This window comes from Prionailurus viverrinus, chromosome C1, assembly GCF_022837055.1.
Source record: "Prionailurus viverrinus isolate Anna chromosome C1, UM_Priviv_1.0, whole genome shotgun sequence".
Classification (NCBI taxonomy): Eukaryota; Metazoa; Chordata; class Mammalia; order Carnivora; family Felidae; genus Prionailurus; species Prionailurus viverrinus.
The window spans coordinates 75456219-75528307 of record NC_062568.1 but is presented as its reverse complement, the minus strand read 5'-3'; the positions used below and the strand labels follow the sequence as shown (position 1 = coordinate 75528307).

At 38.0% G+C, this 72089-nt stretch overlaps 1 pseudogene; it reads left to right on the top strand.

Annotated features, from left to right (window-relative positions):
* Positions 1-21032: 21032 nt before the first annotated feature.
* LOC125171634 (protein SCO2 homolog, mitochondrial-like) lies at positions 21033-50394 on the top strand (annotated as a pseudogene).
* The last annotated feature ends 21695 nt before the right edge of the window (positions 50395-72089 follow it).

The following is a 72089-nucleotide window of genomic DNA, read 5'->3' as shown; positions in this document are numbered from 1 at the left end:
AAATTACTCTCAGGGCACCTGGGTGGCTCAGTTGGTTGGGTGTCCAACTTCAGCTCAGGTCACGATCTCATGGTCTGTGAGTTTGAGCCCCGCATCAGGCTCTGTGCTGACAGCTCAGAGCCTGGAGCCTGCTTTGGATTCTGTGTCTCCCTCTCTCTCTGTCCCTCCCCTGCTTATACTCTCTCTCTCTCTCTTTCTCTCTCTCTCTCTCAGAAATAAACATTAACAAAAAATTTTAAGAAATTACTCTCAATTTTATCATACACATTCTCCCACAACCTGTAGTATCTTCTCTAAAATTGACACAACAAAATAGTTCCTATTGAATAAGGTTATTCTGAGGATTAAATTAGTAAAGCTAAATGCCTGATGCACAATAAAAACAAGATATTGCTAATTTTTACTATTATTGCTACTATGGAAATGTTTATTTTGAAAGAAAATTATGTGAGGGGCGCCTGGGTGGCTCAGTCAGTTGAGTCTTGATTTCAGCTCAGGTCATGATCCCAGACTCCTGGCATTGAGACGCATGTCAGGCTCTGTGCTGAGCGCAGAGCCTGCTTGAGATTCTCTCTCTCCCTTAGCCCCTCTCTGTCTCCTGATTACACTCTCTCTAAAATTAAAAAAAAAAATTAAAAAGAGGACACCACGTGAGTAGAATTGGCATTTCCTCTCCAAGATGAACATATCTGTGCAATTTACAGATAACTGACCAAATTGCTTTGACCAAACAGTTACATAAAACCCTTGAATGAACACTTCTCAGTTTTATCCATGGTCCTCTTGGAACAGTCACTTGGGTATAGTTATTAAGAATGATATTTTGAAAAAAAAAATTTAAAAAAAAAAAAAAGAATGATATTTCTAGGGGCGCCTGGGTGGCTCAGTCGGTTAAGCGTCCAACTTCGGCTCAGGTCATGATCTCACAGTTCATGGGTTCAAGCCCCACGTCAGGCTCTGTGCTGACAGCTGAGAGCGTGAAGCCTGCTTCGGATTCTGTGTGTGTGTGTGTCTCTCTCTCTGCCCCTCTCCCGCTCATGATCTGTCTCTCAAAAATAAATAAACGTTAAAAAAATAATGAAAATAATGACATTTCTGGGGGGCGGGGGTGCCTGAGTGGCTCAGTCAGTTAAGCATCCAACTTCGGCTCAGGTCATGATCTAACAGTTCATGAGTTTGAACCCTGTGTTGGGCTCTATGTAGATGTTATCACTGTTCTTATCTAATCTAAAAAAAATCTCATTTTATAGCTGAGAAAATGAAGGACCAGAGACACTAAACAATTTACTCAGGTCCCGCAGCCTGATATCTTTCCTCAGTACCCTGCTGAACTGTCAGAAGATAATTCTGTTTTTATTGATTCATACCTAAACCTCACCCATTGTCCTGAAATCTATAAACTACCAAACAGTTAAAAATAATTTTGTTTCCCCATGATATGTTCAAAAACTGTCACCATAATATTGCTCGTGAATACAATGATGATTTCCTCAATAATTGAATTCAGAAGAGAGTTTTGGACATCTTATATCTTATAGTTATGAAAGTATATATCAATGTTATTGAAATGTGGAATCTAAGAAATCAATTGTGGAAAATAAATTGTGCTGTTGCCTCTCTGTGGCTCATAATTGTGTTCTTTTCATGTATGCTAATTGCTTGATCACCTATTGTAGCGTGGCCCTAATTTTATTCATAGTTTTTTGTCCTTCCTCTGGGAAATGTATGGATGGCTCTGGCATGCGTCTTCCTCTCTTTTGAAATCCCTGAGACCAATAATCCATTTAATTATTTTTAGTAATGACTTTGGTGAATGCATTAGGCATTCTGCTGTTTTACAGCTCACTCTGGATTTGGATGTTTTGCTAGTGCTAAGTTAGGACACTGTACCCAGCCTCATCTTTTGGTAGTGCTTGAAAGACAACTGGGGATTTGCGGAGATGCATTTTAGTTTCCTTTTGCCATTTCAAACAGTTTGCATGGCTTCTTCTCCATTTTAGCCTGGAGGTTACAACCTTGAGAGAATCAGAGGTTGACCTGGCACATGGAAATGCAAACAGAAACGTGTTTTAGGTATCTTTCCTCATCCTGATTTCCCCCATCTCCTTCATTTTGGTTCTTCCTTTTTCAGTGACCCACCCAGAACTTCTCCCTTATTTCCTAATGCCCATGATAAATTTTTTCTTATCTCTGTAAATTATTCTCTTAGAGTTAATATAGGTAATAAACCTAATTAAATAACAATATTATAAAGCATTTAGAACAGTCCCTAACACATAGTAAATGACATGTAATATTTATTAAAAATAAACCAATTAATCTTATTTATTTTATATAGACTCTTCCTTAAGAATATTTGTATTTGGGTTCCTGGGTGGCTCAGTCGATTGAGCATCCGACTTCACCTCCAGTCACGATCTCACGGTTTGTGAGTTCGAGCCCCATGTCCAGCTCTGTGCTGACAGCTCAGAGCCTGGAGCCTGCTTAAGATTCTCTGCTCATGCTCTGTCTCTCTCTCAAATATAAATAAACATTAAACAAAATTAAAAAAAAAGAATATGTTTGTATTAAAACAAGGAGTTTTGGTTTTCTTTTTTTTCAAATTTCAGCTTACAAGGTGTTTTAATGACATAGCCTAAAAGGTAGGAATTTTTATACTAAGACCATAAACTGGACATTTTGGTAATCATAAAAACACATTTTACAGAAGCTACTTACTCCATTTATTTTAGTCTGAGGTTATACCCCTCAGAATGTGATCAGAAAGAATGTACAACCTGGAAGAAATCCATTTCTCGATCTGTTCACTATGCATTTCTGCTGCCCCAAACTCCTACATTTCTCTAGTTTTAATTGAGCCTGATTATGAAACTTTATGAGACTTGCCCTCATCTCTATCCTTGCTCTCTTAAATACAATAAGGATGACTTCAAATAATGCCAGTTATATGATGATGCATGTCTGCATGTGACACAGGTGCAAACAGCAATGAAATCCTTGTGTGTGACAGGGTCTTAACTTTTCTATAATGTGATCTACAATCTCAGTGACAGTCCTCTTACTAAAATATGTGCTCTCTCATGTACAGTTTTCTTTTGAGGTTTTAGATGGACTGTCTTATCCCTTCTTCTCTTCCCCATCTCAGTAGTAGAGGTAGAAAGAGTATCATCAACTATAGCCTATATACATTGAAGTTCTTGGAATCCGGTCACTAAAAAGGCTTACCAGGAAAGCTATCGCAACCACAATGCTCTTTTCTTTAGGTGAAGCAAGAAAGAAGGAGAAACTCTTGTCATAATCTCATGGAACATCTCCAACCTCTTCTCTGCCCATCCACGTATTTCCTTTCTTCTCTCTAAGCAGGTAGACTTCCCCACCTCTGTGAAGCCTTTGATGAGATGTCACACCCACACCAAGCACTTCTTTCCTCTACATCACCTGCTCACTTGCACAAGCTGATTGGGAGGAAGAGCTTAAGCCGGGAATAAGAAGGCTGGCTGCCAGTAAGTTCACTTAAGTATATACGGCCCTTCTGTGACTCCATGATTATCATCCTCAACTAAATGAGGATAAATTTAGTCCCAGGAGTTGTTTGTAGGAAACTCTCATATGTCAATGTAAGATATAAATTCAGTATTTTTGACCAGATTGAAATTTAGTTCATTTCTATCAGGCTCAATATTTAATTAAGTCACTGAATGTTAGAGCTGCCAGGAACCCTAAAAGACATCTTGAGAAATAACATCTTCAATTTACAGGTAGGAAATAGGAAGCCTAAAAGATTAAATAAATGTCCTTATATTCCACCATGAGCAAGTGGCAAAAGGCATTAGTCTCTGTGTGTAAATACATATGAAGGTGAGAAAATGCAATTCCTCCCATAAAGAAGCTTTAGGTCCGGGATGTGGGTCTGCCGAGAATTTAGCTAAGCTACTCCATGGTATAGCTGCCTTGGCATCCATGCTGTTTGGTTCAGCGGTCTGCATGGACCTTAAACTGACACCAGCCCCTCATACAAGCACAGGCCCTAGGGCAACAGCCCACAGAGTTATAAGCAAGTATAAGTCCCTGGGATAACTTCCCCAATAGCCCTTGTGATCAAGAGTCCCCACCACCCAGCACCTTCTCCTCGTGCATACCTTAGATAAGATCGCCATGGGGCTTACCAAGTCCTGCTCTTTTAATCTGAACTGACCAATCCATTCTTAATCCAGGAATCCCAAAGACTCCACCCACAGACCCTAATAAAGGGATGTGACTCAAGTCTTATTAATCTCCCCATCTGCACTTCACCTTGACCTCCTGTGTGCCCCCCACCTTCCCGTGTGCTCCCCCTATGTGTGTGCTGGGGACTTCCTCCAGGACCTGTGAGTAACAAACTTCTCTATTTCATTCTCTCTGTGGTCTCTTTTTGAACTATGGCTCAACGTACAGTACCATGTGCTCCACTTAATAACTGTTAATGTGGCAGATGCATTACAAGGACTTTCCTTGAGTTCCCACCATCATTCAGTTCAGGGAATAGTTGTGGCTGTTGACCATCCTTCATTTCTTCACTTGTGAGCTAGGGCTGTAAACATAATTATGAAAACTCCCTTATCTTAGTCTATTAAGAAAGGAGAGAACAATTTACAGTATATTAAGTGTCTGTATATGCGTCTAAGTGCTATGTCAAAGGCCTATACAAAATATTGTAGAAGCAGTATAAAGGGAAGGATTGTTTCTACCTGTATGGATTCAAGGTAGGATTTAAGTGGAAGATATTTGAGTTGAACCTTGAAGAAGTCAGACCCCAATGCCAGTTTGGGGACTTCCTATCTAGAGAAAATTTTCAGTCTGTAAGTTAGGTTTCAGAAAGGGCTTAGGGTAAGCAGTATAATGGCCACTCCAAAAATGTCCACATCCTAATCCCTAGAACTTGCGAATGTGTTCTGTTACACAGCAAATAGGAATTAAGGTTGCTAATCAGTTGATCTTAAGATAGGGAGATTATTCTCAGTTATACTAGTGGGCCAATGTAATTACAGAGTCCTTAAAAATGGGAGAGGGGGGGGCAGAAGAGGCCAGAATAATGTGATGTGAGAAGGACTCAGCCATCAGTGCTAAGTTTGAGGATAAAAGAAAGAACACCCAAGCAAAAAAAAAAAAAAAAAAGTAGGAACCCCCTAGAAGCTGGAAAAGGCAAGAAAACAATTCTCCCTAGAGCTTTTTTCAGCTCTGCTGAAACCCTGACTTTAGCCTAGTAACACCCATCAGACCTCTGACCTACAGAACTGTGAGATAAAACTGTTGTTTTAATCCACAGTGTTTGCGGCGATTTGTTACAGCAGAAACAGAGAACTAATTCAGGACTCTACAGTTATTTGATAACTGAAATAACAGCCACATCCCCTTTGCAATGCCACTAGGGTAGGATTTATACTTGTGGCAGAGAAAACAAGAAGAAAGTGAAAGGTGATCTCTCATTTTTAAGTTTCCTCACTTTTAGAAGTCATCTTTTGCTCCAAGCATTTATCCCATTCAAGTCCAAGCTACAAGAGTAAACACTGTACTTCCCTTTTCTTTGGCAATGGGAAGACTCTGCCAGGTGGATAGACTAAATAATGTCTCTAAGGGATTTTCCTGACACAGGCTTTGTTCCCACCCACGCAGCCGCTGCAAGGTTTCTAGTTCAGAGATTGAAAGGACCCTAAAAGACCGCCCTAGAAGTCTACATTCCTTTTTTCCTTCAGGCCCAGGGTACTAGCTTCAAAACATGCACTATCTGGCTGGTTTTTATCTCCCTGACATTTCCTTGCAGTCTGGAGAACACATCCCCTGAGTCCTCACTTCTGTGTTTTCAGTCATTGCTTCAACATGACTTCTAGAATGGAACTGTCACAGCCTAGCTTCCCCACAAAGCCCAGCCTGAGACAAGAGCTTGAGTGCAGGTAGTGATCCCAAGGATGGGAGCTGGGTCTTGGGGGAGGTGAAGCTGGGAAGGTGGGAAAGCCAGTGCAAGGTCACGGTGCCAAGCTGGTAATAAGTCAGGAAGGCCAAGTCCCAGTTCCAGAGAGGACTCAAAGACCGAAGGGGGTGCTCCAGAGCTGTAAACTGCTGCACACTGCCAGGTTTGTGCAGGCTGCCTGGGCCCCCACGGAGGTCCGCCTGAACAGAACGTAAGCTGACTAGTGATATGGCGGAGGCCAGGAGCCTCCAAGTCACACCCACTGCAGCCAGGCTGAAGCAACTGCTGGAAGAAAGAGGAAAGCCGAGGGGATGAGAGGCAGGCAGCGAGTTTTCTGATACAAGAGGCCTGCTGCTTCATGCCTGCTGTCCCCAGACTTGCATTTTTTATGTTGCCGGATTCTCCCAGATAGGTTTCCAGCCTTGTCTTGAACACCACTGCCCTCCATGGCCTCAAGGCCTCCCGATAGGTCCTCTCCAAACATGGCTCTCAACCAGGTGCCCAAAACACAACAGAACACAGGAGACAGGGTCCTGGACCATGAGAACCAAATATACTATTTGCTAGATATTCAGAGTGTTAGTAACTCACAAGCACACACATGCTTCTAAGGCACCACTTCCTGCAAGCCAAGAAAATGATGAACATCACTGTCTCTCAGTACAGTAAACAGGTAAGCAAAGCTTGGCATTTTTCAGTGTGCACTTTCACGAGACTGCATTGTTCTCTGTTTCTTTATTGTTCTCAATGAGAACTTGGTAACTGATGCCATGAGAGAGGAAGAAGGCAGGGTATCCTTGCTCGAAGCTGGCGGCCCCTCTGAGCCTTACTGAAATGATCAAACAGGTCCAACTTGAAGAATCAATTTTAACATTTTTTCCCCTAAACATTCTTTATAGCTAACCAACATTTAAGGGTCTTAGCACAGGCTCACAGCAGTGAACTGAGAGTTAACGCAGGCTTCGTGACACACAGTTCTTCAAATGAGTAGCACGTTTGAACTAGATTCCATGACCATTCTCTTATTTGAAAAAAACAACTTTCTTCCCTCAGAGTCCCCTTCAAGGGTTTCCCTACGAATGCCTTGAGCAGCAGCCACGAGCAGCAGCCACATCCTCCGGCACCGAAATGGTGGCAGAGCTGCGGGCTCCCCCAGAGAAGGCTGCTGCCATCCCCCGCCTTTGATCTCTCAACTCATGCCAGACCATGTGCAAAGCTGCTATGCTAATGCGTCTCCTCAGAGCATTCTCTATCCCCAGTGGCAGACACTATACAATGTTCAGAAGCCTTTTCTTTAACTGGCACACGAAGCTCAGAAGATTACTGTTAATTGCATGGTACATATTGATTACCCTTGCTCCCGGACTTCACAATTTTGCATACTGCAAGTCAAACGAGGCATATCCTGACTCCTCATAAAGGACCTGCCTCCTTTATATTTTTCAGTTCATTTTTCTTCCTTTCTTCTTTCTTCCTTTCTCTCCCCGTGCTCCCTCTCTCTTTTTCTCTCCTTCCTTCTCTTCCCCTTTCGCTCCTTCCCTACCCCTGTCTTTCTCTTTCTATTCCCTGTGTTCTCCCTCACTGCCTTGCTCCTTCTCTCCCTTCCCTCCTCCCCTCCTTTCATCTTTCTTCCTTCCCCTCTCTTTCTCTCATGCACACCATATGCACATATACACGAAACTCAAAATGCTTTCCCCCTCTTCCTCATTCACACACGAATGAAAAACTTCCTAGTGATTAAGAGAAGCCTACTTAAAAAGCAGACATCAGATTCATCTTACACACTTAAATGTCACTTCTAAAAGTCATCAAGCATTAAACTGGGTTTTATTTTTAAATACATGTTTTAGAGAGAAGAAAGAATTATTACTTATCAATTAATTAGCTGCCTGGTGTGTTGAAGACTAGTGGTGGAACATTCATGTGTAAATCTGTAAAGGAAAAATCCTTGGAGAAGCTCATGTGCTATGTAATTAGAGTTAATTAACACATTTGCTAATTGACTATTATTTAGCACTCCAGCTGCTGAGGAAAAATCCATAGGCCCATTAAATATTAATTAGCAAAAGTCTATTGTCTGATCCTGTCAGATCCTGTATTGATGAGATTTTTACAAGCACAGCTTTGTTAGGCTGAGTACAGAGTAACACACAGTACTCGGCTATTGAGGAATAAAAAAAGGAGAGTCTCATAATAAATATATAAGCCCTGTATTTCAGTCAATTATTTTTCTCCTTCAACTGATTGCATTGTCCAAAATGCTAGAAATAAAGTGTCTCATCTGTGTTCGCATAGGTACCTACCACCTTGAGATTTATGTGGTTCCTGTTATATCAAAGTCTTGGTGTTTACTGAGTAGCCTGTGTGGCAAACCCTTTGGAAAACTAAAGTAAAATGAACTTATAACTGCAGGAGAAGAGTGCTCTCCATAGCTTTTTTGAAGAGCTTTACGGATATCTAATTCACACAGTATGCTATTGCCCTTAAGTGTCTGTAACTCGATGGCTTTTGGTTTATTATGTTATTAATTTTTTTAACTTATGAATTAATTTAATGTAAAAAATATATGCAACATAAAAATTTCCACTTAAACCTTTTTTTGAGAGAGAGAGAGAGAGCGCACATGCATTGTGGGGAGAGGCTGAGGGAGAGGGAGAAAGAGAATCTCAAGCAGGCTCCATGCCCAGTGCAGAACCGATGCAGGGCTTGATCCCACAACAGTGAGATCCTGACCTGAGCCCAAATCAAAGAGTCAGATGTTTAACCCACTAGACACCCAGGCTCGCCCATTTAAACCATTTTTAAGTGTACGACTCAATTACATTCACACTGCTATGCAATGTCATAGTTTTTATTAGGTCAGTTTATTTTATGCCTCCTGTGACTGAAGGTACAATCTGAGAAAAGATCCATCTGCCCACCCTTCTCTAAAAACCTTGCTTCCGTGTGGCTAAAATATTTCACTATTCACTCGCTCACTCGGCAGCGCTGACTCCCATGAAAACTGTTCTTTGATTGGAAACTGCTCTGTACAATGCTTATCTTGTTTTCTCCTTTCTTGCTTGCCTCTGCCTCCAATGTGCACAGCTGGCCAAGCAACTGTACTGAACAGGAGCCATGTGCCCTTGTGTCTGGTTCCCAGATGGGAGTCCCCCTGGCAATGCTAGCTTAAGCAAACAGAAGCATCTCCAGGTATCCCAAGACTTCACTTGACCTGTACCACTTTTTCTCTCCTATCGCCTGCCACACAATCCCGTCCTCATCCTTTATGCAGAGGAAGTCTGCTAAGGCAACAGTCCCATCAACGGGATCACAATGAATATAATAGTTTAATTTATAAGCAATGCAGCATTCCTTTCCCAGTCGTCCTGCACAAGTTCACCAGGTAATTAACCTGATGGAAAACTGCTCTCTTTCTTCCTTTAGCCATCCTGGAAATACCAAAAACAGGGCACAGAAAAGATGGCAGTTTCCTCAGAATCCTATTAACATGTTTAATTTGTATTAAAACAAAACAACTTCTTGCAGTATCAATTTGTAGTCATAATATGAGGCTAGAATAATAATAGCTACGGTTGATCTTTGAACAATGGCAGGAGTTAAGGGTGCCACCCCCTGCATTGTTGAATATGCATGTATAACCTTCAACTCCCCAAAACTTAACTACAAATAGCCTACTATTGACTGAAAACCTTACTGATAACATAAACAGCCAATTAACACATATTTTGTACATTATATGTATTATATACTGTATTGTTGCAATAGAGGAAGCTAGAGAAGAGGTAGTTTTATTAAGAAAATCATAAGGAAGAGAAAATACATTTACAATACGGTATTTATTGAAAAAAAATCCCACATGTAAATGGACCCATGCAGTTCAAACCTGTGTTGCTCAAGTATCAACTGTAATAGTTATTTTTTAAATTGTGGAAAATTTCTGTCAGGTACTAAACTAAGTGCTTCACTTTATATCTCACTTAACTTACAAGAGATTCTAGGGGTTATAGATTATGACACAGCTGTTAAGAACGTTGGTGCCACACGGATCTGAGTTTGATTTCTGGTTCCCCAGAAAAATAAAGCCATTGTCCTACAAAAGGTTTACTAGGAAATGTCCTTTGGTGCCACCCAGAAATTCCAGGCAAAGGAGTCTGTGGGTACACAGTCTCCACTCTAACAACATTAAACAGAGAGGCATTGGGCAACCAGTGCAACTCTCTCATGCACTGGGAGAGGGATTTATGAGGTAACATGAGAGTGACCTCACATGGAATAAACATGTTGGTTCAAGTCCAAATTATCTGAGCTTAAGGCCATCTGTTTAGAGAAGTGCCAGGAAATGCCAGCTGCCCACTTCCCTAGTACCTGGAGTTCGTGGTCCCGGTGGGGAATTAAGTCTATGAAGAATGCTCCTCACTTAGGAAAAGAGAAGCTTCTAGTCTCAGCCAGCTTGCTGGGAAAACAAAAACAAAATCAAACACCACAAAGAGCTCCCAGGGTAACTTCTCCAACAGTACTGTCTGTCACCACAGCTGGGTAACCTCAGGTCACACCTCAGCCTGCTCACGGTTCAAGTGGACATAATAACAGTACTTTGCTAGAAGTGTGCTTGTCAAATAAAATTACATAGTAAAGCACTTAGTCCTGAGCTTGGTACACTCTAAATATGAAATAAATGTTGGTTCCTTTATAATTCCCACTTGACTGTTGAGGAAATGAGACTCTGAGAAATTTAATAAGGTGACCTCAGTCACACAACTCGTCAATGGTGTCAAACCCAAGTCTGTCCAAGGGTTGGCTTTTATCTCTATGCTCTATTGTCTACCCTTCTCACCAAGCTGCCAAATTCCTGATGAAGTCACCCCATTCATGACCCTGATATGTGAGGACTCTTCATTTGGAAAGCCTTGATGCTGTGGTCAGACGCAGGGTCACTTCCTCCCAGACAACTGCAGTTATATGCTCCTGTAATCAGACTGGAGGGCCAGTCAATAATTCCTGGCCACCCCCAGCTACCTGCCATCTAAGCCATACCCTGTTTTATTTTTATCCATGTCTTCTGACATCATATTATTTACATTTTATTATAATCTGCCCTTATTGGGCAGTAAACTCCATGAGATCCCACTCTATTTCAAGTACCTAGAATAGAACCTGGCACATAGTAAGTCCATAATAAATCTCTGTGTAATGAATAAATGAATTTAAACCCCCAATACTAATAAGCCAATTCTGAAATTATTTATTCTGTCATTATGGAAATATTTTCTACATCAAATGCTTGTTTTCCCTAAATTCTGTTGCCAAGATCAGATGGTCGAAGTAGAGAGGGGTACAATGATAAATTTATCCTCCATGCTAGCAACTCATATATCTTGAGTCAGCTTTGTGGATGGGACAGCTACACTGAGGAAGTTAAATTCCATGTGGCAAGTCAGGGGTGAGTTTAAGATCCTTAATAAAATTTCTGCAAGGCAATTCTAGAAATTCTTTATTAAATTAAAAGAATAGAGCTGAGCATCTCTTTTTTGGGGCCTAGCGGTCGAAGCTCATAGTTTATTCAAAAGTAATTGATATATCCATAATGAAAAAGATAATATTGAGAACCCCAGGATTCATGTACCATAGGTCATTTGATTGGTAATTAAATGAGAGGTCTAATGGACTGATGTGGCAAAAAAAAAAAATGGTTATGAAACTGGCCAGTATTTAAGTTTGCAAAAAAAAAATCAGAAAAAAAAAGCCAAAGACACTGTTGGTTTCACCCTTGGAAGAAGACTAAGACTAATCACAAATATGAGCATAGTAAAAATGTTCATCTAAGGTGAATTTTGGCATATCAGAAGGGACCATTGGCTAATCAGGACCCCCCTATTCTCCCACTGGTTTATGCATGAGCTTTTACTTGAGAAAGTGTTATTATAATCACCATAGAATCATGATATAATAGTTAATCAGCAAAGCATCAAGAAGAACATCTGAAATCTCAAATCCTACTTGCGCTGGGGACAAGGAGGCAGGATAAATGGACGAAATGTGGGGTAGAATTGTTTTGGGGATAAGGCTCATTCACAAGAGACCTCTCTCCCTTTAATGACCTAAGATGCTTTTTAATGACTTCACATCTGGTTCAGTACTGCTGTGAAAATAATAAATATAAATGTACATTATTGTGTCTAAAGATTATAAAGATCAAAGATATGTTTATTAATTGGGGCGCCTGGGTGGTTCAGTTGGTTAACCATCTGACTTCGGCTCAGGTCATGATCTCACAGTTCATGAGTTCAAGCCCCGCCTCAGGATCTGTGCAGACAGCTCAGAGCCTGGAGCCTGCTTTGCTTTCTGTGTCTCCCACTCTCTGCCCCTCTTTCTCTCTCTCTCTCTCTCTATCTCTCTCTCTCTCTCTCTCTCTCAAAAACAAACATTAAAGAAATTTTTAAAAGGCATGTTTATTAATCAAAATAATATATTATAAAAATATAAATCCCCCCAAATTAATTTAGAATAGGCAAAAAAAAAATTAGCTAAGAATGTTAGAGCTTAAATAGAAAGTCTGCACCCAGACGAAAAACATCTTTAATACTAATATTTATACCTCAAACTAGGACGCAAAACACCATAGAAGGTAGATGACATATCTCCATGGAGCAGATGGAGTCCAGAAACCTCAGCCTGGTAAATGCCTGGCAGCTAGAACTCATCATCCCAGCTTCTGTCATCACTGTCTCATCACAAACACCATCATCAGTTGAATGAGAAACGCTTCATGTCAGCTGTCCAAAATGTAACAAAGACCCAAACCACTCTCCAAAACAGAACCCTCTAGGAGTGGCTCTGCTATGTCCTCACCCTCTCACCAGCCTCAATACTCTGACATGTCACATCTACTCAGAGGGCACTCATTTCTTTGCCAGTATCAAGTGAACTGGAATCAAATGACAACTTCCCCATCCTTCCTCCCTCTCCTCCCCATCTCTCTTCCTTTCCTTGAGTCTAAAATAGAAGAAGAAGAGGAACTGAAATGTCTACATGCTACTGTTTTATTTGCTTTAAGTTCTATCTCAGAGAAACATGGTTAACAATAACCCTGGAAAAAAGAAAAGTTAAGAAAACTTGAAAATGGGTTGAACCTAATTCTCTCCATACCCCATACAACACTGGTTGCATAACAAACTTGTGCAACCATGAACAACGAAGGAAAAGAACAAAAGTAGAGATACTATTTGGGAAAATACAGTAAGGATAGAGAAACATGGATCCAGAGAACACTGCCTTGTAAAACCTAGTTACCTTCTGTGACTGCACTTCAAATTAAGAATAACTTATTAATTTAAAAGTACAACTATCCTTTATGAGAGATGATGAATAAATAATCTATGACATACCCAGACAATGGAATATTATTCAGCACTAAAAAGAAATGAGCTATGAAACCATGAAAGGACATGGAGAAACTTTAAGTGCATCTTTCTAACTAAAAAAAGCCCCTTTGGTTAGATTTATTCCTAGGTATTTTATGGGTTTTGATGCAACTGTAAATGGGATCGATTCCTTGATTTCTATTCGTTGCTTCATTGTTGGTGTATAGGAATGCAACCGATTTCTGTGTGTTGATTTTTATATCCTGAAACGTTGCTGAATTCATGAATCAATTCTAGCAGTTTTTTGGTGGAATCTTTTGGGTTTTCCATATAGGGTATCATGTCATCTGCGAAGAGTGAAAGTTGACCTCCTCCTGGCCAATCTGGAAGTGTTTTATTTCTTTGTGTTGTCTGATTGCAGAGGCTAAGACTTGCAATACTATGTTGAATAACAGTGGTAAGAGTGGACATCCCTGTCTCGTTCCTGACCTTAGAGGGAAAGCTCTCAGTTTTTCCCCATTGAGGATTATATTAGCATTGGGTCATTCATATATAGCTTTTATGATCTCGAGGTATGCTCCTTCTATCCCTACTTTCTTGAGGGTTTTTATCAAGAAAGGATTCTGTATTTTGTCAAATGCTTTCTCTGCATCTATTGAGATGATCATATGGTTCTTGTTCTTTATTTTATTGATACGATGAATCATGTTAGTTGTTTTGCAGATATTGACCCAACCCTGCATCTGAGGTATAAATCCCACTTGGTTGTGGTTAATAATTTCCTTCCTGGATAGGAAGAACAAATATTGCTAAAATGTTGATACTACCCAAAGCAATCTACATATTCAATGCAATCCCTATCAAAATAACACCAATATTCTTCTCAGAGCTGGAACAAACAATCATAAAATTAGTATGGAACCAGAAAAGACCCGGAATAGCCAAAGCAATCCTGAAAAAGAAAACCAAAGCTGGAGGCATCACAATCCCAGACTTCAAGCTACACTACAAAGCTGTAATCATCAAGACAGTATGGTACTGGCACAAGAACAGACACTCAGATCAATGGAACAGAATAGAGAACCCAGAAATGGACCCACAAATGTATGGCCAACTAAACATTGACAAAGCAGGAAAGAATATCCAATGGAATAGACAATCTTTTCAGCAAGAGGTGCTGGGAAAACTGGACAGCTACATGCAGAAGAATGAACCTGGACCACTTTCTTACACCATACACAAAAATAAACTCAAAATGGATGAAAGACCTCAATGTAAGACAGGAAGCCATCAAAATCCTCGAGGAGAAAGCAGGCAAAAACCTCTTTGATCTTGGCCGCAGCAACTTCTTACTCAACATGTCTCCAGAGGCAATAGAAACAAAAGCAAAAATGAACTACTGGGACCTCATCAAAATAAGAACCTTCTGCACAGTGAAGGAAACAATCAGCAAAACTAAAAGGCAACCAACAGAATGGGAGAATATATTTGCAAATGACATATCAGATAAAGGGTTAGTATCCAAAATCTACAAAGAACTTATCAAACTCAACATCCAAAAAACAAATAATCCAGTGAAGAAATGGGCAAAAAACATGAAGAGACACTTCTCCAAAGAAGACATGCAGATAGCCAACCAACACATGAAAAAATGCTCAACATCACTCATCATCAGGGAAATACAAATCAAAACCACAATGAGATACCACCTTACACCTGTCAGAATGGCTAACATTAACAACTCAGGCAACAACAGATGTTGGCAAGGATGCGGAGAAAGAGGATCTCTTTTGCATTGTTGGTGGGAATGCAAGCTGGTGCAGCCACTCTGGAAAACAGTATGGAGGTTTCTCAAAAAACTAAAAATAGAACTACCCTATGACCCAGCGATTGCACTACTAGGCATTTATCCAAGGGATACAGGTGTGCTGTTTCAAAGGGACACATGCACCCCAATGTTTATAGCAGCACTATCAACAATAGCCAACGTATGGAAAGAGCCCAAATGTCCATCGATGGATGAACGGATAAAGAAGAAGTGGTATATATATACAATGGAGTATTACTCAGCAATCAAAAAGAATGGAATCTTGCCATTTGCAACTACGTGGATGGAACTAGAGGGTATTATGCTAAGCAAAAGTAGTCAGCCAGAGAAAGACAAAAATCATATGACTTCACTCATATGAGGACTTTAAGAGACAAAACAGATGAATATAAGGGAAGGGAAACAAAAATAATATAAAAACAGGGAGGGGCACAAAACAGAATAGACTCATAAATATGGAGAACAAACAGAGGGGTACTGGAGGGGTTGTGGGAAGGGGGATGGGCTAAATGGGTAAGGGGCACTAAGGAATCTACTCCTGAAATCATTGTTGCACTATATGCTAATTAATTTAGATGTAAATCTTAAAAAAGAATTAAAAAAAGAAAAAAAAGTCCATCTAAAAAGGCTACAAAATATATGATTTCAACTGTTTGACATTCTGCAAAATGCAAAACTATGGAGACAATAAAAAGATCAGACAATAAAAAGATAGCACAGGGACTTTTAGGTCAATAAAAATACTCTGTATGATAATGGTGGACACATGTCATTATACATTTGTCCAAACCCACAGAATGTGGGTTCACCAAGAGTGAAACCTAACATAAACTATAGACTTTGGGTAATAATAATGTGTCCATGTAGGCTCATCAATTATGACACATGCATTACTATTGAGAGAGATGTTGATAATGGGGTATATGGAAAACCTCTAGTCCATCCACTCAATTTTGCTGTGAACCTAAAACTGGTGTAAAAAATAAAGTCTATTAAAAATAATAAAAAATAAAACTCCAAAAATGTACATCCTTGGGGTGTCTGGGTGTCTCAGTCAGTTGAGCATCTAACATCAGCTCAGGTTGTGATCTCACAGCTAGTGAGTCGGAGCCTCGCATTGGGCTCTGAGCTATCAGCATAGTGGTGCTGACAGCTCAGAGCCTGGAGACTGCTTTGGATTCTGTATCTCCCTCTTTCTCTGCCCCTCCCCTGTTCGTGCTCTGTCTGGCTCTGTCTCTGTCTCTCTCTCTCAAAAACAAACATTAAAAAAAAAGTTTTTGGTTTTTTGTTGGTTTGTTGGCTTTTTGGGTTTTTGTTTTTTGTTTTTTGATACACAGAAGCTCTGGAAGGCAAAAAGTATTTTTTTTTTCTGTGCCCTGGAGTAATATGAAAAGCAATTATTATAGAATTGGTCTTAGGGAACTCTGGCCAGGAGACTAAGACAACTCTCCCCTCTCCATGTGTCTACTGACAGCATGAGTATCACGAGTGCTAGGAAGGCTTCTGGGATAAACAAACTGTGCATAGGTGGTGTTGAGACCTGAATAACAGCCTAGGGAGATTATCGTAAAAGAGGAATTGGAGAGGGAGCAATGGGGAGGCTGAAAGAGAGCTCACCAGAAAGAAAGATGAAATTGCAGAGTGAACTAAAACTGCAATAACTTAAACAGTGGACGATAACAGATGCTTCTGGTTGGATGGGAGCATGTTCCATTTCCACCCAGGGGTATGCACTGTGGAAGGCAGCGACGGTATGTCCACTGAGAGAACGGTCTCACTAAGCCTGCAAATGATTAACAGCAAAATCAACCTTGCAATGGCATTTCCCTGTCCTTACTCCCCAGTGAGCAGGGACACAGGATTGCCCTTCTCACCCCACAGGATCTCTGCGGCTGGGCGCCGATGACCAGTTCCAATGGTACTGAGATAACGGTCATGGCTGCTGAAATATGCCAAAGGCTCTTTGAGCCTCGGGCAAGGATGGCAAAGTCTCAGGGTGACCTTCCATGACAGTTAAGGAAGGCAAGGGCTCATTTGTGGACTCAGGTTTTCTCTTGTGTTTACTCCAAGAAGTGCTCGGGGAGGGTTTCTCTGCAAAAGCCTAAACACACAGCCAGGCAAGTGGAAATCAGAAGCCACTTACGTTTAGGCTTTTATGTACTTTGTGCTTACCAGTTAATAAAACCCATGACAAGGATAGAGGAAAATGGATCCTGAGAAAAATGCCTTAACGAATCCACATTACCTTCAGGGACTCGGCAAGATGGCAGGAATGTATTTAGAAATGCTCAAAGGTGTGGGGAGAAAAAAAAAAACCTTCAAACTTAATTGCTGTCTAAATTATTACTCCAAAGGCCAAGTGTTGCTTAAGTTTCATACCCATGCTTAGCATCATGCGTGAGTTTACAAGCTGTAAACAAGCCGCAACTTAATCATAGCATTTTTTGTTGTTTGTAAAGCTTACTGCCAAAGGTCTTGGTATTATTTTATTCATCAAGCTTCCTTTTCCCTTTTGAAGTCGGAGTACACCCAGGGAGAGAGTTACTATTGTTGCAGTAATCTTTTATTCAAATAATCAGATAAATATTTCAATGATACAGAGTGATAAAGGAAGCACTTCATTACCTTCAGGCTGAAGATTCTCAGAGGGATAAAAGGAACAGGGAAAAAAAGTAGCGAACGTGCTGCTGTTGAAAATCCAACACTACCCACATGACTGGGCAGCTCTACTGCCAAGAGCCGTTCTTGCCCCTCATTATAGGAATGGTCATTAATGTTTCATACCTGCTGGAAGAGAGAGGGGCTTTGTGAGCTATGGGCTCGGAGACTGGTATTGTCTTCTTCCCTGGTATTTATGGAGCTTCAGGGCTCGAGTGACATTTCCATCCCCCTGGTCGAGTTCTCCCCACGGCTGATTTCTTAAAGGCAGAGGAGCAGGTTGCTTTTCCCATCTGCCTCTTCCTCTGATCTCCAGGCTTGGCAAATTAGTTTTCAGACAAATAAAAAATATTTTGATAGTAAATCCTTGTTTGTAATATCCCCCTGGGGAGGGAGTAATCAGCCTTAGAATATCAGGCAGGCCATCAGTTTAACCACAATTTGAGTCCTGCAATCTGGTGAAACATAATTTCCTCTCTCTTTGTTGCTGAATATTTTTTTATTTTTCTGCCTTTTGTTCTCTTCAAAATCCCGTTGTCCAAATAATAATATTTTGGAGGATTAATCATCATGAAGTAACCATAACCACTGGAAAAATCATGTCCTTGAATTCATAAGCCAATAGTGTTACCTTTTGGAGCCCTGTAAAAACATGAAATCTATATATCTGGGTGAGACTGTACCTTTGTGACTGTTAAATAAACATGTACACAAAACTACACAAATACAAAATCAGTTCTCTTAACTTACTAAAAAGGAACAGCTAGCAAATGACTAAGAATTATTTTTTTTAGTTTATTTATTTTTAGAGAGAGACAGCACAAGCAGGGGAAGCACAGAGAGAGAGGGAGAGAGACGATCCCAAGCAGACTCTGCACCATCAGCACAGAGCCCAATGTGGGGCTGGAACCCATGAACCTTGAGATCATGACCTGAGCCAAAATCAAGAGTTGGACGTTTAACCAACTGAACCACCCATGCACCCCACAAATGACTAAGAATTATTTAGAACCATCCTAAACCAACCTAAATATCAATTTTTTATGAATTAAATTGTAGTGATACTGACTTATCTCTGACTATAATTAAACAAACTAAACCAATAAACTATTCCCAGTGTACTAGTAGGTCTTTTACATTTTGGAGAAATTTGCTTTCAGAATATGGGAAGGCAGATAAAGGCAGTGGACGGAAAACTACTTGCACAGAGACCCATGAAGGACAGGAATTTATACATTAAGGAGAAAAAATATAAGCAGTAAGAAAGAAAAAAAAGATGGTAATGAATCAAGCAATGAAATAAATAATAGCATGGCTGTGAAAAGAAAGTAAGTATGTACCTCCCATTCTCCATTCATACTTTTCAAAGCATTCCTGAAGGCATGAACCACAGATTCCAAAAACAAACAAATAAACAAACAAAATCCAGTAGAGGGCATGGTCTGAATAGCGGAGTCACTGAGAAAAGCTGGTGATGATCCCAACAACTGAAACCAGGAAACGTGACTCAAGTAAGCCATTGTTCTGTAAGAGAGATGTGCAGAGATCAGACGGTGGGTAGAGTTGGAAATACTGGCTTCCTGTATAGATATTAACTTGTAAAAATTAACTTGTAAAAAAAAAAATCCTGTATAGATATTAACTTGTAAAAATATATTAGTTTTCAATGTTGATTTAATGAATATTCCAACATTAATATTCCAACAGTTTGTGATTAAGAAGGAAGAAATCAAAGGAAACAAACAAACAAGAACCCCACAAAATCTTACCCATATTTTAAATTTACTAGTGGGTGCTTGGGAGTGGGGGTTGGGAGGAGAATCAATCATCAAAAACCAAATTCTGTTAAAGTAATTACCCAAAGAATTCCTTGAGAAAACAACAGAAACAACAAAAAAGAAGAATTGATATAGGTATTACATAATAAGTGGGCTATTTTCAAGTGATACATCAGCAACAATGTACACAGGTTGGAATAAAAAGAGCGTTGGTACAGAGCAACCATTTTGGAGAATGTAGCTGATGAGAAAAGAAATATAAGGGAAGAGATACACGTGAGTCAATTTAGAGGACAAATCCTCAGAGTTAAATATGGAGGCTAAGAAAAGAAAGCCAAGATTTTCCTAGTAAATGTGTTATTTAGTAACTCTTATGGAAATGACCCTTACTCTTACCATATTTCTGGGAAGCAGTATTTCTGCAGAGGTCCTAGGATAGCCCTATGGATATATATGACACATTTCCCCTTCTTTCCAAGTGTATAGGTAGCTTGTATTTATTTACAAATGAAAGCCACTTTTCTTGGCTAAATGAGCTAGAGAATGAAAACTAAATTAGTAACTTTAGGTAGTAAAAAATAACCCAAGTGAGCCCTCAGATTTAGAAGCTTGCCAAAATTGAGGATGACTCTATTTTTAGGGTTTGGCTTTATTTTAATTCTCTGAACATAAGCAATGAACATGTATGAAGCAACATATGTAAAGGTTATTTATCAAAAGCACTGTATATACCAGTAAAAATTGGAAGTAATCCAGCTTCCCATCATTAAGGAACTGCTTAAATAGATTACTGTACATGCATGCCATGAGAAATACTATAAAACTGTAAGAAAAAAAAGGCAAAGCACTTGAAGTATGGGTAAGAAAAGATCTTCAAGAGGTATAGTTAGGTGAAAATAGAAAAATACAGAGCAGTCTATAGTGTGCTACATTTTATGGAAGAAAGAGTGGAAATAATATATATCTGCATTTCCTTGGTCTTGCATAAAGACATTCTGGAAGAATACTCAGTAATTAATGATATGGTGACCTGCTGGTGACAGAAAAAAGTGGGGCTGATGAGGGTTAAAGTGATAGATAACCTTTTTACTGCACTTTGTATTATATATTTAATCATGTAAAAATACTCCCTATTCAATTTTGTTAAAGAAAACAAAATGAAAAATTAAATACAAACTTCAGTACACAGAGACTATTCAAAGGTATTATATTTTAAAATTTCATGGTTATTGTTTTCCTGGCACATTATCCTTCACTAAGAATATCACCGTTTACTTCTTGGTTTTGGTTCTCTAGTTGGGTAGAGAACTACTACCCAACTCTACTGCTTTCAAATGTCTACTCACATTTTGGCGGTAGACACAGAAAGTTTATTCCATAAGCTGATGATGTTTCAAAGAAAGAAAGTGTTCTGATCTTAGTAAGTAACTGCCTCTGCTGGAATTGAAATATTGGCCATGGTGAGACCCCGTTCTGAGTCCATTCTGCCAATTCAGGGAATTCAGCGAGAAGTAGCAACGATTGAGAACAAGGTACTTACTCTTAAAGGGAAACCTCACAATTTTGCAAGCGTTATAGGTTCTATTTGTTGTTATCTACAACCTGTTTGTCATAGTTTTCTTAATTTCAATTATTTTCTAGTGAAAAAACTGCAATGATTAATCAGGAAAAAAAATCCAGTATTTTAGACCCTTTATCACTTCATGACTCCTTGTGCCTCCCCCCAACCCTTCTCTTCAGAAATCTTTGTTTATATATTTTCAAACAGGTATTGTTTTGAAAAGTGTAAATTCTTCACTTATCCTTGAAGAAATCATTTGAATCTTATTAGTTGTATAGTAGTCTTACATAGTTCTTATTTGGCATCCACCTATTTTTATGTCTTGCCTCTTGAGTGGTTTTCTTCCTTTGTCATCATTGATCTGGCTAGTGACTTTTAGGACCTTATAGCCTAAATTACTTGGGCTGGCTTCAAGGTTACTTCAGATGTCTGTTGTAGGAAAACGAAGTGGAATTTATGGTATGATACATAAAGCAATTTGTTTGCTTTGGCTGCAAGTAGCAGAAAACTGAACTAAAATTAGCTTAAGCAAATATATTGATTCACTTAAATAAAAAAGTCAGCCATGAGCCAAGGGTATGTGACATCATCAGAATTCCATCTGCCTTTCTCTATGATTTCCTGGACTCTGCTTCCTTCTTATGTCAGCTTTGCCATTAGGCTGCCTCATGAGGCAAAAATGGCTGCAGCTCTTCCAAGCCTCACCTCCATACCCTACCATTTATGCTAAGTTATGCTGCAGAAAAAAAACAACTCCCACATTTCAATGTCTCACATCAACAAAAAAAAGTATTTTTCATTTACTATTCATTTCCATTATAGGTCAACTATGGCTCTGTTTCACACAGCCCATATTCCAGGACCCAGGCTGATAGAGCAACCCTGATGTGGGACGTTGCCAGTACTATATGAGGGGGCAGGCATGGTGCAAACACTATGCGGGCACTTAAAGCTCCAACTTAGACATGCCACACACTACTTCTTATATATCATTGACCGCAGTTAAGTTGTATGCCCTAATCTGAAGTCAGTGGGGGCTGGGAAATAGAATCCTATGTTAACTAAATGAACAGAAGTGCCTTTCCCCCGGCATTCCAAACTAAGTCTTGGGACTCATACTGATTAGACAAACTAAGGTTGCATGCTCAATTGTTGAACTAACCATTGTACCAGAGGAACAGAAAGATGATTGGCTCCACCGGCATCACATGACACACCATTGAAACTGGGGTTAAATTTTGCTTCCCTGGACACAAATAGATCCTCTCCAAAAACGTGGAAGTCTCTGTGGCAAGACAGGGGACATGGTTGCAGGGGATGAAACCTGGCACCCAGTATATAGATCATATTTAACAACGTTTATATCAAATTTCTTAAAGGTAATTCAATGATTACTAGAAACTAAAACAAAGGAGCATTATATCATACCATCTCTCCAAATCTGAAGTCATCCTGTCAGGGTTTGTCTCCCCAAATTGATAAAAAGAATATGGGTTTGGGGATTAGACAGACCTGTGTCTCTATGAGAAAGACCACCATATCTCTGTTACTTATTGGCTTTGTGATGGTGGATATGAAAAAATCCTCTCCTTAGCCTCATCTATAAAACAAGTTAGTAATACTTAAAAGTGAACACAATAAACAACATAATAATAATACTTAATAGTGCTATATTAAAAGAGACAATATATACAAAGTGAGAGAAAAACACAATGAGTGCTCCAAAAAAATGTTGTCTTCCCACTCAAGGCCTGATAGAAGGTGCTAATGAACTGCAAATGGTGGTCAAGGGAGTCTTCTTTTTTATTATTATTTTTTAAATTTATTTTAGAGAGTGCACGAGCAGGGAGAGGGACAGAGGGAGAGACAGAGAGAGAGAGAGAGAGAGAGAGAGAGAGAGAGAGAGGGAGAGGTAGAGGGAGAGAGAGAGAGAGAGAGAGAGAGAGAGGGAGAGAGAGAGAGAGAGGGAGAGAGAGAGGGAGAGAGAGAGAGAATCTCAAGCAGGCTTCACACTCATCATGGAGCCTGACAGAGGGCTCAACCCCACAACCCTGGGATCATGACCTGGGCTGAAGTCAAGAGTCAGACACTCAACCGGCTGAGCCACCCAAGCACCCCAAGGGAGCCTTCTTTTAGCAAGGAAAAATTAACTAAATTTCATAAACAGTGCTTCAGCTGCCCTTTCTTAACCTAAACAAAACAAACAAAAAAAACACTCAGTGTTTTGCTGTTGATAATGCTATTCCATTAAAAAAAAAAAAGGGCAAAACTCACATTCTTTTTCAAACTGAGATTGGAGACAAGACAGTGGAAGGAATTTAGAGACCTCTTTATCATTGATAATATATATTTATGAAAAGAAATGGAAATATATAAATGGTAAACACACTGTTAAGCACATTCTTATATATCTGTCAGTATGCAATTTCCCCTAGAGAAGGTCATATGTCAATTATATTATGTATATGACTTGGTTTTAAGCGAAGCCTACTCATCTGCAATTATTATTTTACACATAGTGCTTAAAGATCATTAAATAAAGTGTGGAAGAACTTCAAGGCTTCAGAATGACTCTTAAGTTAATTATACATGGATATCTACTTAAACTTCACCAAGGACAGGCTGATGTGATTTCATCTTAATTGCTATTTGAAAACTGGCGCATATAATGTGTATGTATGTGAATCAGTGGTTCTTGTATTCTCTTTGTGGAGGATGCAGCAATGCAGCTAATAACTCCCTAATTTTGGTTCAAGCCACAGGATGAATGGTCGCAAAGTCCAGGGAAAAATTATAATTACAGATTCATTCACCTTATGATCTGTCCATCCTGATTGTATAAAACTTTGTCCACCCATCCCCCACTGAACAGTATTCCCAAGGAAAAGTCCTATTTAGGACGAGGCACCGTAGATTAAAATGCGAATATTAAAGCAAATGAATTGCAGTGTCGGTTATATAATGAAGCCACTGTCACCTTGAAAGCTTCTCTTCCCACGTGAACACAAAGCAGAGAAATCAGCAGCTTTGGTAGCTGTGGCAACCGCACCGCCAAGCCTGGAGAGCGAACTGTGTCCTACGCAGGTTTTGTGCCCCTCTGGCGCTTTGTAGATTTTGCTAATGTTAAGGCCTCTCAGATTCTCAACTTGGTGCATTCACCCAGCTGGGAAAATTAGAGCTGTGATCAGGAGACAAAAGGAGGCTTGCTTTGTGTCTGACAAAGGTAGGAAAACACCCTTCAGTTGAAGCTCCTAATGACCACCCACAACAGCATCACAAATAGCAAATATTTATCATGCATATTCTTTGTTTAAATTCTGGGAAGAATACAAAGCCAGTTTACTTGGGTTAGACAAACCACTGGATTAATTGTCCCCAAAGTCTGCAAATTTATGATGAATGTCAAAAAAATCTGCATGTCACATAGACCCAGAAGTGTGTGCCATGGTGAAGAGTAATTACTAGACATTTGTTGAATGTTCTAACCCAGTAGTGTAAGCATCACAATCCAGCTACACCTATATAATTGTTTTCTTCAACAGAACAAAACGGTGTTCACAAATGAACAAGTTTCACATTTATTTTTATCTTCTGTAGTTGTTTAAAATTTTTTATCTCTTTGTACATAATTCTTGTATGAGAGTGATGAGTATGAGATAAAGTAAAGAAGAAATCGTCTTCCTGACCACAGGGAACATCCCGATTTGTCAAACATTTACAGTTTACTTATGTCACCACTGATCAGGAAAGCAAAGCAGACACTTGCTGTGTCCCTGCAGCTACAGTGAATGGGGAGCCTCACATTTATGCATGCATCACATGGACTGAGAGGGGCCCACAGTAGTCATCTTCCTTCCTTCCCTATTAACAGTATCCCTAGATTTGGGGGAGCAGTGATGTGAATGTCTCAAAGATTACATTTCCCTTGCAGAAGACGGTGACCTTTCAATGGGTACCACTTCCAGAAAAGCTTTTCAAAATAGACTGATCACCTACTCCACTTCTTTCCTCTTGACTGAGCTACTGCAGCATCTTGTATCTTTTCAAGTTGTGGACCAGACCTGAGGAACTGAAGAACGGAAAGCCACAAGGGGCCACTGTAGCAACTGTGAACTCCCTACCTCCTGACACCTCATTACATGAGAACGAGTATCTGTCATATTCAGGCCACCATAGTCAGGTCTCTTATAAGTAGCCAAGTGTACCTCCTAACCTATACAGAATGAAATAACCATAGGAAGCTAAAAGGGTTAAATTATGTGTTACAGACTCTCAATTTGCTCTTAGAATTGAGATAGAAAAGGTTGTGGGATGAAGATTTAATTATTAAAGAAGATTTCACAGAGGAGATGTGAGTAGGCTAGAACTTGAGCAGAATGGGATTTATCTTAATAAAATGTAAGACGGCTTAAAGATAACAGGTGGCTGCAGAGAGGCTGGGGAGCACTACAGAGTTTAGACTGACTGGAGCACAGACGTCACGGCAAGCCTTGATGCACAAGAGCTTATTTGTTTGTTTGTTTTAATGTTTATTTATTTATTTTGAGAGAGGGGGAGAGAGAGAGAGAGACAGAGAGACAAAGAGAGAGAGAGAGAGAGAGAGAGAGAATCCCAAGCAGGCTCCATGCTCAGCAGAGGGCTCAATCCCACCAACCGTGAGCTGAAAATCCAGAGTCAGAAGTTGAACCAACTGAGCCACCTGGTGCCCCAAGAACTTGTTTTATACTTGATGAGTAACCAAGAACAATTATGGTCATTGGAAAGTAACATAATGGAAGAAATATTTTGGGAAAAATAATGTGTTAGGAAGATGCGACAAAGAAGAAAGCAAAGAGGGAAGAGGAGAACATTCTGAAGGCAGTGACAACAATTCTGGAAGGAGGAGCTGAGATCTGGGCTACCGCAGTGGTGCTGGCAGGCAGTGTCGCTCAGGGACTGGATACACAACCAGAGGAAGTGATGTCATCAGGTCCAGCATTAATGGAGTGGGAGAAGCCACTGGCTTCAGAGGAATGTGGACAGAGAGTTCACCCGGAATTATGGGGAGACAGATAAATTAAGACTGAGGAATTTGCACCAAGATACATTTCCAAAAGTGAGGTGAACCAACTGTGGTTGGAGTTTGCCCAAATAGAAGGAAGTCAAAACAGAGAGAATTGCTTATGCTCTACTCCCAGAGTTCCTGGCAGCGGGATTCCCACTGATGCTAATAAAAGTAAATAATCCACATACAAATAAAGCAAATGGTAATCAGAGGTAGAATATCAAGTGGTCTAGTTATCCACACCTTGGAGAAAAGACAGGAAGAGTTTGGGAGGGTTCTCTTAGGCACATCAAGACGTACTGACAGAAATAATTCTAGTGATATATCAAAGGTTTGCCATGAGTCTGCACACCTGAGAAGTTGTCTGGGTCCTACTGATACAGAAGTTCTCCCATAACAATTGACAGTCAGTTGAGGAATAAATGACATAGCTGCACATTCTCTCCACCTAGTCCACACCTCAACATCACTGCCTGGGGCTGGGAAAAGGCAGAAGTGTACTCTGAGTACCCTCTAAGAGGTGGGCTGCTCTTCCTCTTTCCCCAGGAGGACGGGCCCACCTAGCATAAGGAGAAGAGCAAGATGTCACCCATTGCTCTAGTAAACAGTGTTTAGTATAGGGAAACAAGCAAACAAACAAAAAGTAATGTAGAAAAGGGTTAGTAACAATATTAAAAAAATATGTCAAACATTTAGTAGTTTTGCCACTAAATCGATACTACATAAATGTTGAGGTAGCTAAAAAAAAAAAAAAAATAGAGTAATCTGAGACCTGCTCTTGCCCTATATCACAGAATTTTAATTGTCTGCAATGCCCATTATCAACAGAAAAACTAGATATCAGCTAAATCAAGTAGAAAGGGAAACATTTTATGTAAATATATACCAGCCATAAAGAGATCGCAGCCTAAAACTTGCACTCTTAGTTGGACAAATAAGACAAAAAGAATGTCAGAAGTCATGCCCACATGCTAGTAGGTATAGAGAGGATATGCATCACTGAAGTCAGGAAGATTTAAAACAAGCAGGGGAGGGGCAGACAGAGGGGGAGAAAGAGAATCCCAAGCAGGCTCTGTGCTGTCAGCGCAGAGGCTGATGGGGGGCTCTAACTCAGGAACTATAAGATCATGACCTCATGATCCAGGAGTTGGATGCTTAACCGACTGAGGCACCCAGGCTCCCCTCAAATAAAATTTTCATTAAATACAAAATAGTATAAAATGGAATATCATGAACTACATGCAGAACCCAAAGGCAATTCTAAAACCATGAAAGCCATTATTATTTGTAATAGCAGAATTCACTGCATATGTGTAAAGATTCTTCAGTCTGGATCATATCCATGTAAGAGACTCAAAGGAAAGCTATCCTTGGCTTTCAATCTTTTCTCACATTTCAGTCACTGAGTGACTGACTAGTGAAACTCCTCTCCCAGATGGCCCATGTGGGCTGGGTCAAACTTCATGTAGTCAAATATTAATTCCCTTGAGGCAATATGCAAATGAACCAAGTATATATGCAAGCCAAAGCCATAGTGAATAATTCCAGCCACATTTTTTTTCTCAACTACGCCAAGTAAACTACCATAAAATTAAAATTCCATTCCATTAAAATTAGTGAGTTATTAATGGGTAGAACATCAGAAATACAAACAATTATTTTTGAAAATATATATTTAACTTTCTATTCTCAAATGCAACATAGTAACACAGACACAGACATACCCACACCACATCCACACCCCCACCACACACACACACACACACACCATTTAAAGGAATAATTCTAGTTGTATGAATATAAGTTACATGCCTAATCTGATCACAAGTTTCCTCTGAGCAGGAAGCACATTATACATACCATTTTCTGCGCTCACAGAAACTAGTTCATTTATGAATGCAAATCATTATCCACTAAAAAATTGATGAATTTTCAGTTTAAAAATATGCTAAATAATTTTTCAAGTGATTAAAGGCAATTTTATTACAAGAAAATAAATAAAAGAATAATTCTAAAGTAATCAAGAAGAAATTTAAAATAAAAGTAAACAATGGGAAAACAAAAAAACCAAAGCAATACCAGAACTTTAACTGACTGTGCAGTTTATATTTTTAGTTTAACTTTTGAATTTGTAACACATTCACATAGTTCAACATATATATATATATATGTATATATATATATTTGTGTGTATATATATATATTTGTGTGTGTGTATATATATATATACATATATATATATATATATATAGTTTTTTTTTAATTAAATGTCTACCCTGAAACATCTCGCCTCTCCTCTCTCCTGCCTTTTTCCATCTTCTCAGGATCTCTGGGTAATTTCCATTTCTCTTCTAGTTCCACTAAAATCCTGTGAGGTTAACAGGTAAAATAGAAAGGAAAGAAACAGATGTACATGTGTAAACTCACCCATACACACATAGATAAATTTAATACATGACATAGAGAACTTTTCAAATCAGGGGCAAGGATTGACTATTCAGTAAAAAATCGCTGAGTCAGCTGGCCAAACATCTGGGAAAAAATTGTTCTTATTTTACAGCATAGAAATGTGAACAAATAAATATATTCCAGGTGAATTAAAGATGTAAACCCTAAAACCATAACATTAGTAGCACCAAATATAGTATAACTTTTACCATCACCCCGAGGTTAGCAAGAATATCAAAAGCAAGCCAAGAAACATAGAAGGAAAGACCACCAATACTACTTAAAAATTTAAAACTTTTATTCAAGAAAAGACTCTACAACAAAAGTTAAATGACAGAAAAGAAAAAATATATATATATTTGCAATGCATACAATAGGCAAAGTTTTAATCAAAATCTATAAGGAGTTCCTATTTCTATATTTATGTAAGAAAAAGAAAACAACACAATGGAAATATGAGCACAGGTTATAAGCAAGCCATTCACAGAAAAAGAAATACAGTAAATATATTTAAAAAGATACTCAGCCTTACTAAGTATCAAAAAATGTACATGAAGCCAAAAAAGACACAAATATTTTACCCTTCAGATTGGTAAAAAAAATTAATGAGATATATGGAGTGTCAGTAAGAACAAGGAAATTTTGAGTCTTATACCTTGGAGGTATAAATAAATAAATAATATATTTACATATTTGTTAAGATGGAGCAAATTTATGTACCAGAATTCCCAGGAAGTTAAGAAGGCAGGCCAAACTGGCAAGAACCACACACCCCACTCACAGCGCCCCCCCCCCCCACCCCAAGAGTAGGAGTTGTCTAGAGCGATCGCAGGACACTTTTACAGGGACTTCCAGACCAAGAGGAAGGTCAGGCAGAAGGCAGCTGGCCTTTGGCAAGCACTGAAGCAGAAGGAGAGCCAGCGAGAGGGCAGAAGACCAAGTAAGGAGTTGGGGGGGGGATGATATCACTTATTATGACTTCTCTTTTCCTCAATGAGGTTTCAAAGCTCAGGAATTTGGAGTATGATTGGCTTTTTGGAGGAAAACACTGAAAGGGAATAAACTTTACATACAAATAAAGCATTGTAAAAGAAGTAAAGGGCTGATTCATGGGGCAGCTTTGAACTGCCACAAACTCTGGCATTGGAGTTTGGTCCAAGTTGAACTAGTCCCTTACAGGAAGGCAACTTCTAGTATTCAAATTAAAAAATAAGAATTAAGATAAAATAAGAAATATACTATGCATGTGTCTTGCATATGTGTGTGTATACATGCCTACTTAATTTAGCATGAATTATTAGTTTTTGTGTTTTGTGCATAAATATATTTGCACTACTGAAAAGAAATCATTATTTGTTTTTACTCATGACTGGCCATCTATTTTTACTGACTGAATACTCTCAAGGAGCAAAGGGGTTATATCGTGCTGTCCTCGGAAAAGTATTTGCTCACAATCTGTTTGTGCTACCAATGGCTTTCCTTATTATTTTTATTCTTATTTGCATCAAATAAAACATACATAGTTTAATAGGCTTATTTAAACTATAAGGCTAGCCACTTTCCCCATACTTCTCCCCAAGAAACAGAAAGCAGTATCTTCCCTAAGCCCACTCCTTTTCCAAATCTTTCCCGGGAGCAACAAATTTTAATTCCCTTAACTGTTTTCTCTTCAATTTACCTTCACATTCACACATTTGGCTTCTATTTCTATATATTTTTTCAACAATAAACATCATCTATTGATTTCTTTCATAGAAAAAGAGGATTTAATTCTCTTAGATAACTACCCCAACTCATAATTCCCCCATGTCCTTCTCAAAACAGATAACCACAATTTTTTATTAAATGAAAATACTGTGATTATATTTTCCAATTTAATTGAGATATAACTGACATATAACATTGTGTAAGTTTAAGGCATACTATGTGATGATTTGTTAAATGTATGTATTATAAAATGATTACCACAATAATATTAGTGAACATATCCATCACCTCACGTAACTACCATCTTTTTTGTTGTGGTGATGATTGCGAGAACATTGAAGATCTACTGTCTTAGCAACCGTCCAGTATATAATTCAGTATTGTTAACTATGGTCACCATGCAGTATGTTAGTTTCTCCAGAACCTATTCATCTTATAACTGGAAGTTTATATCCTTTGGCCAAGATCTACTCATTTTCCCCACCCCCAAACCCTTGGCAACCAGCAATCTGCTCTCTGTTTCTGAGTTCAGCTTTTTCAGATTCCACATATAAGTGAGGTCAAGCAGTATTTGTCTTTCTCTATCTGACTTATTTCACTTTGCATAATGCCCTCAAGCTTCATCCACATCGTTGCAAATGTCAGGATTTCCTTCTTTTTTATGGCTAATATTCTACTGTTTATATATAGACACCAGATTTTCTTTTTGCATGTCTTGGCTATTTTGAGGGACCTCCATACTGTTTTCTATAGTGGCTCCACCAGCTTACATTCCACCAATACTAGTACAATCGTTCTCTTTCCTCTATTTCCTTGCCAACACTTGTTATTTCTTGTATTTTTGAATAGTAACTCCGAAAGGTATGACGTGATATCTCATTGTCGTTATGATTTGCATTTCTCTGACAATTAGTGATGTTGAGCACCTTTTTGTGTGCCTACTAATGACTTGAATATCTTATTTGGAAAAATGTCTAATCAGGTCAATTGCCCATTTTTTAATAGTATTTTTTTTTTTTTGCTATTGGGTCATATGTATTCCTTTGGATATTAACCTCTTATCAGATAGGTGATCTGAAAATATTTTCTCCCATTCCATAGGTTTCTTTTTTACTTTGTTATTTCTTTTGTTGTGCAGAAGCTTTATAGTTTGATATTGTCCCACTTGTGAATTTTTGCTTTTGTTACTTGTGCTTTTGGTAATATATCCAAAAAGTCATTGGCAAGACCAACGTTAGGGATCTTTTTCCCAATCTTTTCTTCTAAGAGTTCTATGGTTTCATGTCTTATGTTAGGTCTTTAATCCACTTCAAGTTAATTTTTGATAGCGATCCAATCATTCTTTTGCATGTGGATATCCAGTTTTTCCAGCACCATTTATGAAGAAATTATCCTTTCAGACCAATATTCCTGGTGAATATAGATGTAAAACTCTTTAACTAAATACTAGCAAACTAAACATAACAGTACATTAAAAGAATACATGTCATGATCAAGTGGGATACATTCTTGGGATGCAAGAATGGTTCAACATATGCAAACTGATAAACGTAATAAACCACACAAATAGAATCAAAGATAAAAATCATATTATAACCTCAATAGATGCAGAAAAAGCATATGACAAAATTCAATATCTTATGATAAAAATTTTCAAAAAGTAGGTATAGAAAATAAAAAAACATTTTAGTATTATCAAGTAAACTATATATAAACACAACAAAACAAGACTAAATTTTAGTTTATAAGATGTATAATTACTCAAGAAAATCAAACATGAAAGTAATATACAATAAAATTAATGTACACATTTCCTCAGAGGGAAGGAGGGAATGTAGAAGGAATTTACCTCAACATAGTAAAAGCCATATATACAAGCTCACAACTAACATCTTACTCAATGGTGAAAGGTTGAAAGCTTTTCCTCCAAGATCAGGAACATGACAAGGATGTCCACTCTCACTATTTCCATTCATCATAGTAGTAGAAGTCTTAGCCAAAGCAATTAGGTCAAGAAAAAGGAATAAAAGGTATCCAAATTGAAAAGGAAGAAGTACAGTGGCCTCTATTTGCAAATGACATGATCTTATACATAAAAATTCAAAAAGATTCCACAAAAATCTTTTAGAACTAATAAACACATTCAGTAAAGTTTCAGAATGCAAACCAACAGAAAAAAAATTATGAATTTCTATAAAGTAATATTATAATACTAAGACAAAAAGTGTTTTGAGCTGAACCACATAGTATATTTTGATTACGCATTCTTTCTTTGCACAAACATTTGTTTTAACAGAGCTAATAACTGCCTCTGTTTCATATTGGCTACATTTATTTTATTTAAATTTTTACTGTAAAATATTCATATCTAGAGTGAATGACATGAGATATCAATATATAAAGCACATCTATATACACCACTACCCTGGCCAAGAAAAATATTACCTGTAGATCTCTTTTGCAAGCACATTTCCTTCCTCTCTCAGAGAAAACCTACACATTAATTTTATTGTATATTATTTTCATGTTTTACTTTCCCAAGTGATTATGCATCTTACAAACTAAAGTTTAGTATTGTTTGGTTATTTATGTATAATTTACTTGATAATACTAAACAATTTTCCAAAATATTTGTAGCAACTTACTTTGCCATCAGCAATATGTCTTTGTTCCTTCATATCCTTCCCAATATTTGAAATTGCCATATACATATGGTTTTTATATATTTATATTTAATATTATACATGTTTATATTTATATTAATCTCTAAATTTATATAGAGACATATTATATATATATATATGTTATCACTGGAATAGCGAAAATTATATATATATTTATTATATAATTATGTATCATATACACAATTTTTGGTGTTCCAATGATTATGTTGTGTTGTCTCACTGTCATGTAATTTGCATTTTTTTGATCCGATAAGGTTAAGCACTTTGTATATGTTTACTGGCCTTTTGAACTTTCTCTTTGTGGATTGACAGTTTAAATCTTTTGCCTTTTTGGCGGGGAGAGGGAGGTTCTATTTTATTCTTGTTACTTCTTTTGTAGAAGTCCTTTTTGTATTCTTAGTTGTATTTTTTACAGATTATCTCACTACATGGATTGAATTTCACTTTATTTGTGGTGTCCTTTAGTAAACTAAATTATTTATTCAGTATCATTCCAATACTCTATGATTGGCTTCTCTCTTTCTTATGCCTTTTTTCCCCTTTTCTTTCTTTTGCGCCCTTAAGAAACTGTTTCCTACTTTGAAATTCTGAAGATATTCTCCGATTTTATTTTCCAGAATATTAACAGTTTTGCCTTTCACATATTAAAATGAAATTTTATAATTGATTTTTATGGATGGTGATTTGTAGGTGTCTAGTTTCATTTTCCAAAATGGATATCCAACTGCCCCAGCACCTTTTGTTGAAAAAGCTATCCCTTCTACTCAGCTTTTCAGTACCATCCTTTCTTTTTTCTTTTTAAAGATAAAAGCTCATATATCCTTGGGCCTATTTTTAGGTCCAGTAATTTGTTTTACTATCCTATTTGGGATACTTCTACCAATACTATACTCACTTAATAGATTTGTAAGTTTTGATATTTAACAGAATGTTTCCTATTATTTGTATTCTTTAAGTTGTCTTAGTTATTCTTGACCCTTTGCATTTCTATTCTATCAAAAAAATAAGATAAAAATTCAGATTTTGATTGGGTTTGTCTGAGTCTGTATTTCTGTTTGAAGAAAAGGATATCTTTAAAGATTGACATTCTAGATACGAAGATGATCGTAAGTACACAGCAATATAAACTTTCCAAAATGATGGGGCGCCTGGGTGGCTCAGTTGGTTGAGCGTCTGACTTTGGCTCAGGTCATGATCTCACAGTCGTGAGTTCGAGCCCCGTGTCGGGCTCTGTGCTGACAGCTCAGAGCCTGGAGCCTGCTTCAGATTCTGTGTCTCCCTCTCTCTCTGACCCTCCCCGGTTCATGCTCTGTCTCTGTCTCAAAAATAAAATAAAAAAAACATTAAAAAAAAAAACAAAAAAACTTTCCAAAATGAAACATGAAGAATAAAACCACTAACATAGTAATATATATACTTTAATCTCTAAAGTATTGTGAAGGAAACAAATATTGAAGAAATATTTGCAGCAAAATTTCTAAATTTGATGAAAGCTATAAATTCACAGATCCAAGAAGCTCAACAAACTCCATGCATCAGAAAGATGAAGAAAACTATTATAAGACTCATCATAATCAAATCCTTGAAAATCAAGGACAAAGAGTAAACTTTAAAAGCAGCCAAAGGAAAACAATGCATTACCTACAATAGAACAAAGATCAAGATGACAACAGATTTCCTTTTGGAAATGATGCAAGGTGGAAGACAGTGATGGACCACTAAAGAAATAATTGGCAATGTAGAATTCTTTATTCAGAAAAAAATAATTTTCAGCAAAGAAGACAAAATACAGATTTTTCAGGCTTCCAAAAACTAAAAATATTCAGTAACATTGAACTTACATTATAGAATATATGAAAAGAAGACCTTTAAGCAGATGAAAAATAATACCAGGAAAACACATAGATCTACACAAAGAAATGAAGAGCACCACAAATGTAACTACACAGGTAAATATAAAGACTATTTTTATAAATATTTCTTTTATTTTATTTATATAAATCTCTAAAATATAATCAACCGTTTAAAGCAAAAATAATAATCAAGAAGTATGAGATTTTTAACATACATAGAAATAAAAACATATGACAACAGTGCATAAAGGCCTGGAGGGAAGAAATAGAAGTACAACTTTGTTAGTTTATCATATTATTCAGGAAGCAATACAATGTCACTTAAAAGTAGGCTGTCGTAAGTTAAAGAGGTATGCTACAAGGCTTAAAGTACTTCTAAAATAACACCAAAAAAGTGTCTCTATTAAGCCAACAGAAGAAATAAAATTAAATCATTTCTTTAATTCCAAAAAACGGCAGGAAAAGAGAAAAACAAACAAAGAACAGATAGAATTTAAAAAAGCAAACAACAATATAGTTGAGTTAAATCCAACAAAAGAATCATCACATGAAATCTAATTACCTAAAATCTAAAACCTAAAGTACCCAACACCCCCATTTAAAAGTAGAGTTTGTCATATTGGATAAGAATGTAAGACCTAACTGTAAGCTGCCTATAAGAAATTCACTTTAAATATTAAAAACAAGAATAGGTTAAATGTATAAAGATGAGAAAAGATACACCATGATAACACTAACCAATTCCCTGATTAATTTCTCTTACTCTTCACCCCAGGACCCTGAAATTATATTCCAAATAAACTTTCATCCAAGCCTTCATTCAAGCTCCGCTTTGAGAGAAATCCAGGCTAGCTAGCCACTATTACTTTATCTACTTTCTTAATTTCATCATTTTTAAAAGATCCATGTTCATAGAGTATGTACAAACCCTCTATTAGTTATCACACCAAAATAGAAATTAGAGTTTTCATTTTCTCTGAAATTTCTGAAAATTCTTTTTTTAAATCTCCAATTTTTTTGTTAATAAGACGAGCCTAAGAGGCGGTGAGCAAACGACAAGCAGCACAGCACTGTTCTGGAAATGTTGTTTTTTGTCTATTCTTCAGATCCTTGACATCATGGGCTTATAATTTGGTAATTAATGCACTTTTTCAGCTATAACAATGACAATTCCTTAAGACATTTGTGCTATTACCGCATCTTGACTTTATTATTAAGATGACCAACTTAATACCTGAATATCAAGGAATCATAATGCCTATTTTATTACTTATGAATAGAAGGGTCAGCTAAAGAAGATATATCAATAATTAATATCAGAAGACATCACAGGGGCGCCTGGGTGGCTCAGTCGGTTAAGGTCAGGCTGACCTTCGGCTCAGGTCATGATTTCGCGGTCTGTGAGCTTGAGCCCGCATCGGGCTCTGTGCTGACAGCCCGGAGCCTGGAGCCTGTTTCGGATTCTGTGTCTCCCTCTCTCTGACCCTCCCCCGTTCATGCTCTGTCTCTCTCTGTCTCAAAAATAAATAAACGTTAAAAAAAATAAAAAAAAAAGAAGGCATCATAAGTCCTTCATTTACTATTTATTCAATCAAACTACATTGAACTTTTAAGGCCCTGGTGTGGTTAGTTCTGTGAATTGTACATTGACACACTAGCTAGTAATGAAGGTCATGGTTGGAAGATTTTAATATTTTTCTACAAACCCTTAATCATGCTATTTTAAGGATATAATCCAGTGTTATACTCATTAAAATAGCCATATGTTTAAAGACCCTAAAATTAAGTAGAATTTTGTTTCCCAGTTACCCAAAATGAATAGTAGCAGACAAAACATACATGCACACAGCCAAATTCAACCCAACTGCCTTTGATGTTTCAAGGCCAAGATAAATTCACTCAGCTACTTGAAGCTAAGCCAGAACCACTTCCTTACTAAAATGGAGCTTTCCTTAAGCTACCAAGACCAAGTTGAGAATCACCACAAGTTTGCTGAGACCCAAACTATTGATAAATCTTGTGTTGTTTAGAGTTGACTGTAGAATATATCACTGTAGAATGATTCACCATTATAAATAGAAATAAAATAACTAGTTGGATGTTTTTAAATAGATGGGTTGTAATAAAGATGACACAAAGAACTGTGGTCTGCTTTCCAAGTAATAGCTATAATAGTACAACTTTATAATCTTACAACTGGTATACAGTAGGTATAATCTTACAACTGCCTAAGTATAAAAACCTATCACTAGGCAATGTTCTTTCAAAGTAGGATCAAAAGCCTGATATTTTGAAATGGTATGAATTTATCACTGAAAATACATGGGGAGGGGGGATTCTTCATGGTAAACTTATGTATTGAGATAGAATATATATACATTAAAGATGTTTATATAATAAAGAGCACAGCTCAACAAATTTTTATGAATTCAACACACTCAGGTTACCATGTAAATTAAGACCAAAGCTATTATCAGCACCTGAGAAACCTCCCCCTGTCCTTTCTCAATCAGTCTCAATCATTATTCCTCGAAAGGTAACCAATTCTGACTTCATCACCATAGATTAGTGGTTTTTTTGTTGAACTTTATATAAATGGAATCACACATTATCTTATAGTATGTACTCTTTTGAGTCTGGCATTTTTGCTCAACATTTTATCTGTGAGATTGATCCAAATTTTTACTTGTAGCTGTAGTTGGATCTTTCTTCAGTGTCTATTGTAAAATATACCACAACTTACTGAAGAACGTTTGGGTTATTTACATTCTGGAACTCTTGCAAATAATGGTAATATAAACATTTTGTATATGTTTTTGGTGAACATATGTATGCATTTCTGTTAGGTGTATACCTAAGATTGGAATTTCTGTGACATGAGGTTTATGTGTATTTAATTTCAGTAGATACTGCAAGTTGTTTTCCACAGCAGAGGTACCAATTTACATTCCCCCAGCAGTGTGGAAGAATTCATTATTCTACATTCTTACTACCAATTGGCATTATCTGTTCTTTTTTTTTTTCTTCTCATTGTAGTCACTGTTGAATGGGTGGTGCTATGTCATTGTGGATATAACGTGCATAACTCTATTAATTAATGATGTTGAATGTCCTTTCATATAAACAATTTGCATATATTCCTAACTGCCAATTCAAGTCTTTTGCCTATTTTATTTGGATTGTCTTCCTATTTCTTTATTACTATTTCTTCATAGTAATCTTTGCTAGATATATGCAATTTAAACTGCTTTTCCCCCTCTATGGCTTAAGTTTGTTTCAACTCTCTTCATAGTATCTTTTGATTAACAGAATTTTGTAATTTTTAATCACACACAATATGTCAAGTTTATCCTTTATATAGTGTTTCTGTGTCCTTTTTTGAAATCTTTCCTCAACCCATGGTCATGGAAATCTTGTTGTATGATCATCTTTAAAAAACTTACTGTCTTACTTTTCACATTTAAGCATATTACATTTAAGCATTCTATATTTAACTAACTACATACATTAAATCAATCCAGAATTAATTTTTTGTACGGTATAAGGTAGGAGTCAAGATTTTTTTTCCATGTGCATAATCCAGTTCAATTAATCTATTTCAATTTACTTTTTAAAATCTTTTCCTCAAAATTAAATTACATTAAAATTGCGTCTTTGTAATTTAAAATTACATTGCATTAAAATTACATCTTTGTAAAGTCAAGTGACTGTATATGTGTGGATCTATTTCTGGACCCACTATTCTGCTCAATGGTCTATTTATCTATCTTTGTGCCAAAAAAATAATGCTTCAATTTTAGACTTTTATGAAAGTATTGACATTTGGTGGCTTACGTCCTCAAATTTTGATCTTCACATTGTCTTGACTATTCTAGATCTTTTGCTTTTCCATAAAAATTTTAGAATTACCTTATCAATTTTCATTTATAGAAGTGCTAGTGGAATTTCTTTAAGCTTATTTATTTATTTTTAAGAGGGGGGGGGAGAGAGAGAGAGAGAGAGAGAGAGAGAGAATATCCCAAGAAGGCCCTGCACTCAGCGCAGAGCCCAATGCAGGGCTCAAATTCATAAACCATGATGAGATCATGAACTGGGCTTAAATCAAGAGTTGGACACTTAACCAACTAAGCTACCTAGACACCCAGAAGTGCTAGTGGAATATTGATTGAGATTGCATTAAATCTATAAATCAGTTTAGGGAGAACAGATATCTTTGCATTGCATTTTCTAATCTTTAGAAATAGCATATCCCTTCTTTTACTTAGTTCTTCTTTCATTTACCTCAATAATATCTTGTAGTTTTTTGTTTGATTTATTTATTTCTAGGTGTTTAATGTTTTTATGTCATTGTAAAGAGTATCATTTTTTAAATGAATTATCTGTATATTTATTGCTGCTATATAAAAAATAGGGTTTTTTATAGTTACCTTGTATTTAGTTACCTTGCCAATTCATTTATCAAGCCTAATGTATTTTGTTTATAGATTATTTTGGATTTTCTATAAACATAATCACATCATCTCCAAATAATGAAATTTAAAATTTTTCAAATTCTTAAGACTCATTTTTTTTGTCTGTTGCACTGGCTACACCTTCCTGTACAATATTGAATTAAAATGGTGATATTGAACATCCTTGTGTTATTCCTGACTTAGAGAAAGAAGGCATTTACTATCTCCCTATTATGTATGTTTTTTAGAGATATCCATTAATAGTTAAAAACAGTTCTTTCTATTTCTAGATCCTAGGAGATTTTAGCATGAACGGTATTGAATTTTATCAAATGCTTTTTCTGAATCTACTGAGATGACCACGTGGTTTTCTCAAATTCTTCCTGTGGCATATTAATGATGATTGAATTTTTAATATTAAATCAACCATGTATTTCTAGAATAAACTCATCTTGGTCATGAAGGGTTTGATTTGCTAATATTCTATTTAAGATTTTTAATCTATACTTATATAAGAAATTGGTTTTAAAATTTTCCTTTTTGTAATTTCCTTACTAGGTCTTAATTTCCAGGTTATGCTGACCTCATAAATTTGCTGACCTTCCATTCTTTGTCTTTTTTCCTAGGGGATGGCCCTTTACGGTCTCACATGAAAGCCAGATGTATTTATGAGGGACCCTTCTTGGCAAACTTGAGTTCCAGTTTTTTCTCAGTACCATCAATTTGTCAAAATATGTACAGCTTAGCTTTGTCGCCTCTTTACAACTGTATTCTGCTGAGTTTCTGTGTCTCATCCTGTGCACATACAGCTTAGAAGTAACCAAATGACTCAAAGGAAAACTGCACAAAGAGTGCTGCATGCGATTCTCTGCAGATTTCTCTTTTCAGTACAAAGATCTTTCAGGTCCTAGTTGTCTTAGTAGCTTTAAATTCCAAATTTTTATTGTACACCCAGTGAGGCTGCCAGAACTCAAAAGACATTGGTTTCTTTTCAGCCTGTGTGCCATGTCCTGAGGGGGTAAAAGCAGCAATGAATATAAAACTCACCTCCACATATTTTTTTTTTCTCTATGAGGTCTTAGCCCCTCAAGTCCTGGCTGTCTAGTTATTCTTCAATGAGTCCATGAAGATTTTTGTTTTTGTTTGTTTACCTAGAATTTTACCCATCTTTTATAGTTGATATCAGAAAGAGTAGGTTGGTAAGAGGTACTCCATCACAGCTAGAATCAGAAGCCCCTAAACAGAGTTCTCAAATAGGTGACCTTCAGCATCACCTCTCACTCCATCATTGCACATCTGGGAACAAACTGCTCCTTTACTGAGTCCAAGAATTTGGGCCCCAGTCAGGGGCAGGATGAAAGACTGTCTCATTCTCCTGAGCCCTGTCATTGTTCACTAACTGGGAGTCATCTTCATGGTCCATTGGTATTGCCTCCAGACAGCAGAATTTTATAGTAATATTTACACAGTTATTCTGAGACATAATTTTACCCAAATTATATTTCTAAATTGTGCCCAACTGATACTAAAACAGGAGATATCATATGACTATAAAGTTTGTTTTTGTTTTTCTGTTTAAACAGCTACTATTTCCTCCTATATAGAAGGGGGATAATATTAACCCATAAATCCAAAATATGAATCTACCACCTGAGTAACAGCTTATATACTTATGATTGATTCATTACCTGTAACTTTAACAGTCACAGTATTTCAAGATATGTTGATAGCATAGATTTCTTCCACATGGGCCCCAACCCATGTCCTATTAATATTAACTATATATAGTCAGAAATTCATAATAGAACCAAGAGGACTCCTCTGGACAATTTATTTTCTGATTTCTCTTGGAAGAATCTTATTAAGCCATAGCATATGTTAAGTTTTAATTTTTTTAATGTTTATTTTTGAAAGAGAGAGCGTGAGTGGGGGAAGGGCAGAGAGAGAGAGAGGGGGAGACATAGAATCTGGAACAGGTTCTAGGCTCTGAGCTGTCAGCACAGAGCCCAGCGTGGGACTTGAACTCATGAACTGTGAGATCATGACCTGAGCCAAAGTCAGACGCTCAACTGACTGAGCCACCCAGGCACCTTGCATATGTTAAATTTTAAAAGGAACAAATACCTATTGACTGAAATACTCTTCTGTCACTGTAACCAAGAGCTACACAAAGACAAGTTTGCCTAATCTACACTAAAAGTCTTTCTTAATTTCAAAAATTAATTCTGAGCCTCCGATTTCCTGAATTCCACAATAGAAAAACATTAACTTGGTGGTAATGGCACTGAAAAGCTTACTGGCATTCATTTCTGAAAAGCCATGAAAAGGATAAAAATGAGGGGTGGGTGGACTTCGGGGTAATGTAATCATTTTGCAAGTAAGACATTTGGCCCTGGTTCTAAGCCATTTCCATCTTATTTCAAAGCCTACTTATCTCTTCAGCACCTCACTCCAACTTGTTAGGCTGCAAGGACTTACAGTTTGTTAACATCTGAAACACTGAAGCCTATGGACTTAAACTGCTTTGCCAGGGTGTTGCATTCATGACGATACAGTCTTAAATGGTTTGGTTATTTTTGGCATAGCTCTGACAAATAGAATTCTTGCCTCAGTTCTACCAACAGTGAACAATACAATCTGGGACCACCCTCATATGCAGCTCTTTATTGAAGATGTGACTAAAATATCACCAGCCTTTAGAATAGGTGACAGGTGGGAACATGTCACACTTCTGCTTAGGGACAAGGGATGAATTAATAGCTATAAAATGCTAATTTCCTTCCTAAAAGTCTCTGATTAGAAAATGCCATATCATCCACTTACGGTAAAAAAAAAAAAATGCTATCTCACCTATTGAGGGACAACATCACAGCATGGGAAAACCCAGATGTTTTCCTAGAAAATTTCTGAGACATTGGACAACAGGAGAAAACAATTCACAAAGACGAGAAAGTAATTTCTCCAAGATCTTAACAAATGTGTACTAAAAGCTGCAGAGGACACAAAGACTTACAGAACACTGTTCCTGTTCCTTAAGGAATTCATGGACTAATTAAGAAATAATTAAAATGGCATCTGTGGAACAACACTGATAACACGTACATGCATCCATAAGAGCTGGAGAATTCCTCCCAAGTCTGACTGCCCTCATTGGTGATATAACACTATTTTTAATTTGAATTTCTCTGCTCAAATACAATGTAAGTTTCGTGAGGACAGAAACTCTGCCTTCCTTATAAAGCCTAGAACAATAGTCCATCAATATTTTTTGACTGAAAAGGTTTTTGAGGAAGCCAGGGAACTCTGTGCAAATTTCCTTTTGAAGCAAACTTACTATTTTTTTTTACATTTATTCATTTATTTTTGAGAGACAGAGAGAGACAGAGTCACAAACGGGGAATGGGTAGAGAGAGGAGATGCAGAATCCGAAGCAGGCTCCAGGGTCCGAGCTGTCAGCACAGAGCCCAACGAGGGGCTCGAACTTATGAACTGAGAGATCATGACCTGAGCCGAAGATGGACACTCAACCGTCTAAGCCACCCAGGCACCCCACAAACTTACTATTTCTAAGTGCGTGCACAAATATGACAAAGGGGACGCTGTTCTGATCCCCAGGGTGCAGTGGGATGTAATGTTATTTCTGTGGGAGTACTATTAACATCAGGAAGGATGAAACTGCTATTCATGCTATCTATTTCTTCCAAAATGATTCAGAAATTAATTGTGAATGATTCACTAAATGTTCTTAAAGTTAACGTGGGTTTAGTTAATGCTGCCAAACATTCTGTTTGAACATTTGCATTTTTCCTTTGGGGTTGAAAATCAACCCCCCTCAATGTTCCCAGTCTGACTTGTCTAATGAGGACCAGTATTCCTGCAACTGCAGCAAAGGCTAACTCCCCTAAGCAGAACCATATGTAGAAAGTAAATAAAGTTCAAATATGTAAAAGGAGGTAATAGTTGTTCATTAAACAAGTTCTTTTTTTTTTTACTGTTTATTTATTTTTGACAGAGAGAGAGCATGAGTGGTGGAGGGACAGAAAGAGAAGTAGACACAGAATCCAAAGCAGACTCCAGGCTCTGAGCTGTCAGCAACAGAGCCTGATGTGGGGCTTGAACTCACAAACCATGAGATCATGACCTGAGCAGTAGTCGACTCAGCCAAACAGGAAGTTCTTAATAGTGCCTAAGGAAGAGTCCCTTTTACACTTTTTGATGCAATTCTCTCTTGGGAAAATTCTATCTTCTGTTAGCATGACTAATTTAGAACTGTTAGGGCCTAGGTAAACAGCTTCCTTCCTTATGGATTGTTTGAGGTTGTTGGCTTTCACAATCCTCTCTGCTACTGAAGAATATCTAGGTTTCTCCCAACTGTACATTACTGTGACTAAGATAATACTTGGCATACAAGACCAGCTCAGGGGTGGGGCGCCTGGGTGGCTCAGTCGGTTAAGCGTCCGACTTCGGCTCAGGGCATGATCTCACGGTTCGTGGGTTTGAGCCCCGCGTCGGGCTCTGTGCTGACAGCTCGGAGCCTGGAGCCTGCTTCAGATTCTGTGTCTCCCTCTCTCTCTGCCCCTCCCCTACTTGCACTCTGTCTCTCTCTGTCTCAAAAATAAATAAACATTAAAAAAATTTGTTAAAAAAAAAGACCAGCTCAGGGGTGCCTGGGTGGCTGAGTCGTTTAAGCATCCAACTTTGGCTCAGGTCACTATCTCATAGTTCGTGAGTTTCAAGCCCCACATCAGTCTCTGTGCTGACAGCTCAGAGCCTGGAACCTGCTTCAGATTCTGTGTCTCCCTCTCTCTCTCTCTGCCCCAATCCCTGCTCATGCTCTGTGTCTCAAAGATAAATAAACGTTGAAAAAAAATTTTAACAGAAGTCAGGAAGACAGAGAAGAGTTATTAGAAAAAATAACCATAAATCCCTCTACTACTAAAAAAATAATAACCAAAATAACAAATGCAGGAAAGGTCTATGATTCCCAGAACTTTGGTTTTCAAGAATATATATCAGATATACCTTAGTTGCTTTGTGGGACTGAAACTCTGATTAAAAGCCAAGGTTCTTTGTCAGTAGGGAAAACATTTTCATATAAAGAACTCACAGTGATTACTTGAAGTAACATCAAAGACTACTTCTCTATCTGTTGCAAGCATATTTAGATATGTACATGGATTTCATACATGCACATATTAATAAATCTATGTTAACAAACACATGTGAGGTTTCATTTTTTGTTTTTTAACTTTATTCAATTTCAGAGGAGGTGAGATTTTGTGACTGGGAAAGACAATGACATTTCAGGCTCTACTTGTAAAATAAGAAAGGATGCTAGAGAAAAGAAACAATGCTAGAGAAAGCTTTGAAGTAGCACATTCTAAAATACTAATATTTTTAATACTAATATTTTAAAATAGCACATTTTAAAATACTAATATTTCAAAATAAAACATACTACCTTCTCTGTAATGTACTGGGAAAGTTCTTGTTTGTTTTCTCTAGGGGAATTTCAATTACAGTAAGCAACCACTGGACTCCACAACTGAAGTAAAGTAGGGCATTCTAAGTGTAAAAGTCAGAGGACTTCACACCTGTTTTATCACCCTTATTTCTTGCTTAAATGCTGCCGGTAAATATGCGTGGGCTTCACGTCACGGTCTTCTCAAGAGACCAGGAACTACTCAAAGGAAACACTTAACTCACAAAAGTGCACCACTTCCAGGCTGGAAGCTTCACAAGTATCAGTTCCAGTAGCTTTTCCAAGGAGAAATCTCTTGAATGACAGTCCTCTATTTGATTACCACTGGTGACAAGAAGTTCACTACTTTGCAGAGTGCATATTTGCAATGAAACTGTTTTAACCCAGCTGAAGACAGCATTTCATATCTCTAACCATTATTTTTTTTCCAAAGTTCAGTGGGCATTTTGTTTATTAAGGATCAGTCAATACGAACTTGCTTAGGTTTAGACCTATACAATTCACAATTTAAAATGCAGAATGTTAAAAAATAGGCATGCCAAGAAGATAAGTACCACTTATCTTCTTAGTGGCCCTCTCTTAGCATATCTAGTATCTATATAACTTCCATTTTATATGGGCATTTGGAGACCATTGAGCCATTATCACAATGGTTTTCAACATGCTGCTGGATATAAGTAATTTTGATTTTTACATTTATCTTTGATCTGTAGTTGGTTTTACAGGGCATTCTTTCTTTTTCAGATTTTAATATCAAGATTATGATTATAAGTAAATGTAGACATTTTCCGTATTTGTTTCTTTGCTTTGTAACAGTTGGATTAGGATGAGATATATCTGACCTGTAATGTTTGTTTGAACTCACTTACAAAACTATCTGAGCCCCATGCCTTCAAAGATACGTCTTTAATAACTCTTGCTGTTGTTCAATATACACATTTGTAAGACTTTATTTCACATATATGTATAGCCTAAAGAATAATAATGAAAGGCTTACACATGTTCTCACCACTCAGTTTCAGAGAAAGAACACTATCAGTGTCTTAGAAACCCACTCAAATCATCTATGTATGCCTCTCTCTGATAATCTCCTCTCTGCCCCAACCCCCACCTATCCTGATTTTGGTTTACCATTACTTTGCTTTTCTTCACAATTTTACTATCTTTGTATGCATTGCTAAAGATTATATTCTTTAGTTCAACCAGATTTTGAAATTAAATAATGGAATCATACTCTTCTATTTCTTTTGTGACTTCATTTTTTGTTCTTGCTTTGCTCCTATATTTTTGTTTTGAGATTCATTTATGTTAATAGATGTAGCTGTAGGTCATTTTCACTATTTTATAATATTCCACTGTATGACTATGTCAAAATTTATTTATCCATTGTGTTGAGGGACATTTTGGTTGGTTTTAGTCTGAGGCTTTATTATTGCTGCTATATGACCATTTTGGTACACGTGTCCCAGAACTCAAGTGCCAGAATTCCTCATATATATGCACCTGAAGTGCATTTGTTGGGTTGTGAGATGCACATATGCTCAGCTTAATAGAATGTGCCTAATAATTTTCCTAAATAGCTTTAATAATTTTTTCTCATTAATTTTTTTTAATTTTATTTTTTAAAGTTTACATCCAAATTAGTTAGCATATAGTGCAACAATGATTTCAGGAATAGATTCCTTAGTGCCCCTTACCCATTTATCCAATCCCCCATCCCACAATCACTCAGTTTGTTCTCCATATTTATGAGTCTCTTATGTTTTCTCCCCCTCCCTGTTTTTATATTAATTTTCCTTCCCTTCACTTATATTCATCTGTTTTGTCTCTTAGAGTCCTCATATGAGTGAAGTCATATGATTTTTGCCTTTCTCTGACTGACTACTTTCGCTTAGCATAATACCCTCCAGTTCTATCCGCAGAGTTGCAAATGGCAAGATTCCATTCTTTTCTATTGCCAACTATCACTCCATTGTATATATATACCACATCTTCTTTATCCATTCATCCATCGATGGACATTTGGGCTCTTTCCATACTTTCGCTACTGTTGATAGTGCTGCTATAAACATTGGGGTGCATGTGTCCCTTCGAAACAGCACACGTGTATCCCTTGGATAAATGCCTAGTAGTGCAATTCTTGGGTTGTAAGGTAGTTCTATTTTTAGTTTTTCGAGGAACCTCCATACTGTTTTCCAGAGTGGCTGCACCAGCTTACATTCCCACCAACAATGCAAAAGAGATCCTCATTCTCTGCTTCCTCACCAACATCTGTTGTTGCCTGAGTTGTTAACGTTAGCCATTCTGACGGGTGTGAGGTGGTATCTCATTGTGGTTTTGATTTGTATTTCCCTGATGATGAGCATGTTGAGCTCATCAAAAAATGTTGAGCATTTTTTCATGTGTCGGTTGGCTATCTGTATGTCTTCTTTGGAGAAGTGTCTCTTCATGTTTTTTGCCCATTTCTTCACTGGATTATTTGTTTTTTGGGTGTTGACTTTGATCAGTTCTTTATAGATTTTGGATACTAACCCTTTATCTGATATGTCGTTTGAAAATATCTTCTCCCATTCTGTCGGTTGTCTTTTAGTTTTGCTGATTGTTTTCTTTGTTATGCAGAAGCTTTTTATTTTGATGAGGTCCCAGTAGTTCATTTTTGTTTTTGCTTCCCTTGCCTCCGGAGACGCATTGAGTAAGAAGTTGCTGCGGCCAAGATCTAAAAGGTTTTTCCTTCTTTCTCCTCGAGGATTTTGATGGCTTCCTGTCTTACATCTAGGTCTTTCATCCATTTTGAGCTTATTTTTGTGTATGGTGTAAGTGATCAAGGTACATTCTCCTGAATGTCGCTGTCTGGTTTTCCCAGCACCATTTGCTGAAGAGACTGTCTTTATTCCATTGGATATTCTTTCCTGCTTTGTCAAAGATTAGTTGGCTATACGTTTGTGTGTCCACTTCTGGGTTTTCTATTCTGTTCCATTGATCTGAGTGTCTGTTTTTGTGCCAGTACTCTACTGTCTTGATGATTACAGCTTTGTAATACATCTTGAAGTCCGAGATTGTGATGCCTCCAGCTTTGGTTTTCTTTTTCAAGATTGTTTTGGCTATTCGGGGTCTTTTCTGGTTCTATACAAATTTTGGGACTGTTTGTTTTAGCTCTGTGAAGAATGCTGGTGTTATTTTGATAGGGATTGCATTGAATATGTAGATTGCTTTGGGTAGTATCGACATTTTAACAATATTTGTTCTTCCTATCCAGGAGCATGGAATCTTTTTCCATTTTTTGTGTGTCTTCTTCAGTTTATTTCATAAGCTTTCTATAGTTTTGAGTGTATAGATTTTTCACCTCTTTGGTTAGATTTATTCCTAGGTATTATGGTTTTTGGTGCAATGGTAAATGGGATCGATTTCTTGATTTCTCTTTCTGTTGCTTCATTGTTGGTGAATAGGAATGCAACCAATTTCTGTGCATTGATTTTATATCCTGCAACTTTGCTGAATTCATGGATCAGTTCTAGCAGTTTTTTGGTGGAATCCTTTGGGTTTTCCATACAGAGTAGCATGTCATGTGTGAAGAGTGAAAGTTTGACCTCCTCCTGGCCGATTTAGATGCCTTTTATCTCTTTGTGTTGTCTGACTGCAGAGGCTAAGACTTCCAATACTATGTTGAATAACAGTGGCAAGAGTGGACATCCCTGTCTCGTTCCTGATCTTAGGGGGAAAGCTCTCAGTTTTTCCCCATTGAGGATGATATTAGCGTTGGGTCGTTCATATATGGCTTTTATGATCTTGAGGTATGCTCCTTCTATCCCTACTTTCTTGAGGGTTTTTATCAAGAAAGGATGCTGTATTTTGTCAAATGCTTTCTCTGCATTTATTGAGAGGATCCTATGGTTCCTATCCTTTCTTTTATTGATTTGATGAATCATGTTAATTGTTTTGCGGATATTGAACCAGCCCTGCATCCCAGGTATAAATCCCGCTTGGTTGTGGTGAATAATTTTTTAATGTATTGTTGGATCCGGTAGGCTAATATCTTATTGAGGATTTTTGCATCCATGTTCATCAGGGAAATTGGTCTACAGTTCTCCTTTTTAGTGGGGTCTCTGGTTTTGGAATCAAGGTAATGCTGGCCTCATAGAAAGAGTTTGGAAGTTTTCCTTCCATTTCTATTTTTTGGAACAGCTTCAAGAGAACAGGTGTTAACTCTTCCTTAAATGTTTGGTAGAATTCCCCTGGAAATCCATCTGGCCCTGGACTCTTGTTTTTTGGCAGATTTTTTATTACTAATTCAATTTCGTTACTGGTTATGGGTCTGTTCAAATTTTCTATTTCTTCCTATTTCAGTTTTGGTAGTGTATATGTTTCTAGGAATTGGTCCATTTCTTCCAGATTGCCCATTATATTGGCATATAATTGCTCATCATATTCTCTTATTATTGTTTGTATTTCTGCTGTGTTGGTTGTGATCTCTCCTCTTTCATTCTTGATTTTATTTGGGTCCTTTCCTTTTTTGTTTTGATTAGATTGGCTAGTGGTTTATCAATTTTGTTAATTCTTTCAAAGAACCAGTCTGGTTTCATTGATCTGTTTTACTGGTTTTTTGTTTTTTTTTTTTTGGGGGGGGGGGGTTGGTTTCAATAGCATTAATTTCTGTTCTAATCTTTATTATTTCCTGTCTTATAGTGGTTTTGGGTTTTATTTGCTGTTCTTTTTCCAATTCTTTTAGGTGTAAGGTTAGGTTGTGTATCTGAGACCTTTCTTCCTTCTTTAGGAAGGCCTGGATTGCTATATACTTTCCTCTGATGACCGCCTTTGCTGCGTCCCATAGATCTGGTTTGGCTACCCAAGGCTTGGCACAGGCTCTGTCATCTGAAGCCCCCAGCCCTCCTTTGGACCCCAGGAGGCAAGGCCCAACATATGCCGGCTCCTGTCAAGGCAGAGCCCTGGAGACACAGGCAGGCAGAGCTGGCCCCAGGGCCCTGGGCTTCAAACTAGGCTGTTGATCACCACCTTGTTTGGGGCTGGGCTGGGTGGGGTCTGGCTGGCCACCAGGGCTGAGAAGGAGCAGCGGCAGCTGCAACAGTGAACGGAGGCCCTGAGCCAGGCAGCCATGGGCCAGGGTGACTTCAGCCTGCTGAAGGCGGGGGGGGGGGGGGGGGACACAGGCTCACTGCAAAGCCGACTTCTGGGTCAGTGGGTGTTGATGTACTTTGGGTTCACTCACTGCCCCAACATCTGCCCAGATGAGCTGGAGAAGTTGGTGCAGGTGGTACGGTAGCTGGAGGCTGAGCCCGCCTGCCCCTGGTGCAGCCTATCTTCGTTACTGTGGACCCCGACTGGGACTCTGTCTCAGCCATGGCCTGCTACCTACAGGACTTCCACCCATGGTTGCTGGGCCTGACTGGTTCTGCTGAGCAGGTAGCCCAAGTGAGGCACAGCTACTGCATGTACTACAGTGCAGGCCCCAAGGACAAGGACCAGGATTACATTGTGGACCACTCCATTGCCATCTACCTGCTCAGCCCTGAGCTGAGCAGATCTGAATTTTCTGTCCAAATCACAAACGCTTCCTCCTCTTTACTCAATTGATTTACTGTATTTGCTAATTAAATTAGAACACCATCCCAAGCACGCAACATTAGCTAGGATGGAGAAGGGATGGGCATTCTCAGTATTTCTTCTGGGGAAGGAACACACTGCTCTTTTAGCATCATTGATCACAATTGATTACGTTGCTGATGTTTTACATCTCATATGTTGCTGAAACTTCAAGTCACCGGATCAGTAATAGAAAATGAAGCTGAATGTAGATTTGTCAGTGTGTGTGAGACAGAACTTAAACTTCAGAGGTTTACAGCCTTGGTTCCTATCTTCATTTCCCTGCTAGGTGACTTAGGAGAAATTACTTCACTAAACTACATCTTGGTTTCCCCTTCTGTAAAACAGGGAAATAACAGCACCTGAATCAAAATATTTGGGTTGGAATTTCAAAGAGTTGATGTGTGTGAAGTTCTTAGTAAGTATGCCAAAATATTATTATTTCATAACAATGTTTTTATTGTATAAATAGTTATTTTATTTCATACAATTATCACTTATACTATTTATAGGTATAAATATATTAATATTAAATATTTCATATTTATAAATATAATAACTAATCTAATTTTTATTACTATCATCATTACTACACCAAGTATTATCGACTCTAAAACACCCAGATATTTTCTGTGTCTTTTACTCTGGCCTCACAGCAGCATCTGGGAATGAAGCCAGATGCCTAGGGCTGAGGAAGGCAAGTCTTTTGTTACTAATAGAGAGACAGCCTGACTGGAGCACTGAAGCCTCCAGAAAGCAAGTCCCTCAGGGGCAATCATCTCCCCTCTCTCACACCCCTGGCCACATGCACAACATTCTTCTAACCTCCAAAGGCCAGTGTAGGGCCCAGCTCCTGGGGTTTATTTTGATAAATGTTTCAGGCCACAGAGCGCTAAGAAACTTGATTCTTTCGCTTTTCAAATACCAAACCTCTACCTGAAGAAGGAATGCTTAGATTAGAGCACAGAGATGAAAAGTTTTAAGTTAAACATGGAGTTCTCCCCTTAACCTATTGTCTGCTCTGTTCCTCAACTCTGGAAAGTTGGAAGAAAAATATCTTCAGATAAAGACTATTATAAATCACTATTGAAAAGTTAAATATGATTTATCAAATGTTCATTTTATCTTGGAAAGCAGGGTTTTAATGGAACTGCCTTTACAGTTAAGGCCAACAATGCTCTTGAGGGAATTGTATGTATTTTAATAAAATCACTCTGCACAGTAACATAGCTCAAATTCTTTACTGTAGTTCTAAATTTTTTAGACCTCATGGTCAAAATAAGTTTCACCTGGTTATTGTAAGAACACTGTATCTTTCTTTTTCACTGGAAAGGAGAATTATTTCTTGAGTACCTGCTAAGTGACATGTGTTTTACTTATATTGTACTAGTTAATACAGCAAATGTGCACCACCTTAACAGACCAGCAAGCGGACATTCAAAAAGATTAAAAAAACTTTCCTGAGTTCATAACACTAACAAGTGAAGGATGTAGGATTTGAACGTAAGTGTGTGTGATTTGAGAGCCAAAGTCTTTAACGAAAACTGTAAAAAGGCTTCATATTTCGACTGCGGTATTGTAGAGCACTTTCATCTCATTGCATTCAACAGTCCACATACACAGCAGCTTATCTACAATTTGCAACAATTTATGCCTCTAGGAAAACATATTTTTGAAATTTGAGAAAACCTCAATATGAAAAGTTGATCAGGTACCATCAGCAGTTAATGATCAATTCTTCTTCATGTATTTGCTTACTTGTTTATTGACTATGTTCCTGCCATACTATAGGCTCCACGGGAACCCAGCTTTGTCCATCTTGGTCATCTCTGCATTTCCACCACCTAAGACAATTCTTGCCACCAAGAAAAAGCTCAGTAAATATTTTTGATTAAAAGGATGAATGAATGACACATTTCTAACATGCCCAGGATTATGAGTCAATAGGAATTCAAATCAATTCTGACTTTCCCTCTGGAAATGAATGATGATGGCAATACTTCTAGTACCTTGTGGCATTTTCTCGTTGCAACACATATAATAGAAAAGAAGTCTTTCCTTCTTTTTTGAAAATACCAGTCGTGGGGTGCCTGGGTGGCTCAGTCAGTTAAGTGTCCGACTTCGGCCCAGGTCATGATCTCACAGTCTGTGGGGTGAAGCCCTGAGTCAGGCTCTATGCTGACAGCTCAGAGCCTGGAGCCTGCTTTGGATTCTGTGTCTCCCTCTCTCTCTGACCCTCCCCTGCTCATGCTCTGTCTCTCTCTCTCTCTCAAAAATAAATAAACACTAAAAAAAAATTGTTTAAAGAAAAAAAGAAAATATCAGTCACTATCTATCAAGTCCAGAGACTATTATCATTCCCTATGAGTTTGTGATGGCACCAAATCTACACTGTTGAAGCCTGAAGAATTTTCTAACTTTGTAAGACATATCAAAAATTTCTCCTAAAAAGATGGTTTCCAAATTTAGTTAATGGTGACAACTGAAGCAGTGATGCTGGGGTGACATGATAACATGTAATGCTTTAGAGTTGACATCAGGTTTCTCTCATAGGTTTCTTCCTTATTAGTTAGCTCAGTTGGTTAGAGTTTGATATAATGAGGTCAAGGTCATGGATTCAAACCCCTGGTGGAACAATTAGCTTCAGCTTGTTCCCTGACATAGGGTTAACTCTGAGCCCTTCTATTCCCCTTGACTTTGGTTCTATGCTTCAGAAAGGCCAGGATAAACAGTCACACAAAGTAGAACAGAGGCTTAGTGAAGGAACTGCAGGAGAGTCATCTCTCTATAAAATCTTCAGATTTCATATTCATACTCTTCAAAGAGCTGTGCTACTGACTCACACTTCCTTAACAATTGATTTTATACATTTCCTAATTATAGCTATAAACAGTGGAATAAGTCATCTATAAACAAGTCTATAAATAACCAATTGCCTTATATAAAATTAAATATGAAAAAATACTTCCAGTGACCAGCAGTAACCCTTTTGAATAAAACTTCTACTGAAATACATTAGCCAAGAGTTTGTCTTAATGGGAAAATAGCTACTCAAGTTATTGTATGGGTGAATACACACTTATAATAAATTTTATATATAGATTCTCAGAAAATTATTAGTGACTTTATAAGCAATAACAAGAATGCATCTCATTAACTGAGAACATTTAAGTCCTCGAGGAGATCAATTCCAGGAGACACACAGCCAAGCAGTCTACTTGCAATAAGGACTTATTCAATTTAAGTCAAGAGCTGAATAAGAAATTGGACCTGAATCTGGCCCACAGAAAGATGACTCCCTCTACTAAAAAAAATGGAACGTCTTAAAAATGAATCCAGGTCACATTAGCTTGCTGAACCAAATGCCAAGTGTTCATTTAAATATAATTTGCTTTTCTTACTGGAACCTCCAGAGAATGAATGATTCCACAATTCATCAAGTGAAAAAAAAAAAAAGGTGAGGGGTAGTGAGTGGAATGTTTCCTTTGGAAATCAATGTTGTCCTTGGATTTGGCCAAGCTGCCATCCATGAAATAAGGACACCCCCACCCCCGTCACTGCCTTGGTTATCACCATACTCCACGAATGAATATTTTGGTTGTCCTTTTTTACCATAATAAATTCTTGGCTAATACCTGGGCAAATACTGATTGAGATGACATTTGGATAAGCTAAGACAATCTCTAATATATTACTTTTAACGTAAGTCATTCTCTTAACTTTTCACTCATGGCTTCTTTTTTAGAGACAATGCCTTGGTTCTTTCTTTCTTCTTCTCTAAGTAGTCTTGCACATTCAATTACAGACAGACATGGCCAACACTAGGTATAATTGAGAACCACGTAGTGCTCGCATTTGGTGTTCGCCAAGTTTCCTCTTTTCACGGGTTGAGTCCTTCCAGCAAGCTCATCCTCAGCCCTGTGTCTCCTCAACCTGTCCCTCACCCTCACATTCCTACCCTCATTACAATCTGGGCACAGAGATACAGTCCTATCAGCTGTTCACATTTGAATGCAATTTCTATTCAGCTCCTATCTTATCAAAAGATTTCTAAACTTCAAAATTCTTTCTCCTTATTAAGATATGTAGAGTAGATCAGAAAAAAAAGTTGGGTTTGGATTAGTTTTTGTTTTGATATGTTCAATTTTCTAGAAGCAGCGTGGAGTCATAAAATGAGCAGAGGCTTAGTGACTCCTCAGACCTATGTCTGAACTCTTTCTAAGACTTCATACTGTCTTGACAGGAGGGAATAGTAAGTCTACATAAAGGTGATGTTAATATTACTGAGACCATTTGTAAAAAACAATAAAAGCACTTCCTTGTACGGCATTCCTCCCATCTGTGGTTTCACTGTCCAACGTTTCAGTTACAGTGGTTAACTGTATGTGAAAATGAATAATCCTCCTTATGACATATCATTATTAGGTCAATAGGAGGCTAACACTGCATCACGGTACCTACACCATTCACCTCACTTCTTCTCCCTCTGTAGGCATTTTATCTTCTCACATCATCTCCAGAAGGATGAGTACAGTCCAAAAAGATATTTTGAGAGAGAGACCACATTAGCATCACTTTTATTAGGGTATATTGTTGTAATTTTTCTATTTTATTATCTATTATAAGGTTGTTAGTCTTTTACTGTGCCAAATTTATAATCTTTATCACAGGTATGTACATATAGTAAAAAACATAGTATATATAAGGTTCAGTACTATCCACAGCTTCAGATGTCTTCTGGGAGTTTTGGAACCTATCTCCTGTAGATAAAGGGGAGGGACTACTGTACATAAGATGCAATACATACAACTTGTTATTATCTAAGCAGTGAAGCCCTCTGTTTCCCGTGAAGTGGGAAGCACGATTACCTTTTAAGAGTAAAGTGAATGTAGCACAGTAATAAAATTGCATAATATTGAAGGATTAGAACAGCTGCTGTGGGAAGCCTGAACAGATTAGAAGAATAGTCAGTAAAACAGCATCCAACAATGCTATGGTTCTGGCTGAGGTAGAGACTGTATCTTGTTCAGGCACTATCATGCAGGGTGCAGATACCCTGGTATAGGGTCAGAGGGAGCAGACTGTTTGCTTGGTCCAGAGTCTGAGTAACCTCTGTTTGTTAGCCATTTGAAAGACATTCTTGTCAACGACTTCATAGGCTTAGCCCTCCACTGGGAAAGCAAAACCAGCTCTGGAGTCTGGTCTAAGTCAAAGATACACTAAACATTCATTAAGGATGCTTCTGCCTTGGGAAGCCCAGATTCCTGACTCAGCACCTACTTTCTAAGGAGGAAACTGAGAAACCCTGTTTGGTTATGACTGTGGAAGATTTACTTCCTGGCTCCAGCATCCTGCTCAAGCATTCTTTTGTCTCTTTTTCTCTTTTAGATTAAACAAAAATGATTTGGTGCAAGATGTGGGACCCATGTCATGGGTAGCTATTTATCTTGGATCTCCTTGCACTTTCTATCACCATTGCTCACACATTTTCACTCTTGATCAGAGTTGGGTCATCTTTTTTTGGAATTTAGATAGATAAGAAATATAGTTTCTCTGTTGGGTGACCTACTTTTAGTAAGCTATTCTGTAAAAAGCCTCAGGATGATTCAGTTATATATTCTCTTTAAATGTGCTACTGTCTTTATTGGTCCATTCACACCTCCATTGCTCCTTTCCTACTGCCCAGTTTGGGTAGGCACTGAATCCTCTCCCAAGAACCATCACCGACTTCAGTGAGTAGGATCTGTTGAGGGTTCTTGGAGAGATTAGAGAAAGGATGCACCTTAGAACAGTGTCACAAATTGGCAAAAGTCTCAGAGATGTGCTGGGGGTATCTAGGTGCATGGAGGCAAAGAGCTGCACTGCACATTGGACAGAAGAGCTCTGTCTTATTTGGGCCTATGCATGAACAGGTTTCTCTGATAGCAAGGGTTGATTATTCAGTGAGACTGAACATGGGAAACCTCAGGATATGCTCAGAAAAGAAACCAGGGAAGTTGAACCGGTTGTTAAGAGAGAAGCTGGGGTGATGGACTATGGGATCCTGACTAAGCAGAGAAGTATAAAAAGCCAAAGGTGACTCACTGACTGAGAGAAAAATGAAAAGATGATAAATCTAGAGGGTTAGCAAAGCCAAAGAACAGATTCCTTGGGACTAAGGAATGAGAGAGCCAGAGATGGGTGTGATAAGGGAAGGGGTCAGCCAGGTGAACATCACATCTGGACTTAAATAATTCAAGGTGCTGGTGATCCCCTCTAGGATGTAGAAAGCTCCCCATCACCTGAAACACTCCAAAAGACATGGTCATCTGGAATGGACAAAAAGGAAATCTCTCAAGGATGCTGTATAGGGCAATCCTGTGTTGAGAGAGTTTAACACTTCCTTTAGAAAAGGAAGCTTTTACTATAGATCTCACATAACCACAAGTACAGAGAGGAGGAGAGATACGGTATTCCGTAAGTTCCCTTCTAACTCCGTGATTCTGTAAACCCAGCTTTATCTGCAGATTTTAGGTGAGGTGGGTAACTACAAGCTGAATGCTATTTTCTCAATTAACTTCAGGCTGTTTAATGTAAAAAAAATTTCAGTGTGTAGCCTGGCTTTGCTGCTCTTCTGGTTTCAAAGAAGTGCATAAGTTTATTGTAAAATCATATCAAAATTCCAAGTTTTCTCATAAGTGGCTTTACAGCTATGACCATCTACAGCATGACCAGAAAACCATGTCTTAGTTTGAAGATGGTTGTTTTGAAAGTAGGTTTGATTGGCGGTTGATTATCCGTGGCTGTGAAGTCAAGATCCACATGGATAAAGAAAATTCACGTATAACCCCAAAATTTCATGCCAATGTAAACAACAAGGGAATAAAGCCACCAAATAAAATTCCCATCCCTGCCTGGTTCAGTCTTCAATGGATGTGTTAATAAGGAATGAAGTGGGCAGAAGGGTCACCAGTGGGAGAATGTCTGGGTAAGTAAGGATCCTAGCAAATCTATAAGCTTGGATAATAGAATGGTACAGTGAGAAGTCCAGATTCAAGGTGATTGATTATCCACAGTTTGCTGTGGAGAAAATTATCTTCTCTATTAACACAACTGAGGTCCAGAATGGCTTTCACACAACTCAGCTATGGTATTTTCCTCAGGCATCAAATCGGCCTCCTGGAGTTATAACTGTTTGGTCCCAAGGATTACTCCACTATACACACACAGACTCTGTATAGACCCAAACAAAAAAAGCACACTGTTGTCACATAAATAATAAAGCCAAACGTGCTAATGCTTTGCTGCCTTTGCAGTGATCCACTAGGGAACTTTTGCCAAATAGACTGGAATCGAGTCAATGTTACATTTTTAAAAGGAGAAGAAATTCTAAGCATAAAAGTGTGCCAGTTATCCATCTGACAAAGTTGATAGATAAATATATCTTTAAGTTTACTTCTTTTTATGGACTCCAATGGTCTCTAAACTTTTTAAAATACCCCCATCAATAAGAAATATTGGAGAATGCATGCCTGGTAAGTATTCGTTATAAAATTATTAATTTACATATGTATGTGATATTAAGCTACTCTAAAAAATATGTTCTAGATGCAATAATATTTAAAAGCATTTAAAATGATGTAATAAGCATAAAATAAACATTAAAAATGTCTTGCAAATTATCATACCTCCATACTACCACTGACTAATATCCTAACACATGGTATAGACCGAGTTTGATGCATTGTTAACTGGGGTTGACTTAAATCCACATTTTAAAATAGATGTACTGATATTTGTGAATTTTTACTGACTTCTTGTCAGATCCTCTTAATGTGGCTGATAAAGAGCTCCTACCAAGAGCAGAAGTGTCAACTCTGCTATGGTCTTGTTATTGCCTTCAGCTTGCATTATTTTTACTTTGCATTTGAATTTTCTGTGCAAGATATTTCATGTCATTTAGCTCCATAATTGTGAATGTTAACCTTATAAATATATACATGAAAATATAAAAATAAAAATATATAAATGACATAAAAATATGACCCCCAAATGCACTTATGGAAACCCTTGAATTACAAGGTATTACGAAGCACTGGTAGTCATCAATCACACGAAGCTACCAGGGACAGCTCTTCATGATGTGGAACTCCTAGCCTACCTACAAGACAGCTTCCACACTAGCTGACAAATGGGCAGGTGGTGGCATCACTGGTACTGCATACAGTAAAATTAGTTGTATACAATAACAAAAAACGGTAAGTTAGACTTTATCGAAGTTTTAAAACCTCTGTACATCAAAGGGCAGTATCCACAGAGTAAAAGGACAATTCACAGAATGTGAGTAAATATTTTAAAATCACACATGTGATAAGGAATTAATGTCGAGAATACATAAAATCCCCATCATTCTACAACAACAACAAAAACGAGCAGCCCAATTAAAAAATGGGCAAAGGTCTTAAGTCCTTTCTCCAAAGAAGATATACAAATGGCCAATGAGCACATAAAAGCATTCTCAACATCACTAACCATTAGGAAAATGCAAATCAAAAGTTCACTGAGATAATACTTCACACCCATTAGGCTGGCCATCATAAAAAAATAAACAAATAACAAGTGTTGGCAATGTGGAGAACCTGGGGAGAGTTTGGACATTCGTGCTCTGTTGGTGGCTATGTAAAATGCTGCAGTCACTGTAGAGACAGTTGGGAGGTTCCTTGAAAAGTTACACATAAAATTACCATATGATCTGGCAATTCTACTACTAGGTGTATACCCCAATGAACTGAAAACAGACAAAAACAATACTTGAATGCCAATGTTCACAGCAGCATTATTCACGACAGCCAAAAGGTGGAAACAACTCAAATGTCTTTCAGTGGATGAATAAATAAATCATCGTGGTATACCCATACAACAGAATGAAATTCTGATACATGGATGAACTATAAAAACACTAAGCTAAGTGAAATAAGCTAGACACAAAGAATAAATATCATATGATTCCATTCGTATGAGGTACCTAAAATAGGCAAATTCATAGAGACAGAAAGTAGAACAGAGGTTACCATCAGCTGAGGAGAGAAGGGAATAGGGAATTATTATTTAATGGGTCCAGAGTTTCTGTGTGGGATGTTAAAGAAGTTTTTAAAGTAGATAGTGCTGATGGTTACATTACATTGGGAACATGTTTATTGCCACCGAATTGTATTTAAAAATGGTTAAAATGGTAAATGTTATGTTTTATGTATTTTACCACACAAAAAAATCACCAGAAAATTAGTGAAGCTTAATTTTTTAAGGTTAATTTAAATTAAATTTTTATTATATTCTTTTGGCATAATTATAGGTCGCCGTATACTCCCTTTATAGTTCCTTACTCTGGAGACCTCTGATTTTAAATCAAACTGCACTTATTAGTGATTGGAAGGGGACTTACAAATAATGTAAGGTTTATGTATGCCTTGGAATTGTCACGTACATGATACCTCCTGGGCCCCCACATGTTGTTTTACAAGTGTGCTACACAATGGTGTTTCCTGGCTGCTGCAGAGGGTGAATGGGTCTGAAATCTAACTTGTGCTGCACTCTCCAAGCCATGAGCTTCATCTACGTCATCCTAGATGAAGGGGTGCAATTATTTAAATCATTTTGAAAAGTGTGCAAAATCATCATATGTGTAATAACCAATAGTTCTTTCTATTACTATGTAAGTTTGAAAACCTAATGTTGAAACAAATAATTTCACGGATTTCATACCAATATTCAAATGCATCTTTCTTGACATGTCTAGAAAAAACTGTTGGCCAGTTGATATGCCATCTTGTTAGCCAAGGCAGTAAAAATCCTTTGATTTTTCTGAATGAAAAATGGTGACCACAATCGTCAAATGGAGCAAGGTAAGCTGTTAAGTATCCAAGTTCCTAATCAAACCCACATTCAAGAGATGCTCAACATCACTCCTCATCAGGGAAATACAAATCAAAACCACCCTCAGATATCACCTCACGCCAGTCAGACTGGCCAAAATGAACAAATCAGGAGACTATAGATGCTGGAGAGGATGTGGAGAAATGGGAACCCTCTTGCCCTGTTGGTGGGAATGCAAACTGATGCAGCCACTCTGGAAAACAGTGTGGAGGTTCCTCAAAAAATTAAAAATAGACCTACCCTATGACCCAGCAGTAGCACTGCTAGGAATTTACCCAAGGGATACAGGAGTGCTGATGCATAGGGGCACTTGTACCCCAATGTTTAGAGTAGCACTCTCAACAATACCCAAATTGTGGGAAAAGCCTAAATGTCCATCAACTGATGGATGGATAAAGAAGTTGTGGTTTATATACACAATGGAGTACTACGTGGCAATGAGAAAGAATGAAATATGGCCCTTTGTAGCAACGTGGATGGAACTGGAGAGTGTGATGCTAAGTGAAATAAGCCATACAGAGAAAGACAGATACCATATGTTTTCACTCTTATGTGGATCCTGAGAAACTTAACAGAAACCCATGGGGGAGGGGAAGGAAAAAAAAAAAAAGAGGTTAGAGTGGGAGAGAGCCAAAGCATAAGAGACTCTTAAAAACTGAGAACAAACTGAGGGCTGATGGGGGGTGGGAGAGAGGGGAGGGTGGGTGATGGGTATTGAGGAGGGCACCTTTTGGGATGAGCACTGGGTGTTGTATGGAAACCAATTTGACAATAAATTTCATATATTAAAAAAATGAAAATAAAAACCCACATTAATTAATTAATTAATGAAACTGTATGGCAAATCCACTTTGTACCAAGGAAGTACAGAAACTGGGGCTAAGAGATGAAGTGAGGTCTCCAAGTGAGGTAGTTAGTGTGAAAACTGGCATAAGAGTCTGGATCCCCAAGCAGCTGAGGCTCATGTCACAGTCAGTGTGGTGCTCCCCAGATTGGGGAGATGAGCACATAGAATCCAGCCTAGGCATGGCTGGTATTATGGACTCCACAGAGCAGGATGTTAGCACCCTCACTGTAGATTGAGATGTTTGTGACATCTCCATATGAAGTAGAAGAAAGAAAAGAATAAACAAGGAAACATTTAGTGACTATCACCCACCATTCCACACCATTTTGTGTGGGCCCCTCTGTTCTGCTCTTCTCAGAACTTTCCATAGTATCTGTATTCTGGATCTGCTAAAGGCAATACAAACATTGTCTTACATGTATATACGCAATACATTACAGGTATTGTACACAGATATTTATATATTTATTTTTCTACCATTTACATAATAAACCATACTTTTAATAAACCCCTAATTTAACTTAATGAATATTCTGGAATTGCAAATGTTCCCCAAAATAAGGAACCAAAACCCACTTCCCTTAATAAGCTGTCTGTGTCCCATTTTTGAAATACAACATATAGATGAAGTAAATGAATCTGGGGTGGAAGAAACAAAATTAAGCAAAAAAAAAATATTTTTTTTCCCATTTGACTGGTAATTCTCATTCCCTCTCTCCTTTTGTCCCTCCTCTCCATGCCCCCCATATGTTTATGTCACTTCTGATTTCAGATTCCCTGAATGAAATTCAGTGGGCTATAAGCTAACTGACTGACAAACACTGGCCGAGTTAAACAAAAGTGGGAACAATGAGAAGGGCCCAATTGCTCTGAAGAGTTTTGAAGTGAAAAATCTTCACCTCTGGGTTGAATTTTTCATGGCAGCTGAAACTAACCTACTCGTAATGGGTCAAGAGCCACGCCTTCCTTTGCTGCTGTACACACGGATCCATTTTGTGGGCTCTACCAAGGAATGGTTTGGAGCTGGGTAGGTCTTCCAGAGGTCATCTTTTCCTAAGGCCTCCAGGCAGTTTTCCTCTAAAGCATTCCAGATTTTTCATTCCTTAATTCTTTAAAATGCATTGAGCAATTGATAGCTAAACCTCTGATGTCTACAGGAAGAAATGTTAGAGTCAGTGGGTCTTAATTTTACTCCTAGGCAAATCTGTGTGTAAGGCGAGGATGCCCTTTAAAGTCAAATTTAGTTTTGCTTTCTTTATTCTTACATTGTGATAATACTTTAGGAAGCTGGCATTAAAGAGAGGTCAAATCACAGGCTAAAAGAAGAATTATGTCCATTTTGAACAGAGACTTTTAGACAACAAAATGATCATTTAGTGCCTATATTAGATTCCTTCCTGAATTTAGCCTTTAGGCAATCGGTTTATTAAAGGATTCTAAAAGCATTTGGCCTTTATGTGAATGGGAGTAAGCTCTACAGAGCTTCTAACTATAATGAAATCAGAAGGGTCATAAACCCTTGTGCTGTAGACATTAATTAACGGCCAGCTTACCCCAGAGTAAAGTGCTGGGATAGCAGGTGTGTTTGGGGGAGGTACATGACTGCCTGGGAAGCAGCTGGACTTGGCAGTTTTTGGATTGAGAACAGAGAGGTAGGAAATCTCTCGCACAGGGGCAGTTTGTCCATCCCTTTGACCCCCACATGCCTTAAGTGAACTCCTCTGTTTCTTACAAATTTTGCATCTGCATGTGGAAAACCATGCATTTCCCATCTTTTAAAGGAAGTAGTTGCTTTCCCACTCTCTCCCTTTTCCCACACCTGGACTGGACATTATTTGTCTTGAGGCAGAAGAGGGTTCAACACACCATGTGACCATATTTAATGGTCTCCGAAATTACTTCTGTGAAATATCCACCTACTTGCCACAGCTTGATTTACTGCATCGCCAGGAAATAACAAATGTAATTACTTTGGAATCAACATAATATGAGGCCAGATTTCCTTAACATTCCTTTTGCTTGAGAGGAACTTAATATGAATGAGAACCAGCTGTCTGTCTGTCATCATGTGCATTTGGTCAGCTTTCATAACTGATGACAGATATGGCTCTTTTGGAAAATACTTTAAAGTCACATAATTGTAATGGCCATTTTTCCTCTGACAGCTTTAAGATCTATAATGAATCATGTAAAAGCACATGGATCTTACCTGAAACCAAGAGATAACTTTGTGTCCTCCCAGTGGTTACCTCCCCCAAAATAGTCTCCCCCAGCCTAATGTTTTGGATTTCTTTGGGTAGTATGTTCTTATTCAAGAAGAAAACACAAATGAAGCCTGTGACATTGTGACTATAGAAATGCATTAGTAACCTATGTAACCTAGAGCTTTGGATGGCCAGCAGGGTCTTCTGTGTGTGTGCGCACACACATGTGTGTGTGAGAGATCTGATTTAATTAGCCTTATTACACATCGACTAATTACCAGACTATTTGTCACACACTAAGATTTTTACAAGGACCTGGAATTTTGGGGTCTCTACTTTGTGTTAGGCTACTGACATCCATTTTCTTTTCTTAACCTTCACATCAAACCAACCTCATGAGTTAGATATTATGACCTGCTTATTTCCAAAGAGAACATTGAAATTTAGTGACACTAATAACTTTTTTAGGGTCACGGAATTTGTTAATTAATAAAGTTGAGAGTAGGAACTAGGCCTCTTTGATTCAAGTCAGTAATGAACCATTAATGAAAGACTCAGCAAGATTGGTAAATACAAGCTCATTATACAACAACTGATAATTGTCTATGGACCAGGAATAACTAATTAGACAATCTAATACAGAAAAATGATCCCATTCCTAAATCAGAGAAATGAGAGTGCAATAGACAAATAGCTCAGTAAAAGTGGAGCACAACCACATGTGTGGACACTTAATATTAGACAGAAGTGCAATTACAATGGGGTAAGGATCTGCTAATGAAGTAGTGGTGACTGGAAAATAAGATAGCCATCTGATTCCTTACTTTACACTATATAAACATTCAATATTCCAGGAAGATTAAAAACCTAATGTGAAAAAGTAAAGCCTTAAACATTTTATTTCATTTTTTTAGAGAAAGAAAGTGCACGTGATCAGGGAAGGGGGTAGAGAGAGAGAGAGAGAGAAAATCCTTTTTTTTAATGTCTATTTATTTTGAGAGGGAGAGACAAAGCGAGAGCGAGAGCGAGAGTGAGAGAGAGAGAGAGAGAGAGAGAGAACAAGTGGGGGAGGGGCAGGGAGAGAGGGAGAGAGAATCCCATGCAAGCTAGAGCCCGACGCAGGGCTCGATCCCATGAACTGTGAGATCACAACCTAAGAGACAAATGCTCAACTGACTGAGCCACCTAGGTACCCCGAGATAGAATCTTAAGCAGGTTCCATGCTCAGCACTGACAGAGCCCCAATGCCGGGCTTAATCCCACGACTCTGGGATCATGACCTGAGCCAAAATCAAGAGTCAGACACTGGGGCGCCTGGGTGGCGCAGTCGGTTAAGCGTCCGACTTCAGCCAGGTCACGATCTCGCGGTCCGTGAGTTCGAGCCCCGCGTCGGGCTCTGGGTTGATGGCTCAGAGCCTGGAGCCTGTTTCCGATTCTGTGACTCCCTCTCTCTCTGCCCCTCCCCCGTTCATGCTCTGTCTCTCTCTGTCCCAAAAATAAATAAACGTTGAAAAAAAAAAAAAAAAAAAAAAAAGAGTCAGACACTCAACCAACTGAACCACACAGGCACCCCAAACCTTAAACATTTTAGAAGAAACTAAATGATGTTGAAGTATGGAAGGAGTTCTTAAATAAAACACAGAAAAGCACAAATGGCACAATGAAAGATTAACAAATTCACTATATGAAAACTAAGGCTCTTTTAGCCTAAATGTCCATCAACTGATGAATGGATAAAGAAATTGTGGTTTATATACACAATGGAGTACTACATGGCAATGAGAAAGAATGAAATATGGCCCTTTGTAGCAACGTGGATGGAACTGGAGAGTGTGATGCTAAGTGAAATAAGCCATACAGAGAAAGACAGATACCATATGTTTTCACTCTTATGTGGATCCTGAGAAACTTAACAGAAACCCATGGGGGAGGGGAAGGAAAAAAAAAAAAAAAGAGGTTAGAGTGGGAGAGAGCCAAAGCATAAGAGACTCTTAAAAACTGAGAACAAACTGAGGGCTGATGGGGGGTGGGAGAGAGGGGAGGGTGGGTGATGGGTATTGAGGAGGGCACCTTTTGGGATGAGCACTGGGTGTTGTATGGAAACCAATTTGACAATAAATTTCATAATTGGATAGCACTTCTCTCTGTGCTTCCACATTTAAAAATAATAATAATAATAATAATAATTAATTAATTAATTAAAAAAAAACTAAGGCTCTTTTTTTTTACAATAAACACAATGCAAATAGTGAAAACACAAGCCACAGACTGGAGAAAATATTTGCAACACATATAACTAACAAAAGAATTAGTATCCAGAACATTTAAAGAAATAAAAATCAATAGCCCAAAAGAAAAAATGGGCAATTTGCAAAACAGGAAACTCAATGTTTATTTAATATATAAAAAGATTTTTTAATCTTACTAGTAATAAGGAAAACAAGATTAAAGCAATGAGATCTCATTTCACATTTATCAAATTGACTAATTTTTAAAGTCTGAAAATACCTATTGTTGATTAGATGTGATGCAACAGGAATCCCATTTATTGTTGATGAAATTGAAACAACTACTTTGGAGCACAATTTGGTACTGTCTAGTAAAGCTGAAGATGCACATTACCTAACACCAAGCATTTCCACCTCTGTGTAAGTATCTTAGAGAAGCTGTCTAACACGCATACATCCAAGGGAGACATACAAAATGTTAATTTCAGCATTATTTCTAAAAACAAAACAACAGGAACTCAACTATATTTAAATTTTAAATGGATATATTTTGATATATTCATAAAATGTGAAACCATGCAGCAGCTAAAAGGAACAGACTAAATTCTACCTTCTTGTAGCAACATGAATAAATCTCAAAAACACAACGTGGTCAAAAAAAGTTGCAAAGCCTTAGAACAGCATGATATATATAAAGTCCAAATATATGACATTGTTTATAGAGACAATTTATGGTAATTTATGCTTTACTGAATAGTGAAACATGCAGTTTGTATTTATATAAAAGTATAAAAGCATGCACATAAGAAAAATAACAAAATAAAATAGTGGCTTTCTCCGGAAAGGGGCAGATAAGAATTAAATCAGAGAGTTTTGTTAGGAAAGGCCCTTAAATTAAAAAAAAAAAAAATCTGAAATGAATATGGTGTTGGGTGATTGAAAGAAAAAGAAAAAAGATGAGGCAGGCAGACGGGAGAGAAGGTATAAAGGAAAGGGAGAGAGGAAGGCAGATTCTGTCTTTCAAGGTACAGTCATTTAAATTAAAAACCAGATTAAAGGAGGAATTTCCAGATTTTCTGAAACACACAATGAACAAATGGGGCTAGGTTTGATAGGACTTAATAAAATTCATTAATTTTGGGGCACCTGGGTGGCTCAGTCAGTTGAGCGACTGACTTCGGCTCAGGTCATGATCTCATGGTTTGTGAGTTTGAGCCCCGCGTGGGGCTCTGTGCTGACAGCTCGCAGCCTGGAGCCTGCTTCGGATTCTGTGTCTCCCTCTCTCTCTCTGCCCCTGCCCCACTCATGCTCAGTCTCTGTCTCAGAAATAAACATTAAAAAAATTTTAATTCATTAATTTATATTAATTAGCAGAAGGTCCATTTGAATTAAACAAATTCAGAAATTCTGAGTATTTAAAGGCATGCAGTTGTAAAACATTTTGTGCCTACAGCTATTCAAACTGACCACAGCAAACAGTTTACCTTTACGTATGTGGCACATTTGTATCTTGAAATATGAAGCAGCTTGGTCTCTGTGTGTCCCCTCTCCTCTCTTACTTGTGCCCTAGGGCAATTTTCCTTCCTCTCATCCAGAAACAAAAATTCAAACAAATCTATGAGCAAAGTACCTGATTTTCTTAATCTTCATGTGTATACTTCTCTTTCATATAATGTCCATACTGTTTTTCACTATTTTACTGAGCAGTAAAACATTATATTTTTGTTTACCAAAATGAGATCACAATCTACATATCCCCTTGAAAGCTAATTTTTCCAGTTCACATTCATCATTTCAGAAAATGTTCATCTCACCTAATATTAGAATTTAGATTCTCCTCATGGCCCTAAATACCCCTTTTAAGACTGATTTGCACAAATCACAGCCCATACATTTCACCTATTTTATTTCTTATGTCTCTTTTCATTTAGAACAGATCCTTTATTTTAATAATGCTGAACTATTATCTTACAGGATATACCACTTTCTAAATCTGTCCAGTTTCCTCATGATGAATTTTAGCTTGTTCCTTACTTCATAAACTGAGAGCTACGTCTAAAGGCTCTAGAGATTCAAGTTGAGCATATTTGGCTAGATAATTCATAAATGATGTTACCAACCTCATTTTGCAACACCTGAGAAAACATGTAACATCTGGCCAAGCCCCATTAATGATACTAAGCTTAACCACTGAATTAGAGTGGTGACAGTTTGATTTCTCTATTTAATAGTTAACATTTTTCCCTTTGCAACCTGAAACAATTTGAATGGTGTTGCTTTGGCATTATACAAGTATTTCATTCACCATCATCCATTCCCTTAATGGTTTTAACATCAACTGATAATCCTGAATTAACAATTTCATTATATCACTGGCCTATAAAGCAAGGAATAACATGAGCAAAAATCCCTGCTCTCATGGAACTTACTATCTAGTAGGATAGTAGGATAGAGAAACAATAAACATAAAAAGTTAGAAAAATACTCTATGAAGTATATCATGTGGTACAAAGTGCTACAGAAATAAGGCTGGGAAGGGATGAGGAAATGGGATGGAAGAGAGGACTATGGTATTGTTGTACTGAATAAGGTGGTCAGGGAAGGCATCACAAGGTATCTGTGACTTTTGTGCAGGGACAGTGGACATCTGGGGGAAAGAATCATTCCAGATAAGTGCAAAGGCCCTAGGGTGGGAGACTGCTCATATGTTCAAGGGCCAGCTAAGAGACCAAGGTGGCTGGAGCCGAGATAGGAAAAGAAGAGAATGAAAAGTGGTCAATGAGTAGACAAGAGAGTGTGCAGATCACGGAGGTCTTGAGGGCCAATGTAAGCGCTTTGACTTTTACTCCAAGACAGGCTAGAAGCAGAGGAGCAACTTGGCCTGTCTCACATATTATAGGAATTTCACAGGCTGGTTTCAGCATGGACATGTAAAGAGAAGTTATCACCCCTATTCTTACGACAAGAAGAAACTGAAGCAAACTGAAAATCGGTAATCTTCTTGGACCTGTTAGAGAACTGAGGTTGCAGAGCAACGGGCTACCCTGAAATTTGGAGACACAGGAGAATATGAGATCACAGCCAAGATCTACCTACCAGGAGCAAAAGCTGCTAGAGCCATAACCTGGCAGGAACACTTGAATGGTAATTTTGACAAACTGACAGAAGCAGAATATAGACTAGAGTGACAGTGAATAGCTCCTGGTGGCCTAGGCCGACGCTCAGATTTTCTTGGCTTTTCCCTCCAGGGTCCCCCAGATTCTCACAGGAAAGAGATGCCCTCATAGCTCTGGCAAGAGGAGTAGAAAGGTAACTATTTTGAAATACACCCAGAGTATTCTCCATGCCAAAGGCTTACTCTCCACAAAAAGGACTTCACCAGAGCCTTGCCTCGCCAAGGTCAAAAATCCATATGCACACAAAATAGAGTATAGGACAGGCAGGAGAGGAAATTAGGAAGTTATTGCAATACCTGTAGGAGGCAAAGATAGAGTTGGCTTTTTTTCCAGGAAGAGTCTAGAAAAGACTGTGACTGGAGGAAACCGCAAAAGAAAGCCAAATAGTGAGTTTGTTGAAAGGAAGATAGTTTCTAGTCATGGACAGGGAAAGGAGAAGGTTAACCATCCCTCTCTGATTACAAAGTGAAAGGGTCTCTCCCTGAGCCATACGGGCCAAGAGATGGGCGAACCATTATTCCCATGGCCAATTCACTAGTCACCTATGGGCAAACTGCTCTTCAGGAGTGCTGACACTTGTAAGTCTTCTGAACAGAGGGCAGAGGATTCAGTTCCTGGAGTGGGGACCAGGGCATCAAGAGGAACATTTCTTCTGTCAGTGGAAGGTGGAACAGGAAGAGAACCTGGAGAAGTTATCCTTGTGCCAACTCGTCACTACAGTTTGCAAGCATCCCTTGTCCAATGCACTGTATGATTTTGGAAATGGACACTATTAGCACTCCTCGGCACAGCTACGTGGTCCTAAGGCCACAGAATCATACATTCACATTAGGAATCACCCCTTCAAGTCCCCTCAGATCATGACAAATTTCTTGGCATATTTTTTTTTGTCATGGCTATAGCTCATGTGGTTGTGGGTCAGTGTTCCAGATTGCAAAGATGCTAATCACGCCCATCCAAACATTAAAGGATTACACTAAGCCCTGGGATCTGCTGACCTTTACCCTGTAGTTCCTCAAGCATCTTCTTGAAAGTACCTGAAGTCACTGTAAAACTTATATTTTATCCTTCAGGTATTCTTGTTTTTGTTTTTTGGTTTCTACAAGTCCAACATCAACCCTTGTTTCTTCTCAAATTAGTCAAAACTATTTGTCAGAGCACAGCACAAATGACAGCAGCCACACCACAGTATGTAGAATATTCTTTTTTATGAAAAGATTCTCCTGGGGGTGCCTGGGTGGCTCAGTGGGTTAAGCGTCTGACTCTTGATTTTAGCTCAGGTCATGATCTCATGGTTCATGGGTTCAAGCCCCACATCAGGCCCCCGCTGACAGTGTGGAGCCTGCTCGGGATTCTCTGTCTCTCTCTCTCTCTCAATAAATAAATAAACATTAAAAAAAAAAAAAGATATTATCTTGGGCTTGGTATCTCTGGTTTCACTGCCATTTCTGTGACAGCAGCTGGAGATTCATGGGCTGCCCAATTTCAAGGTAGTCTCCAAAGCACAGCAGATGAGACACAAGAGGACTCTAACTTTTAGTAACTCCTGTGCTGGCTCATTTCTATGTCATGGTGACTGCACTCTGAACTTCACAGATAACATTACTGAGATTTGCTAGTTCACTATGAATGGATGGACAGACAGATGAATATCAGAAAGCAATGTTAAATTAACAGTTGAACTCACTTTATAAAAGGGAGCTCTCAAAATACTTCCTTCCAGACAGAAGACATCCTTATTTTCTACTTCTTATATTTTTAGTAGCAAAATTTGGGAAGTATGTGGGGCTAAAGGAATCATATGGAAGATGACTTCGTTAAGTGATTATTGGCCCTCAATCTGATGGTCTCTCTGACCTAACATACTGAACCTAGAATGAACTAGAAAGTGTAGGGGCGCCTGGGTGGCTCAGTCAGTTAAGTGTCCGACTTCGGCTCAGGTCATGATCTCACAGTCCATGAGTTCAAGCCCCGCGTCGGGCTCTGTGCTGACCGCTCAGAGCCTGGAGCCTGTTTCAGATTCTGTGTCTCCCTCTCTCTCTGATCCTCCCCTGTTCATGCTCTATCTCTCTCTGTCTCAAAAATAAGTAAACATTAAAAAAAAAAAAATTAAAAAAAAAAGTGTAAGCTGATGAAGTGCCCTTGGGCTGGATTTACTCATCAACAAATATCTAAACAAGTTGTAGTATCACTTTTCTAGCCTTAGAAGTTGATATCTGATCACACAGCTGATTCTAATGACTTCTAAATAAAAGAGAGAAATCAAGTTCAACAGCTAAAAAATTAGGGAACTATTACTGAGATACTTACCACATGTTGTTGTGAACCAAACACTGAAAAAGATACAGGTAGGAGTTTTTTAAAATAAAAAATTCCTCAGAGTTGACATCATAGTCTACTGAACTTTATGTTTTGACTGTGGTATTTTACTTTCAAAACAGATTAGGAAAATAATATGTAAAGCTAGAAATAACAAGGGAATCTATAAACCTGAAGGTCCTATGGAATAGAGTCAGAACTTTCTCAGCAAATGTGGTGAGTTAACATCTATACACATATAGGAAACAACTAACCAAACATTACAAAGCCAAAAGTTAATTCCACCCTGTTGAGTGTGGCCAAAAGCCATACTATTTTATTTTAATACAATAAAGACTATATCACACATCCCCAGAATCTGGACCAGAGTACGTAAGAACTAAACTATTCTGACAAAATGCAAGCTGAGTAGTCATATTCCTTTACATAATTTTTTGCATCAGTCACCCAATTTTGCATCAGTCATACAATTTTTTGCATCAGTATAATGCAAAGCACCTTTAGAATGATAGAAACATCTGAGCTCTGCACTTCCTAGTCGCATGGCCAAGAACAAAAAAATCTCCTGAACAATGTGACCTACAGCTTTCCCAACTGAAAAACTGAACCATAGTCCCCATCTTGCAAGGTTGTTGAGGAGATTATAAATAATATGGGTAAAATGTCTGATTTTGAATGCCTACTGCTATTCTTAGAGGGTAGTCTTTCATTAAGTAAATCTGACGTAGGTGTGCTTGGCTACTTCCTGTAACTCTGTGTCCTCCCAAAAAGTGGAAATTTCAGTAGTAATTCGTAGATTGCATTTTCACATAGAAAGCTGGCTACTTTGTATTTATTAGAGATGTGCCACTCAGGTCCCCCTTCCAAAGAGGGCTTGCTGCTCAGCTGTGAGGAGTGTGGTTTGCTCAAGGCCTCCAGCTGTTAGTCCTCCAGGGTCTGCTTCAGCTTTCCAACCAAGGTCACACCATTTGTGAAGTGGCCCTGGGCCAATGACTGTGCC